This window comes from Zalophus californianus, chromosome 4, assembly GCF_009762305.2.
Source record: "Zalophus californianus isolate mZalCal1 chromosome 4, mZalCal1.pri.v2, whole genome shotgun sequence".
In the NCBI taxonomy this organism is placed as follows: domain Eukaryota; kingdom Metazoa; phylum Chordata; class Mammalia; order Carnivora; family Otariidae; genus Zalophus; species Zalophus californianus.
The window spans coordinates 73029308-73093998 of record NC_045598.1 but is presented as its reverse complement, the minus strand read 5'-3'; the positions used below and the strand labels follow the sequence as shown (position 1 = coordinate 73093998).

At 42.7% G+C, this 64691-nt stretch overlaps 2 protein-coding genes across 4 annotated transcripts; one reads left to right on the top strand and one right to left on the bottom strand.

Moving 5' to 3' along the window:
• Positions 1 to 9401: 9401 nt before the first annotated feature.
• Positions 9402 to 26013, bottom strand: LMO4 (LIM domain only 4). Of its 3 annotated transcripts, XM_027608492.2 has the most exons (6): positions 25851 to 25989; positions 23819 to 23901; positions 22857 to 23095; positions 15396 to 15492; positions 14799 to 14954; positions 9402 to 10196 (listed from the first exon to the last, which is right to left on the bottom strand). In XM_027608492.2, exons 3-6 carry the CDS (start codon positions 23090 to 23092, stop codon positions 10188 to 10190), a joined length of 498 nt encoding a protein of 165 aa, XP_027464293.1. In that variant the 5' UTR covers positions 23093 to 23095; positions 23819 to 23901; positions 25851 to 25989; the 3' UTR covers positions 9402 to 10187. The 3 variants fall into 3 exon arrangements, with proteins under 3 accessions (XP_027464293.1, XP_027464275.1, XP_027464285.1); XM_027608474.2 differs by lacking the exon at positions 23819 to 23901 and having other exon boundaries at positions 25851 to 26013; XM_027608484.2 differs by lacking the exons at positions 23819 to 23901; positions 25851 to 25989 and adding an exon at positions 23302 to 23474.
• LOC118356886 (WAS/WASL-interacting protein family member 1-like) lies at positions 23144 to 26749 on the top strand. Its single transcript, XM_035727053.1, has 4 exons — positions 23144 to 23249; positions 23312 to 23379; positions 25555 to 25693; positions 25839 to 26749. The coding sequence occupies exons 1-4, from the start codon at positions 23144 to 23146 to the stop codon at positions 26747 to 26749; spliced, it is 1224 nt and encodes a 407-aa protein (XP_035582946.1).
• The last annotated feature ends 37942 nt before the right edge of the window (positions 26750 to 64691 follow it).

Here is a 64691-nt window from a genome sequence, read left to right as displayed (position 1 = left end):
TCTTCCCCTTTCGGAGGAAAGTGTTTGGTCAAGAGGGCATAACGACTATTTTCATATGTAAATAATGACACCTAGAGCATCGTCTTTTCCCAAGGGCAATCAAACATTTTTAACATCCACGAGTTTGCTATGGTTTTACATGTACAGTATCAACTCCATTATCTGATGGTAGACTTGCCAGCCAGGGGATTCGCTGTGGTAAAAGCTTTAATCCTGCTACACTTTCCCTGACGAGAGGCCATGAGAACCTATCGATAATGCTCTGGGGTCAGTTTCACCTTTTTCTAATAACTAGTTGATGACCTTGAGCACGTTACTTAACCTCTCCAAGTCCCTGCTCCCACAGCTGCAGATGTAGGAGTAGTAACATCTTCAAGTTGTATGCTGGGTCTGACATAGAAAAGAAATGTATGGCCCATACATCATTGTTGAATAAATGTTCATTTCTCTCCTGAGCTACCTTCCACCACCATTTGGTCTGAGTTAATGTTGTGTAACATTTGCCTAACAAAAGCATTATTACCTTGCTTCCAAAAATTACATAATTGAAAACTTATATCCACAGAAATACCTGCACACAGATAATTATAGGAGCTGTATTCATAATTGCCGAAACTTGGAAGCAACCAAGATGTCCTTCAGTAAGTGAGTGGATAAATAAACTGTGGTCCATCCAGACAATGGAATATTATTCAGTGCTAAAAGGAAATGAGCTATCAAGCCATTAAAAACACATAGAGAAACTTTAAATGTAAATTACTAAGTGAAAGAACCAATCTGAAAAGGCTACGTACTGTATGATTCCAACTATTTGACATTCTGGAAAAGGCAAAACTGTGGAGACAGTAAAAAGACCAGTGGTTGCCAGGGATTGTAGGGTAAGGGAGGGATGAATAGGCAGAGCACAGAGGACTTTTAGGGTGGTGAAAATACTCTGTACGATACCATAATGATGAATGCATGTTGTTATCCATTTGTCCAAACCCATAGACTGTACGACACCAAGAGTGAACCTTTCTGTAAACTATGGGCTCTGGGTGCTTATGAAGTGTCAATGTTGGCTCATCAGTTGTAACAAATGTACCGCTCTGGTGGGGGATCTTGATAGTGGGGGAGAGCCGCATGTACGGGGCCGGGGGGACATGGGAGAAATCTCTGCACCTTCCTCTCAATTTTTCTATGAACCTAAAACTGCTCAGAAAACACTCTTTTCAAAAAATAAAAGGATTACATATATTCTAAATCAAAAATAAATTGAGTGTGATCCATTGTTCTGAATTAATCCACATTATTATTCGCCTTTCATTAGAGAGGACAGGCAAGGGTTGGCTAAAATAATTTTCAAAGTAAATTGAAGGCCTTATAATTAACCCTTAAATCAGAGAAGTGACTATATTTTCCTTTGTTTCAATCCAAAAGAACGCCATCCTCCGAATATAAAGCCCTTTTACCTTCAAATGACTCATTTAATACATTGGCAAATATAGCTATGATTAGTAAACTCCTATTTAACAGATGGGCAAAATGAGGTAGTAAGAGTAAACGACTGGCCCATGGCTAATATTTGATTGGAAAGACAAATGTGATGATAGGTTCTCTTTGACTTCCCTTCAGGACTAGAATTAAATTCCAAGTGTTTCCTGAGTCCCAGTCTGGTGCTTATTTCACAATACAAATGCAATATGTTCTTTATTACCTGCTCTAAAATAAAAGATGAGGGTGGGGAGGCATGAGTACCTTCATCCTCAAAATCACAAAGCACAGAATACAGGGTAAATATCCCATTATTAATTTTCATAGCATTCGCCTTAAGACAATAGTGACTACTGCCTCTTCCTTTAGTTGGTGCAGGAACCTAAAAGAGATACACAAGATGCCCATAGACACCCAAGGAATCAAAAAGAAAGCCCAGAATTACCGAGTTTTAGAATGGAATTGGACCACACACCTTCTGGAAGGCACCCAGTTCTATAAGTCTCTAGGAATGTGAAGAAATCAAAGAACCTTTTTTGGGAGGAGTTGGAGGGGATAGGAATAGTTTTATAGAATGTTTAGCAGCAACCCTGAGCAGGTTGGTAGTGTTTGGGGAAACATTTTTTTTAACTTAGTCACCCAATTCTCATCAAACCCAACCAACCAACTGCCTAACCCCATTTTGTTTTGAAAAATAATGTCACAAATCTGTCCAGAGCTGGATAAAATGCACAGTAATGAGTTCATTAACATGCCATCTGCATGCAAAATAAGGGGATTCCAGAGGCAGAATCCTTTGGTGGGCCTGTTGGAAATCAAATCCTGGGCTAAAAAAAAGAAATATATAAAACACAACTTAGGGAGAAAAATATTACAGTTACACCTTTGCTTGGCTTAGAGCAAAGACAGTCTGGCTTTCAAGAGCACCAAAGCCAGCCAGAATCTTTTTCCCCTTTTTTTTTAAAAAGATTTTAGAACACGTTTTACCGGTTAGAGTGGGTTAAAAAAAAAAAAAAAAAAAAATTGCTTACAGCATGAGGTGACTGATGGGGTTGGTGAATTACACCCATCCCCAGGAAGAAAGACCAAGCTAAAAGCCTCAGTGTCAGAAATCCATTTAGGATTGCCTGTCCTTTGAAAATCAAGCCTGTTCATCTGCCTGATTCACTAAGTAACAAATCAGAAAACTCAAACCTGCCCCCTCCATCACTTCCCGGCCCCACCGCTCCATTTCACTCTCAGAGAAGGGAAGGATTAGATTTCTAGTGGCTGTAGCTTTAACAAACCAGAGGCAATATTTCTTGCCACAGTGGTACCCCAAACTTCATCAAGAACATCGGAGTCTGCTTTTTTTCTATTGCAATTTTCATTTCAGTTCAGCACTCCCTGACACACCTGTGAAGTGTCACCAAATGCTATATCACATCAACTTAAAAACTGCCAATGCTGCTCATGTCTGAAACATCCTGATGTCACAGCCGTGCACAGGCTTGCAGTACAGAAAACCATAGCCTGAGTTGCATCCTGCACCGTAACAGCATCCTCTGTGGGTGGGGAAGAGGGGCTTGTTGAGAGTAGCGAAATAAGACCATGTAAACGGGGTGCGTGCGTGGTGAGGGTGTCTGGGGAGCCCGTCCAGCTTTCTTGCCAATCTGCGGCGAGACTCCAGCCCCTCAATCCTCCCTTGAAGAGTGATTTACGTAGACAAGTGCTCCTTCCATTCTCTCTACTCCCTTTTTCTCAAGATAGAAATTTCTCCATAGCCTAGAAGCTTAAGAGAAAATATCCTATCTACTATAAATTCTATAAACGTCTATGCCCATCTCCTGCCAACAACGAAAGAAAACAATACCAACAAAAAACTAGCTGAGAAACACTATGCAGGCTACTGCTTGTACTGATTATGCATCCCTGGGTATGGATGGCATTTGCTGAAAAACTGGAATGTACGGTGGTTTTCAGTCATACTATAGAGAGGAGTGTACGTCAGTGGTTGAGAGCATGGGTCTTGCAGCCTCACTACCTGGTATCAATCCTGCCTACGCCTCAGTGATGGTACCAGATGAAATTTGCTGATTTTATGAGCTTAGGTCATAATATACACATAACAAATACATAGTATCTTGTTCTTTACAATCAACATTCTGTAGTTTTGAATCAATTGTGTGTTGGTCTATGCATATTTTTCAGGTCCTTACACCTGAAGAGGATGTATGTGTATATTCATCCATATCCAGTGAGAAGGGTAATTTAGTCTTCAGACTGGAAAAAAACATATTATTGGCTAACTTAAGCCTCATTTTGCACATAGCAGAATAAAAGATTAAAAAAATAGCCTGCAGACTCATTGGGCCGAGATACTCCATGAAATAACATACAGACATAATGGGCTTTGAGAACTGGTACTTTGGCACCAAAATCCACTACTCAGGAACCTGAGCCAAAAACCAAAAGTCTTTTTTTTTTTTTTTCTTAACCATTATATCAACATAAAAATAACTTTATTATTTAGAGTAGAAATTTTTATTTTATTAAATCAAGTAGAAATTTTTCCTTAGCTATTTTTTTTCCTCTTTGTAATAAAAGGCAGCTTGGATTTAATGGTGTGTTATAGTAATTTATTTACAAATTTTGAGATCTTTTTGGATTCTAGCAATTAATGGGAAAATAGAAAGTACAGCCAACAAAATTTTAAAACTCAGCTCAGAATCGTATTTGGATGTAATTAAAGGTATAATCTGTTCCATTTGAATATTTCCATGCTCTCCCATCTTAAAACAACAAATATGAATATTAGTTCTTTCACGATATATCTGTTTCTCACATCATGCTGGAACATGTAAAAATGTTCTACAAAAATTGTGTGTGTATATTACCTCTTTTATACTTACAGAACTATGCCACTTTCATATAACTGAATTCATTGACCTGTTATTTGCCACAGTGATCTGCAGACTGAAGACAGTTCAATTCAAACATCTGAAACATACCATTTACTACTTTGTATGGGATATTGTTAGATACAGTCATCCATTTTACTCTCTGGACTAACATGATTATTGAAGTCTTGCTCTTTTTCCTCCACAACAACTTACAGGCAGAGTTGTTACCAACGATACTTAATTACTAATTCACAAAGTAGTTGAGATTTGTCAAAACTGAACAGAAATTTCTTTCAGAGCAAGGCTAAAATATGCAGGTGAGCTAAAGGAGTCGGTATTCCAGATTGGATAAAGACAAAATGCAATACTTTAGTTTTTTAAGGGGAGAAAAAAACCTAGTTATAGCTCATAGAATAAAGTGTGTCATTGTTGCAGCCTAACAATTTATAAAGCAATTCTCCCAAAATGCGCCAAATGCCAGGGTTCAAATAGCAGCCCTGGCACTTTGGGTCTTAATAGTAGTGCCCAGCCATGTTGGAACCCAAGGCAAAAGTCAAGAGAAGTAACTCTGATCCTGCCTTTATTTAAAATTGTGATGTTTTGTTCACCTAGATGTTCTCGCATTCATTTCCTATTTAAAAATATTGCATTAAAACATTATCTTGATTACTGATTCTTTGGCACTCCCTTAAATTCTGCACCCAAGGAGAACACCCATTTGCTGCCTCCCTCTCGTCCTGGTCTTGCTTAGACCGTCACCTCCCTGACCCTTCAGGACCTCAAAACCAAGGCAATAATAATCAAGAGGGTTATTGTGAGGACTGAGATAACACGTGTTTTGAACTTGTTCACTGTAAATGTGAACATACAAATACATTTACAAAGCACTCCACAACTCCAAGACAAAGTTATTATATTACACATTCTAGTTAAAGATGTTAAGGTTTATGGAAGGCGGAAGGCCCATGATTGATGACAGAAACTGAATCGAGGCCTTAGAGGGATCTGAGGTACTTAAGACACACCCATCTCTACCTAACCTTATTTAAATGAAGAAAAAGGTATACAATTGCAGCCTAAGCAAGCAATTTCCTTTCCAACTTTCATAATTAATCTTCATTTGTAAATTCAGTTTGTCTCCAGATTTTCTCTTTTTAGTTCCTAAAAGCACTCAATTCACTGCAAATGAAAAATTAATTTAGGAAGAAACTGTTTTCCTCTTATTAAAAAAAAAAAATCGCAGCTCAAACACAGGCCAATGTCTACAGATAAATGCACTGCACAAGAAAATTATTTTTGAAAAAGTTGAGGACGTAAACCTTTTGATTCAAGGTAGGGGAGAACTTTCTAGGCCGAAGGAAGGTGAGATGCATCCTGTTCTCGTGAGCTAATGATTGTTTCGAAGCTAGTTAGAATTCAGTGCTAATTGCATTTTAAAACACCACCTCTAAAATCCTTCTCTCTCTCAGGATCTTACATCAATGTTTCGCATTTTCAGTAAAACCTTTACACTTCACCTTTCTCACTCAACATATCCTGAAGTTTAGATCAGCTGGAGGAGTTCAGTTCTGATGCTTTCCTTCCCCCCCGCAGGTTTGGATGTGGTGGTGGGGATGCCAGCAGGGGGAAAGGCTATCCTGCCCTGTTTCGAGAGGGAAGCGAGAGGATTACAAGAGGTATTTTTTGGTGGCTAAACCCAGGCTTGTCCATTCTAACAGAGCCATTAAACAACTTTCTAGTGTCATTCAAAGAACTTATAACAGAATCAATTGATTTTCATCCTCTGCTTTATTAGTTGTGATTTAGGAGATAGAATGGCCCTGTTTACACAGCTGTAACATGTCAGGACCTGCAGTACATTATTGGCCTGAGGCCTCCGAGTTGCAGTCCATTCTCAGCAGAATCAATCTGAACTCGAAAACATTCCCTCTAGGAAACAGGCACATATCTACTAGCATAAAGCACTTCTTGTACAACTGAAAATTGTATTCACTTGAGGTAAGTTGCAAGTTCACCTTCCAAAAATCGGCCCTGACTTGTCATTGCTCTCAGCGAGTTCACGATGTGAGCAGAGGGCTACAAATGCCTCTTAACTAGATACCCAACGCCAGTGAATGCGTTACACTTTGCTGCTAGTAGGGTCTCGGGCTCTGCAAGCGGGACTTGCTGGCTGTTTAACATGCGCTCAGAGCATTGCCAATCTAAAATGGCTGCTCAGTAATACTTTAATTGCAGTTTCATGGAAACAAATTGCTATTTAACTGCAATAAGCATTTCTGTGATTTGGCTGGACTGACAATAGGTGAGTCTTAATAACAAAGTGACAAGTAACATCAACTTGTAAATGCTGTGTCTCCAAGTCTTGGGGGCAGGAGCTCCCAGGATAGAATGCCCTGGTGAAGGAGTCTCTGGACAACCTCTTCTCAATTTAAGCACAATTATTTAGGCCACAGGGAAACTCTTCCCTGGTGCCTTGATATATAGCTCTTGGACTCACTGTTGTATAATTTATTGGTCCTAAGAAATATTTTATATAAATAGTAGTACACATTAGAATCTTACTATATTGACATTTAAAGCCATTTAAGAGCTTCATTTTAGATGGTTGTTGTTTCAAGTATCAGTGTTAATAAGAGCAAAAGAAAGAATTTAAATACAGTTAATAGTAAGAGGATGACAATTTCACAGGCTTCATTTTGGTGTGACCGTTTTCTCATTTTGCATTTTATAAGACACTACAGTCCATGTTAAACTATTTCCTAATAAATCATGAAGAGCTGGAAATAGTTTCTTGTGGCAAACGATTTGGTTTGGAAAAGCTTCTTCCGGGCTCTCCTCCCTTTCAGGATGTGTAAATCTAAGTAGACAGGTAAAAAACAACAACAACAAAAAAACATTAAACCCTTTCAGAGGACAATCTTTTTACAAAGTTGTTTCATTAGCAAGAATGACAATTTGCATGACTGAGACATTTATATGTTCTCATAAACATTTTTTTTATCAAGAGTTCAGCAGGGCTCAGTAACATTTGCTTTTATTTAATTGCACTTGCTTGTAGGGATTGGGGGCCATCTTGCTCTATGATGTGGTTAATATTAAATAAGTCCTTTCAAAAGAATGGAGTACATCTCACTAACATCACAAATGCCGTGGTTGAAAGGTGAACAAGCTGCTGGGTTTTTTTTTTTTTTTTCTCAGCCACGTTGGGGTTGGGGGAGGAACACAATCACTACTCACATCAGAATAAACCTGAGTGTTTCTAGGAGCTCTCTATCCACACAGAGCATCCCCATTAGAGCCGGGTTTTATTGTTTGAAATGCCTCTGGTTTCAAGAAAGTGTTTTACCTAAAGCAAGACTACTACTTAAATATGTTCTATTGTATATTCATAGCTCCATTAGTCCTTCTCCAATTTAGCACATCAAAGAGAAGGCTTCATCACTTGCATGTGGATTATACTAACATGAGTGACATTTGTAATCTTATAGGTCTGCAACTTAAGAAATGCTTTTAGAAGCTCGTTATTAAATATGCAGCAGTGCTTGAGGAGCCAGTCATATAATAGTTCATTTAAAGTCTTTAATGACCTGAGCCCTTCACATCACCAAATGCCACACTGTATTACTTACTAAAAGTTATTAACTATCCCCTTTGAATTTCTGCACTATATGGGACATGAGTGCTTACACCAAAAAGAATAGAGAGGATGCTTGCATTCTTATTAACATATCTCTCCCTTTCTGTCCTGAAGAGTCCACATTCCTTTAAAGTATCTTAAAGGGGGAAAAAAAAAATTTAAGAACAAGAACTGGTTTCCTAGAAATTCCCCAAGGATTTAACTCAAAACAGATACTGTTCTGTGATTTTGTTCATTTCTTTTTCTTGCATTTTCTTTTCATAAAGCTCTAATAGTACTATTCACTTTAACTCTCTACCTTTCAATTCTCCTATAGGAGGGTCATAGTTTTGAGCAACTGATTTTTTCTTCCCGGACTGTGACAGTCTTTGAAAGCAGAAGATCCCAAACGGAAGCTGACTGCTAGCTGAGATGTACTGAGCTATTTCTCTCTATATAACCTGTTCTGAGAGGTCTATGTTGGGAGCTTTTCTGGAACAAGAGAAAAGAAAACAAATGCCGTTTTTAGAAAGGATATTTAAAGTAGCATTATACACACACCTGGTTTTAGGAACCTGTGATCGAAGTTGTAGTTGAGATTTGCTCCCAAGCCTAGTAGTAGTGCAGCCTCTTTGGCTTTTTCCTCCTTCTAACACTGGCCATGGGCACACACACACACACCGCCCCCGCCCCGAGTCCTTGGCCTGCACATGCTTTCCACAGGGGACCACTGCATGCAATGCAAGTGCTGTTGGGGACACGCTGCAGCCCAGAACTAGCCACTGACTATCTCAAGATGACTACTAAGTGAAATCCAAATCCTACCCCAAACATATGGAAAGACAGAGCCGACAGAGGAGTGTGAGCAAAACCAAGTAAACAAATCGTACAGCAGACCACAGGAGTCTAAAAGCTCACCAGGAAATGGCTGCTTCACCCATTGAAGACGTCTGTACAAGAGCTCTGCGTCCCTAACGACTCAAGAAACTTCACAATATGTACAGGTATGGTTTAGAAATGCTATTTCCTTCAAAAGCCAGAAACTTGGGGAAGAGAACAAAATGGTGATATCACAGTCTTTAGCATGCTTTTCATCAATACCCAAGGCTTTCCTACTGAGGAAGAAAGAATCAACAGAATAGCTGAAGAATCGAACAAATATTTATATATAAACACAAAAGATTCACTGTGATATAGGAGTGTAATGAAGTGCTTAAGTTACCAGAATATTCAGAACTTATAAAAAGGACTCCGTTAGAAACATTTGCTTTGTAACCCTGCCAAAAATGGCAATGGTTAATTTGAAGAAAACCTTATTGGCCCAGAGCTAAATAAATATACGTACCACCCTCCCTCGACGAAGTTGGTATCAAACAAACTTACTAAATTTTCAAAATACAGAAGAGAAAAAGCAGTGTTTAAATCCAAACTCCATCGAATTTTTAAGTTTTTATTATTTAAATACACCATACTAGAGCAAATGTCTCTGAAAATATCACAAATAAAAGATTTTTCTTCTTCATTCAGCAAATTAGAAGTAGGGGGAAATTTCTACACAGTAGCTGCTATGAGCCTGATTTTTTTTTCCAATTTTTTTTCTTTTTTTTTTCGTTCTTTTTTTTCCTTTGCCATGGAAGTAGCAACATTAGGACGAAAACACTTACATGCATACATACATTGTATTTTACAGAGATACATAAAAGTGTTTGTGATAGAATATCACAAAAGCCACATCTCTTTCCTTTATCTCATGTTCAGTTTTGATTGAAACACATTTCCTTACAACACTTAAATATACAAAGAGCAAATAGAATGTTGTTAAGGTAAAACACAGGGTACAAACTCTGGCCAGTGCCCTGCTAATTGTTAATGAGGGTAGAAAGCAGATTTGAATGCTTCTTTTAATTAGCTTCATTAGTCATTTCCCTCCTCCCAAGCTCCCTCCCCCCCCCCAAAGATGTCCTCCGGTGGATCTTTTTTCATTTTCTCTACAGTCTCCCATTAGCCCAGGTTCATGGAGTCCTTAATGTTCATATTCAGTCATTTTAATACACCAATAAATGCGGGAAGGGCAATCAAGACTAAAGAAGGTGCAATGCATGGCGCCGGCACTGGGGCTAGCTACAAAGGTGACTTGTCTACTGAAGACGCATGGGATTCGCCTGTGATGAACAAAATCTGAGATGAAGGCACGCATTCTGCATTCCTCTGACCTTTTAGCAGACCTGCAAGAAATACAAACGGGCATCTTAGCTAAAATGCTCAATTTGAGATATTAAACTCAAACATGAGTGCTTTTGTCTCCTCTACGTTCACTAATCTTCTTTTATTAGATTACTTTCCAACTGTGACTTGATGGAGGCTTTCTACGCTTACTCCAGCAGCGAAGAACTAAAGCATAACGTTTTCTGCAGTTTTACTAGCAGAGAAAATGAGACAATAAATGGACTTTCATAAAGTTTCTGGTGTAAAGTTCTACAATTAATTGCTGAACTCTCTTCTAAAAAGAATGAATTACATCTCACCTAGTAGGAGCATCATAAATGCACATGCAGAGCCAAGTGCCCCACAAGGAGGTTTTGGTGTAATATGCTCAACTGTGTGACCTCTGGCAAAGTTACTCTGGGTCTCAGTTTCCTCATCCGGAAAGTGGGGATAATAAGGCTGTTACAAGGATTATATAAAATACAGATGGAGCACTTTCAACAGTGCCTGGCATGTAATAAAAGCTAAATATTGGCAGTGATCATTCTGATTTCCCCACATGACATCCACTCACCCATGTCCTTCTCAGCCTAAAGGTTATGGGTTGAAATATATATGTATATGTGGGTATAAGGTAAACATATATACACATACATGCACACCCACATACATACAAATATTCAGATACTACTTTTCACTTAGTATCTATCTGCTATGTCACTTAGTATTACATAACTATTGTAAATATATATGAATCAAACATATGTGATATGTGAATGACTTGTACTCGATCAAAAAACATAGTTCAAGGGAAGTCTAACTTTCATGTCTAAGTTAGAAATGATAATCCAGTCATCAAATACAATCGGTTTGCAATTACCAAAATGAAATAATATATATTAGGTTTTCATGGTTTTTAAATGACATTTTGAGCTTCCCAGGAAGTTCTCATTTCACCCTTTCCCTAACTTACTATAAAGCCTGAAGTCTATTAGGAACTGCAACCCCCCACTTCCAAGCTAATTAAAGTGGTGGAGGCTTAATTCCCCAGAGTGGAAGCTCAGTGTGAGAAAGGTAATTTGTCTGTCCAGAACAAAGATGCGGTGGCAGCCAGCGAGCATATTTAATAAATGAGCATCAAATGTCCTCTACGATGGACACACACAACACCAATTATGTAACTACAGGGGAATTGCGGGGTGATACGTAAACTAGAACACTTGCTAAATTTTCCTCCAACTACAGAGATGTGAGCTCATATTTTACTGAAAAGCGCAGATAATTCTAGACCAAACAGCCACTCGAGTGGAAGAAATAATTCCAGAGCAGATAAAAATTAGGAAAAAAAAAATTAACCACAATTCCTGATTGTATTTACGTTAACTCTCTAGAAGGCAGTATTCTCCTGAGGACGGCCCAGCCTCCTTTAAATGATACAGACTATAAAATTTTGTAGATCCTTGAACACTAGTGGTCTGAGATTTCACTCAGGACACTACAGGATTTATAAACTCAAAATTATTTTTTCTCAGGATATACCAAAGCCAATGATGCAGAACAACAGCTAAACTACACATCCCAGACACTGGCAACAAATTTCAGGAGAATAAAAGTTTAAAGGGACCAGATGATGGGGACCTATGCTTTCTATACAATTAGCTGCCTTTAAAGAAGGGGTGTATAAATAATCAACTCATTACTTTTAAGCCAGAGGAGCTTGGCTATTTTTATCATGCATCATGCACTAAAAACCTAATTGGTTCAGTGAATAAAAGGAAAGCGGCCAAAACTGATGTCCAGTTTTCCCTACCAAAAATATGGAGGATGAGGAGAGAAGAAAATAATAAAGTGGGGCAGTTTGTCATTTCTCCCCATCTCATCTCCTCCAGAAAGGAAACGCCACAGGGATTTGGGAAAATAATTGTCAAGCATTCTCTAGGTCCAAAAGGCAGTTTACGTTCCACCAGGAAGTGTGTTTTCATTACCTCTTTCCCCTTGCCCTCTCATTAGTATCTCTCCGGACCACGTTCAGCTTGTCCAAAACCTTTATTTACAAAAACCACCTTGTGAATTGACTGTGCTCGTGGCAAGCTGAGCACCGAGGGCAAATCTGTGAGACATTTATGCCAATGGGGAAATGTTCTTAATTAACATCACCCCCAAAACACAGCTTCTTACCAATGTCTGACAAGAACATATCCTTAAGTTATACTTCCCTCTGCCCTTTAAGAGCTATTAATTTTTGAAGGCCACCTGTCTATTTTTGGCTTCCAACATTAAGGAAGGATATACCAGTTGGTTCTTTCTGGTTGCCTACTATGTTCTGTGATCCAAACCAAACATCCTACCTCTCCCATCCTGAAAAAAGTGTGCAAAACAGAAGACTCATCTGAAAGGCACAATACATGCAATCTTATAACCATGCAAACTAGATGTTTCTCCAGCTTTCCTCCCTGAAACCTCTCAACTTACGTCATCTTGTACCCAATGAGACAGCACTGGGGAGACCCTGCTCCTATTCGCTACATGCCCTGTGCACTTAGTCCCAAGCGAATGTGGCTACTGCCTGTATGCAGCACTGCACAGCTGGCTCCGTTTTCCATCTTGTCTCCATGTCCCTGAATCCTCACGCTACAAGGTGGTGAGCTGCAACAATCATTTCTTATACTTTGTTAAGTCAGAGAAAGAAATGGTATAAAGCCAGCAACAAACTTAAGATCTAACTTGCAAAAAACTACGCTTTTACATGGGAGGGGATGAGGAAGAGATCAACCATTTTATTCCTAGCACATTTCTTTTGTTGCCTTTTTTTTTTTTTTTTTGCTCCCAAGTATAATTGGAAATGGCTTTGCCTCTACATTGAAATGGTTATCTCAAAATATGTGTTACCTGTCCATTGTTCTCAACTCTGCCCTATAGATTCACTTCTTTACAATTCAAAAAATAAAAAAGTAAGTATTTATATGTACTGGCATTCCTTAACGAAGCTTAAAATGCCTCATCGATGGTGACTGGTTCATCTGCAATAAAAAATTAGACTTCTATTCTTAAAATGGTATGCTACATAGCTTCCCATATTAGTAAATTAAACAAAGAAAAGTGTGCCTATTTTGATATAATTGACATTTACTTAATAAAGAAATGGAAAATAAATTTAAACTTAGGCCATAAATTTGAGTAAGGGAAAATGATAAAAATCAGCATTAAAACATGGCAGTATAATTTTAAATGGTAAAAAGTTTTCAAATATTAGTCATTTTCCCCACACACAGCATTAAGAAAATGCATTACAGAAGACAAAGAAGTCTAATATTTTTTCCTGAGCCTTTTGAAGCTTGCTATATTCCTATTTGCAGATAAATGTTTTTTTTTGTGTGTGATCCTTACAACAGACATTAATGAAGTTCCTATTGTAAATCCATAAAGAATTACCAAGTGAAGTGTGCACTTTTTGTTTCAATGCAATAACTCAGTGCTGTGTGATTGCCTGGGTTAATGATGAAAAAGTCAAACATACTATCAGAGCTGATGGAAAAATCTATCACCAATCTGAAATTAAAATTCATCTGTGGTCAATAAGATTTAATATCCATGCAAGTGGCGCTGTAAAGAGTAAATGAATCAATGTCATCAATACATAATCAGTATGAAATATGATGTGAATAAAATTATGCGCACGAGTCATACATTTCACTCTTTTCTGGGCCAGTGTGGAATGAACAGTCTCTTAACTGAAGGTTGACAGTAATTGTTACAAATTAGGCACAGCAGTTATCAAAATGCACTCACTTGCATAGCTATAGGACTTATTAAGGAGATTAAAATAGATCTAAAACTATCCAGTACTGGGGCGGGGGGGGGGGGGAGGGGCGGGGCGCTGGACAACTGTTGATCACCATTTTCCCTCTGAAGTGACTTGAACAACTGTATAAAATATCCTCACTTTTAACTCGGGTCCAAAAACTTTCCAGTTGTGGTTCGAGACTCGAGATACATAATCTTCAGTGGAGCGATTCGTGGCCCAAAGTGATTAGCCAAAACCTGGAACTCTGTCTTAAAAGTCGTAACTTCTTCAAATTTTATAAGACTATATATACCAATCAACAAAAACGCCCCCCCCCCCTCTGGAATTACACAATGTTTGTAAAACTGCTCTTCTCAAAACAGCACGGTAAACTGGGTTTGGAAGGCAGGTGTCCGGGATTGCTACAACCGATGCAGAAATCATTCTTTCATGATAAAGACATTTACTCCCTTTTTCTACCATAAATGCTCTAATTTGCCTCCCCCAATCACCTATTCCCAGCGTACTTCTGAATTTCAAAACTGTCAAGTGGGAAAACCAACCGGTTATATGGAAGTTTTATGCTTTGACTTAGCATTGATAACCCTCCGTTCAACACTGGGGAGGCTACACATATAACTAAGTCAGGGTCTTTTTGGAACTACAGAAGATTCACAATTTAATCAGTAGATATTCCTATTTCTGAACCCTGTACGTACGAGTCGTCTACATTTCTTTAAAGGGCACACGAAAACACATCCGCCCAGGAGAACTCCCTCGAAGGTTGAACCTTCCAGCTCACTCTAATAAAGCTTATTAGCAGCTGCTACGTATTCACCTTCTGGTCTGGCAGTAGTGGATTGCTCTGAAGTGAATTCAAATGGCCATTGATGAGAGCTGTAGGTCTATCATGTTCACAAAATAAACTGCCATTGATGTAGTGAAACCGATCTCCTGGGACCAGGCGATTCCGGCAGGTAGAGCATGTAAAACACTGAAAAGAGAAAAGCAAACCCACTGAAAACGAGTACAAATTAAGCCTTTTTTGTCACAAGTTTATAAATTGTTCGTAAGCAAGTATCCGTCAAGTACAGAGCCACTTAGGGTTTAGTTTTTCTTCCTTTGACAGGATTCCAGAAAACAGGAAGCCCGAACGCAATCAACTGGATCAGGCTAAAGGGGGGGTGGGGGGAGAAACCGGTACATGTGTGCTTCGGGGATGTGGGGGGTAGGGGGGTGTGTGGGGGGGGGCGAGTATGTACTACTAATCACGGCCAAGCTACAACTTCAGTAGATCCCTTTAGTGTCTACGGCTTGAGGAAACAGAGTTTAAGGAGAAATGCTTTGTTTCTGCGTAGGAAAGGTAGGATTCTTTTTAAAAAGGCGCGTAGGAAAGGTAGGATTCTTTTTAAAAGACAGGAGGGGCAAATGCTACCTTCAGATGATACACATTGCCTTGGGCCCTCATGACGAGTTCGCTCGCAGGAATCGACTGTCCGCAAGCGCTGCAGGCACCGCTATTCCCAAATAACCTGCAACAAAGATGACGGGGGACACCAATGAATAACCCGAAACCAAAGAAAAAGAACGAAAGACATCCCCTGGCCTCTGGCCCTCCCTTTGAAATGCATTTGATGAGAGGCTGAATTCTGACTCAGGCTTCAAATTTTAGGAGTGATTTATATAATCCGGGAAAAATCCTTTTTGGGGGGCCACAGCTAACTTCTGCCTACCGCAGAGGAAGAGATGCCCCGGATTTAATCAAAATATTGACTTACACCTCCAGCAAATACAAAACAATTCTGTTCTACACACATTTTATCAGATTACTGGGTTCATCATAAAAAAGATACAATTCATGACTGGAGTTTAAATGCATTGTGTCCTTGAAATTATATGAAGAACTCTTTTGTACTTTAATCATATCTTGAGATATGAGTCATCAAAAGGGTTAAGAGGATTTGATTGTATATCTAAGAAGACATCATGCTCAGTGTATTGAAACTCCCGTAAACCTCCATCAGTGCAGACTTTCCATTAGAAACTCTCTGCTATCCAGGTTGATATATAATGTGTATGGGTTAACCTTTTCAATCATGGTGTCAACACTTAAGATTTGCCTCTGCTCATCTCTTTCATCCTAACCTTCTCTCTCTCTTGATAATGAAATGCTTGCTCCAACTTCCCTCTATCTGCTCCTGAGTCCACAATTTAGATTACTTCATCTCTGCTAGCAACAAACTGAATGAAATTTCGATTTGAGCAGAAAGTAATTTACCGGGATCTGGACCCATTTGTCATCATATCTCTCTGGGTGTTTGCTGTATCACTGCAGTTTTCCTATGCAATCAAATGAGACCACAACATCTGCCATAGGGGGAGGAGGGGGAGAAGGAGAAGGCTGTAGAGGAGGGGAAAGCTCAAGGAAGTGTGGTGTACTGAAGAAAAATATATACGTAATTCCTAATATCCTTCCATGGGCACAACAAAATATTTTAATGAATACCGAACTTTGGCTTTTATGATGTCTGTAGACTCAAGCTGGGAAGCTTTATTTGCTTTTGGGCTTCCCTTTTTAATATCCACAAATATTTATTAAACAGACCAAAATGATTTCACATTGAAAGGTGATATCGGAACAAGTAAGCAGGGTCAGAGAAGCACTTTTCAACAATGAAAAACAACGTAATAGGACTTACAAATTAACATATTAGTGTCATAATAAATATTAGTATTTGCATTTCCTCCTTGTCCAAATAAAGTCATAAAATGCAGTTTGTGTCAAACCAGGAGACATGTTCCTATAGAACACCCCGTAATCTGAATGATTGCGGCATGCCTCTATATAAAAATAATTGCTTTGTGTTTTCAGAATCTGGTCTTGCAGAAGAGGCTTGTCATGTTCAAACTACTAATTTGCTGTCGCCACTTTATTGAAAATAGCCTGTAAGTTGTTATTAAATGTATCGACTGAACGACAGGGAGAGTAGTAAAACTGCCCCTTAAGATGGCTTTTAATAGGAAGCCCGAGAAACAAATTTTGCAGCAGCATCGATTTGAAGAGTTCAATCAAAACTCCATTTCAAAACTAATTAGTCTGAGATCCACGACACATTGACACGTTCTTGCAGAATCAGAACAGTTACACAGAGAAAGCTGAAATAATACACTGTCAGGACCTCTAGCCACAGGACCACACCGTGTGGGAGCTCAGGGCCACTGGCCTGCCGTCTCCTAATGCTGGACCACTTCAGGAACACTGATGGGGACCTCCTGGTGTCTCACCTCCAGCACCCTTCTCGAGTGTTGAGTGTGGGTTGTCACTGCTGCCGGGGGCGGGGGGGGGGGGGTTCTCAGAAGGGCAGGACGGCCAGAGAATTAGCGTGGCCATGGGCAAAGAGTTTATAGTCAACAGCAGGGCTCTTCCAATCCTCAAGAGGAGTACCGAATTCAAACAATCTGAGTAAAAATAAAGTTAAAAACATGTCGATGTGGCTGAATACATGCTGAGGATAAAGGTAGGGAGGGTGTAGATAATGGGGATGGGGAACAGAATCCTACTACAGCTAAGGACCAAATATCCTCTAACAGCAACTCAGAAGTATTTTAATGGATAAGAGTCTATAATTATGGCTGCCACTACCAACAGGTACACCGTGACACTCCATCTCAAAAATACCCTTTCACAGTACCGATCTGATTACCCAGCCTAAGTGTTCATTTATTTAACAATTCACCCTGAGTAAAGTCGGTTGTATGTCTTCCACAACTAAGTGTATTTTAATAATCAGGGCAGTCGTATGTAATCCAAAAGCTTTTCATACATCCTATTTTCTCCAGTGCCACTTTCATAACCTTTCAGGGAACAATCAGCCACAAAATCATGGGATTCCTAAAGTGTCAGAAATTACAGTTACAAAGTTTGAAAATGACCACAATCTACCCGGGACTGATGTGCTATTGAACAACATTATTAATGGGGTTTAAGATCTTTCCACGTCTACAGCTTTCATGCTGCCTCAGAACAGAACAACTTACATGTCTATATACATTTTTAATCCCCTTTTACCATAGACGAAGGCTACCATTAGAATTCCACCCTTTTTCTGAAAAGTTGTGTGGTTTTCTTTTCTTTTTACTTTTTCTTTTTTTTACAACGTTTCTGTATGCTGTAGAGTTAATTATCTAACCAGGGGGACTGTCCAGGACAGTGTTTGATTTAAAAGGCTCGAGGCTTTAGGTGCTCAATTAAGTAGCTATCGGTCTCAGACTGGACTATAATGGGCTCTTTTCTCTTTAACTCAAGCAATGGGGAGATATACCCCAGGTCAGGCTAATTAAAGCCAGGGGAGTCTTTAATTGTGATGACAGAATCGGTTTCAGTTTCCTTTCTTTGGGTCCTCAGTCCAAGAAGGTCGTTAATATTTCAGCATTTGGGCAATGCAATCAATCACAAACATCAAGAGGTTCCTTATATGGGGAAAAGGGAAAAGAAAGGAAGAAATCGCACCAAACCTCTGCACTTTAAAGGTGCTTTGCTCCTATATGAAAAACGCCATGTAGTGTTAGTACCGCTCACCAGCTCCGCTCCAACTCTCCTTGCTGACATGAAGAGATGGACAGCAGTTGTATTTTTAGTTTAGTAATAATGCTTAGCATCTTTTAGTAACTTCAATGACCCATAGGTGGGCTTATTTTCAACTGCATTATTACTTCAAGCCAAATACATGCAATATGGCGCGCTACCTGTGTTTTCTAAACTGCTTTCAGGCAAGGAGAGGTGCGTTTTTAAAAGTATGGCTGAAAGGTATACATTTGTACCTGCAAGTAAATATCAGCATCCTATCTGAGGAGAAAAATGCACATCCACAGCTACTGATCCAGAAGCAATTGGTTTTCCAGCAGGTTCCTATATTTAATCTAAATTCTGCACCAGCTATATTAAATGTAACAAAGAAATGCAACCCAGAAATTATGCCTGGAGCCAAGTCCATTAAAGGTACTAAGGAATAACTAGAGACCAAGCACCTTAAAAGCACCAGAAGCTATTGATACTTAAGAGGGGGGCTGTGAATAATCGCAATTGCTGCATTAGAGAGGGGAGGGAGAAAAAAAAAAAAAATCAGCCAAATTACGCTTGGTTAATTCAGAGTAACAGATCTGCCCCCAAGTGAATTGGAGGCCTTGAATTAATTCTGTTATGACAAATCAAGATAAACGTTCCCCCTAAATTGCATGCGATTTAATTAATTTTTGAGATCCTGGGTTTTTTTTTTTTCCTAGCTAATAGTTCACATGCTCCTGTGCTGTCATTGTGCTTGAGTGGGCAGACTTCAAAGTGATATTAAATAACCAACTATTAGATTTACCTAGCACGTCCTATTGGAAAAGTGCCATTTAATTACCTAGCCTGTTCAATTAAAGGGACAGCATTCTCTGAATATAGCAGCTTGCTGTTGATTACCAGGGAAATGAACTCGATGTCTGGCGGCGCCTCGGTTCCTAACGCTACCCCCTCCCCAAACACACCCTCTACCATCAACCACCCCCAACCCCCCCGCCCGGGACCCCCACCACTGGCCGCGCGGCGCTCACTGCGGCTGCGGGCGCCACGTGAACGCCCGAGAGGAGCCGGGGGAAAGAAAGAGCGAAGGCTCGCACGGCTCCCGCCCTGCGCTCGCCCCCTCGCGGGCCCGAGGCCGCCGGCCCGTAGGACGCCTCGAACGCGGCCTCGGGCGGCGCTGAGCCCGGTGGGGCCCAAGCGAGAAAGGGCTCGCCGAGGACCTCCACCCGGGCTTCCGGTGCGTTTCCTCGCCCTCCCCGGACCTGGGGCCCCACCCGTCGGTCTCCGAACTTCCTCCTTTCGCTGCACTTTCCGCGCCAGTCTTCGGGCCCGAGATAGGGGTGGAGGAAGAAGGGTTCGAGGAAAAGAGTTTCGAACGCTACTTGGTGGCGCTTGGATAGAGCTGGGGGGTCGGAAGCTGGGGGTAGGGAAAGAGGGGACAGTTACAAGGTTCGCCGACTTTTGTAGCGGGGGTGGGCAGGCGTTGGCCCCTTTAAGATCCACCCTCCCCCTTCCCCTCCACACCCCCCCCCCCGTCTTCCTCTCCCTCTCTTAGAGGCCAATTTTGTTAATTAAATGTTTTGTTTGCGACGCAGCTCTCATTCATTGCGGACACGTCATTCGGAGCAGATCTAAGCCAGAGACCAGATCTCATTAGATAAAGCCCATCAGAACTAAGAAAATGGAGGAGCCACTAATTAAAGCTTTTAATTGTGCGGATTCGCTGCAGCAAGGCAGCGGCTTTATCTGAAATCTTGGAGGGAGAGGCGGCAGAAGACCAGTTCTGCCCAATCAACACCGGGTCACGCAGGGGGAAGGGACTAGGGAAAAGCAGTGCCCCCCCCCCCATCCCCACCACCACCACCACCTTCCCGGCCCTGCTTCCCCGCAGCTTTTTAGCCATATCTTGGTAGTTTTCAAAAGATCACACCTCAAAGTCAGTTTAAAGCCCCTTAATAGATCGCTCTGTGGTCCCAATCGGGCGGAGGTGCCCAAGGATCCCCTTCACCTGGCGTCTGGCAAGCGAATTACTCCGCTCTTCGGTGGCCACCCTTGCAGAATTCAAAGCTCCTCCAACAAGTGGGCCTGGAGCGGGTGGGGGGGGGGGTACTGGGGAGGGAGTAGCTGAGAGGAAAAGGACCGCGCGAGCCTCCTCACCTTCCCACCCTTCCGGCATCTTGATCGGCAGAGGGAGGGAACACTGAAGGAAGACTTCAGAGATTCCTCAGCCTGGAGGTGGGGGAGCTCAGCAGCTGATGAGCCCTGAGCAGAGTGGGAGGCCATGATCAATTTGGTACTGAGCTATAACTCCTCTCTCCCTGGAGAGATCTAAGGTTCTCAGTTTAGCATCTAGTTCAAGAGCAAGCCTGGCTCCAGTTTTCAAAATCAGAGGAAAAAAAGAGAGAATACGGACCCAATTAATTAAGGCGCGGGGCTGGGCACACATCCTCCATTGCTCCATTAAGCCAGTTGAAAACACCAAATGGGCATTTATATTTGGTCCCAAGAATAGGGAAAGGAGCCGATTCCCAGAAAGCCACTTGCCTAAACTTGTCTTGAGGGAATGCAAGTGGACCCATCTTCTTTTTAATTAGTGGTAATCAGAAGCGAAGGCTTTCTCGAAAGCACTTGGAGATGAGGTGAATCTGTACCATTCACCGCATCTGAACAGTCAATTTTTGCACTTTAAGCTACCCTGCCTTCTTACCAGTTTTGCTCTCTATTTAATTACAATACTGTCAAAGCTCCTGGCATTGCTTGGAAGGAGGACCAGAAAGCATTACACCCATGCTCCTGCTGATTTTCCAACATTTACTTCTAAAAGAACACTTAGTGAAATTAATGCTGCCATCTTAATTTAAAAATAAAAGCCCTCTCCCGTCCTATATTTCTTTTACTTGGCTGATTAAGGATGCCAGCAGAGTGGACATAGGTTGCATTATCGGAATAACCAAATGTCATTTTACTCCATCATTTTAGATTAATGAAATTACTGGGGTAAACATACACATACTCAGCTCTGAACTGTACTGGGATCTTCTGCACTTTTAGATGCAGAGTTGAGGGAATCACAATGGAACTAAACTTTGTACAAAATACCTCATCCACTGATTCACCCGCATTGAAGAGAGCAATGTTTTCTACTAATATTCTATAAAGAAAACGGTTTAGGACAGAAATTTAACTAGAATGCAATTCTTCGTAAAAGTGAGCGGTTCTCTAATATCAACGGTTCTCTAGTATCAACGGTGTGCGTGTGGGTTTTTTGTTGTTTTTTTTTTTTTAATTACTGGATGTTGAAACAGAACACCTCCTAGAAGCATTCATGTGCATCAGTCTATCAAACCATTTACTCAAATTAAATGTGTAATCCTTCAAATGCCTCCTTTCAAATTAATGAGTTTAAGTAGCTTGAGTTCACCTGAAAAGATCCTATAGGCACCTGACCTCCTGAATTCTTTCCATTAATTGCACTGAAACTTGTTGGAAAAGACTGCTTACACAGGCATATGAATGTTCCTATACATTGCTTTAAAATGCAAGATTAGTATAATTCTATAGCTTCTTTTCCTAAATCTCTTTTGGGAATCAAGAGTAGTGATACAAACAACAACAACAACCCAAAATCAGAACATTCCTCAACTGAAAAACCTGCAAATTCTACATCACGAACCACACACTAACACTGAGCATTACAAGCCTCCAACTAACAGTCTACAAAGAAAAACACTACCACTGAGGGTTTTTATGTTTTGTTGAGGGGGGGAGAGGGAGGGAGTTTACTATGAGAAGAATTACAAGTTTTTAAACTGATGGGTAATCAGCATTTTTCACAAGGAGCACAAAGAATGAGTCACAGTTTTCCACTCAAAAAAGTTTAAAAGAGTTTATGTAAATATAATTAGCCATCACCATAGGCAAATCATTTCTAACTACACTTATTTCTAAGGCAATCTTTTGTCTCTGAGTTTCTATGTAGGTCCCTACCTTTCTTTAAGGTAGCAGCCTAACTCCCACTTTTCAGGGTCCAGTTGGAGCAGACCACTTAAAATTCTGGTCAGGAGAGTGCCCAACCTTTGCACACCTAACAGCCCAGTCCCACCAGATGGACAAGAGTTTTTACTTAGTATGGCTTCTGCCATCAATTTATTATTAAAAACTGAAAGATTAACACATGCTCCTCGAACCCCTTAAATCGAACCAACCAGGTTTTTGAGGTGAAGGTTACACCGTATTCTCACAGGTATCCTGTTCCTTTCCTTAAAACCCTTGGTAACCTTTGGCCTTGCCATTGCTCTGCTCACCATCTAAAGGGAAGCAGCCAAGTCTTACCTAATGTAGTCATTTCTGCAAAGGATCATGCCGCTCTTGGTGTAACAGGACGTGCCGATGTCGCCCAGCTGCGCCTGGCAGCAGGAGCACTTGAGGCACCGGCTGTGCCAGTAGCTGTCCATGGCATAGAGCAGAAAGCGGTCCGCAATCTTGCCCCCGCAGCCTGCGCACCGCTTCCAGGAGAGGGAGCCGGCCGTCACGGGGGGCGGCTGTGAGCTGCTGCCCGGATTCACCATGGTCTGCAGAGGGCGGGAAGGGGACAGGGAGAGAAAGACAAAACAGGGGCGATGCAAAAGTTAGTGGTAATCGCCGCGCGAGAGAGCAAAGCCGTGCCCCCCCCCCCCACCCCCAGAGCCGCTGGAAGGAAGCAGCAGGGCAACGGCGCGCAGGAGGGTGAGGGGGAGAGGGAAGGAGGGAGGATAGCCGGCAGCAGCCGCCTGTTTACTTTTCTCAAGCTTTGTTCTGGGGCCACGAGCTCCTCTCAACTTTCCAGCGCTCGCCGCCGCTGACAATTTCAGCTTGGGTACTGTCAAAACTCCGAGAGCGAGGCTCGGCGGCGCGCTCCACCCCTCGCGGCGCCTCCTCCCAGCCCCCGCCTCCGCCCACTGCCCCCTCCTCCCTCCTTCGCTGCCCGCCTCCAGCAAATGAGGGTCAAACCCACCCACCGCCGCGCCGGGCCCCTCCCCGGCCCCCGCCGAGCCCCGAGAGCTAGCCGAGGGGAGCGGGGAGGCGGCCCCCGCCGGAGCCACGTTCCCTCCCAAGCTCTGCCCTGGGAAGTGCAGCTGCAGTTCACAAGTTGGAAATAGTTCGGTTTTCTGAAAGGGAGGGAGGGAGGGAAGGAGGGAGAAACCGGCAGAGGGGAAGAGGGAGAGCGTGGTGGTGGGAGGGGAGGCGAGGGGACGCGAGGGAGGGGGTGCGGTGTGTAAAGTTGCGAAACTGGTTTTTCGTATTTTAAACAGCACCTTTCACATGCCATTGTGGTGACCGCCATCTCCCATTATTGTTCCAAATCTCATTTCATTTTGAAGATCAATGAGTGTTTTCTCTGGGTTTTCAGGACACAGGCAAGAATAATAGATCATTGAACTTTAGGATGCCTGTTAACTTCCTATACAAACACTCTCCACTTTGGTCTCACTAATCTGCCCTTGATCAGCAATTTAAATGCTAAAGCTTTGTTCCTCCAAAGGGGGGGGGGGCGTTACAGATAATATGCGAGAAGGCACTATTAAGGGATGCACAAGTTATATTCGAGCCAGTCCTGCTGTCACCAAAAACTGCTTTTAAAAATTCCCCACTCTTTCTAATGAATGTCACGAGAGGCAACTGGGGTATAATATAGGAATCAATTTATAAAGCTTAGCCTAAACCGATTAATTTGTTGCCTCCAATCCTGAGTCCAATAAAGTCCTAGTGTTCCTCCAGTCACTTATTCTATAAAAAGATCAAGTTATTTACTGCCAATTAAGCAGCCTGTTTTGTCTTTGTCCTCTGTAAGCCGAGAGTGTAGGCTCCCCCTGAGGCTCCCGGCTATCTGCTCAAGACATTCAGCTGATACCTCAGAAGGGAGAGGGCGAACTTTGCCTGTCCCCGGCCCAACTTGGCTGCTGCAAAAAAACCAGGGGAAGGGAACGAAACAAGGACTCGGGTTCCTTAAATAGGCCGATTTTAAACACATTTCCTCCGAAAGAGTCCCGGAACGTGTGTCCAGTGACCGCACAATAAACCAGAATAAGAACTGCACCAATTAAGCTGTAACAAAACCCTGAGACTTTGGAAACAGGACCACTCTAAAACCCATTAGCATTGCATTCATCCGAATGCATCATACCTTTATGTAAATTGATTTATCTGATGCATTTACTCGAGGAATTGCTTTTTGTTACAATTTCAGCCCTAACCCAAATGAATCTGCATTTCCTGCCCGAGGTCTTTAAACTGTTTCCCCCAACGTTTTAATCGCTCCGAATTCCTTTTTAAAAGGGGAGAGGGAGGGAGGAGATTCCAAGCTCTTCCCCGCCCCCATCTTTGGTGAGAGGTAAATATATATGTATATTTTTTTTTGAAAAGGAAACATTACACTGAGAAAAGCATCCAGTAACCCCATTAGCTAAAGCTCTTAAGGACAAGCAATACCTTAATGCTGATTAAATCTAAAAGAGATGAATCAAGAGGACTGACCAGAAACTGACTCCCTTGATAACTAAGGACGGGCCCTCATCAAGTTTCATTTAGAGTTGGAAAAAAAAGAAAGCTTTTAAGTTAAATAGGCTTATACTCTAGTAATTACATAGCCAAGCAATTTAGGTCCTGGGATAGTCAGTGAAATAGAAAGCAGAACTGGCAGCTAGAGGCAAAATCTGCCCCTCTTTAACAACGTCTCTGGTGTTTTTTAATGGAGACCAGGGGAGGGACAAACGTAGCGCTGGCAATTTGTAGTACAAAAATGGATGCTTAATTCATGTCTTGATTTTAATTAGGTGATTCACCGGATTTCTCCTGGATTGGAACAAAAGACTTATAAGCCAAGAGGAATTTTTGAAAAGAACCAGCAATACTGAATCCTGCTCACTTAGATCCTTTCTGCCACTGTTTCAAAAATAGTGTTTACTGGGGGGGTGGGGGGGTCGTGACTATTTCCCCCACATTACTTCTCATACTTAAACCCTCATTTAAGCACCTCCTGCCTCTCCCTTAGGAACTGAAAATATCCCCACCCCCCTCCAAGGTCCCCACCAGCCCCGTCTCCAAGAAGAACCCTTTTGTAAGCAGGAACCGCTACAAAGCTGGCTGCCCGGGGCTGGCTGCCCTCCGTGCTAGCTCGCAGGCCGGCCTCGGTAGTTTCAGACTCGCGCATTATCTAAGCCGACGTATTGTTTACTTGCAATTTGGGACGGTCAAGGGAAGGAAGCCAAAGAAAACAGCCCGGGCCCAAATCGGCCCCCTCCTCCCTCTCCCCCCTCCTTGCCCGCGGCTCCCCAGCCGTCCCCTTACCTGCTTTTCCCCTATATTGCAATATTGCGAAAGGCGGCGGCGGCGAAAAGCGAGCGAAGCCGCTCGGCTTCCAAGGAAGGGGCGCCTTGGCTGGCGGAGCTGGAGGGAGTGGGGGGGGATGTTCTCGCAGAAGCAGGAAAGGGGAGGAGGGGGCTAAGGGCTGTTTTTTTTTTTTTTTTTTAAAGCGTTGCTCTGAGGCTGGGTTGGGGGGGCCCCGCGTTAAGTGGCAGGCGGCCGAGAGCAGGAGTGTCAGTCTCAGTCCTCGGCGTTCTCCTCCGCCTCCGGCTCCGCGCGAGCAGCTGCAGGAGCCCTCGGCCCGCGCGGCGCGGCTTCAGGCGCGGCGCAGCGGCAGCAACTGCTGCAATCGCTGCTGCAAGTTTGGCAATGTGGCTTCACTTTGTATATTCCCCCGCCCGGCGGCCCCCGCCCCCGCCCGCGCGCCTCCCGCTCCTCCTCCTCCTCCGCCTTCCTCCCTCCCGCGCGCTCGCTGGCTCGCTCGGGGCTGGCGGCGGTGGCCGCTCGGCCGAGCTTCCTGCCTCTCCAGCCGGGGAGCAGCCGCAGAGACAACAGCCCCGGAGCGGCGGCGGCGGCGGGTGCGGAGGCCGGGAGGGGGGCGCACGCGGGAGCCGGGGAGCTGCGGCCGGCCGGGGCCCGGCGCGCTGGAGCCTGCGCCGCTGCCCGGGCTGCTGCCGGGGCCGCTGCCGCTGCCCGGCTCGGAGGAGGAGGAGGAGGAGGCGGCGGCGGCGGCGGCAGCGCTGGCCTCTAGCCGGCTCGCTCGCTCCCTCCGCGGCGCTTACACATGTGTTACTGACAGAGCAAAATCCCAACTACTCCCCGGCTCTGCCGCCGACGTCAGCGACCCTCAGCCACTGGGCGGCCGGATTGTTCAGGCGGAATAATAAAACCTGCCAATCCGGGGAAGGACAAAGGGATGACTGAAACGAGACTCTGGGGGCGGGGGAGAGAGGGAGGCGGCGGAGTGGGCCGGGGAAGGAGAAGGGAAGGGCCGCAATCAGGTGGGGAGCGGAGACCCGGGCGCCGGGGCCCCCATGGGGGCCGTGCTCCGCGGCCCGAGCTCGCGAGCCGAGGCGCGGGGCGCCGCTGCTACTCTCCCAGCGCGCGGGCGACCCTGGGGACCCGCGCCCGCCCGCCCCTCGGGGACCGCCCTCCCCTCGCGCCGACGCGAGCCCCTTAGGAAACTTAACTTCGCGTCTTTCTAAGAAATGGATCTCTTCCTGTTTGGGAAGAAGAGTCTTCCCAAAATCTTAGGGCGGTGGACTTCACACACACGCAGAAGAGGTTTTGTTTTGGTTTTTTAATTCCCGGCGTTCGAGATTGATGAGCCTTAGTGGAAGTTCAGTTAACAAGGTAAAGACAGAATCGGTAGTTCTTAAATACTGCGCACGTATCCCTCTGCTCCCCATGAGCCCGACTACGAACCCAGAACCTCGTAGGCGTTTCATGGATATTTATCAATTGTTGGTGATGGAAAGATCACAGCCTTTACTTTGGAAGTTGAGGGAAACTTCGGGGAGGAAGTGTTGCCCTCTCTCCACCCCACTCTGGAGGATGAGGCCTGATGATTTCTCATAGGCCCCGAAAGCAATAGAAGTAATTGCAACATTCTTAATCTCACAGCCTCTGGGGAGTAAAAAAGGTCACGTCTAGTATAAATTTAACTGTTCAGGAATGCTTTTAGGGTGCTAGCCTGAGAGTCTCTTTCCAGGGCCCAAGCTCAGCCTAGATGTTTGAATACCTCGTCATTCAACTTTATCTACTCTGCCAAATAGGTTTAATAAATCTCTGATCTGAGGCTAATATTAGGTCTGATTATTATTAGTACGTTCCAGAGAGATTTTTCTGGTGGAAATTATCATGAAAGTGCAAAGCCCTTCTGCTAAGTATCATTAAGTAAAACCAGCCTTGTGGGACAAGTTTTCATATTGTATCACGTACAGTACTGCTGGATTGAGAAAAGGGACCTGCAGAAGAATCTGGCTAGACAAGGCAGTTGTTAAACATCTATGGTTTTAGTGTCTGGGGGGTTTCTGTCTTTCAAACCATCAAAATTCAGGCTGCAAAAGAAACAGTAATCATTGCCTGTAACATCAAGCAGAGGACATTTTAAATACCAATTAGAATAGTCATTTCTTTATATTTCTAGCACCTCAAAATTAAACGACTTACTTTTGATTGGTTAAAACTGCATTTTTATGATCAAGTCACTTTGTGCACGTATGAGAAACATTTTTTAAAAAATGATTTAAATGTAATAGTAATTAAAATGCCCTGTACAGAAAACAGCTGCAGATGGGTGTGATTAAAGAAGGCCATCTTAAAAAGATGTGATGTTCCTTGAAGGTTAGTAAAGAAAACTCAATTAAACCAAATGAGGAAAGGGACCCCATAAACAAATAATGCACACATTTTAATTCCCTCGTTCAGCTTCAATTTGTTAATAATTTATAATAATCAAAACGAGATGACACAAGATCTTAGTGGGCTACAATTAAGTTATGATTTGTCATGTACAAGTAAATATCCTGCTGTGGCCCTTAATTTTCTCATCTACAAATGAAGGAATTAAGCCAAATGGTCTTTATTTGTCCTTTTTTCCTAAAATGATTTTCTTAACTAGAACACATAATATAGAGGTCTGTAATGAATGGTGGTACTTTAGGCATTTCCTGAAGTATGTGCACTAAAAGGAAATCTTTAGTTTAAAATGAAATGTTAGAAATTTAGTCAGACATCGGATATCGCTGAGTGATTATCCAAAGCATCCATACAGTTTTGTGGAAGGAAGGAAGGAAGGAGAAAAGCATGGCTGAAACTTTGAATACAGATCTCTAGGCAAGAAGAGGCCTAGGAGGTGGTTTCAGTGTTTTGGCTCTAATAGTGCATGGAGCGAGGTCTTTACACATGTCCCGGTAGATTGGAGTGGGTGGGAGTACGTTACCAGAGAGCTTTATTTGCTGATGTTGTGGTTATAGAAATACAAAAGCGATAATGGCTAACAGTCTCTTCTGAGGGGTAAGGAAGTAAATACATTCACTGTAATCAAAATTCAGGTGTACTTTAACCACAGCGCCACCTCTGGGTAGTCTTTATTTCTGCATTCTTTGCATTTGGCCGTGCTCTCTCCTTGGAGTCAGTCGCAAGACCTGTGGTCTGAAAGTGCTGGCTTAAGTGAGGTAACAATGTCAATCTATTTCCACTGATGCTGAACTCACAGAAACTGTGTAAACACACACAAGTTCGTTGTGAATAAGGGGAATCTGTGTTCAGGTATTCCTTAAACGAGTATAAAACAGCGCTCAAAGTCATAATCCTGGTATATAGTAAAATTGCCTAAATGCAAAGTAATAATGGTATATTATGCCCGCTAGTTCAAGAAAACACTGCTGACATCATACGTGCCTCATTTAGCCTACTCACCTACAGTGAAAAATAAGAATACAGGGTTTTGGAAAAGAAAGAGAAAAAGTGTTTCTTTCTTGAGTCCTAATTAAATACAGGAACCATACTGATCCTAGATCAAACCCTCATTCCCCAGACTCACCCCAAAATGATTTGTCCATACCTTCCCTTCTTCACATTTAAGTCCTGCAATCATAATCATCTTTCCCTTCTCCAAGTGACAGTTCTCTAGGAATCTCCCACGGACGGCCAGAAGTTCTACACAGACCCACGTTCAGCCTCCCGTGCCTAGAGAACAGCCAGACTATTCGATGCTGATACAGCAACCTCCCCGATAGAGTGCCCCCCCCGATGTTTCTCAAGAAAAAGATATGTTAGGGGCGCCTGGGTGGCTCAGTTGGTTAAGCGACTGCCTTTGGCTCAGATCATGGTCCCAGGGTCCCGGGATCGAGCCCTGCATCAGACTCCCTACTCCTCGGGGAGACTGCTTCTCCCTCTCCCTCTGCCTGCTGCTCCCCCCTGCTTGTGCTCTCTCTCCCTCTCTCTCTGTCAAATAAATAAATAAAATCTTTAAAAAAAAGATTATAAAAAAAGAAAAAATATTTTATAAACTTTTAAAGTCAATGCAGAACTGTGTTTGAAGGCAGCCTGTTTAGGAAGAAAAAAAATCTTTTTAAATCTGCCTACCTTTATTGCTGCCATCCCAGAGACACCTTGAAATCAGAAGGTTCAACCAAGGTGAATCTGAAAAGCTTGAGTCTAGGACAACAATTCCAAAGTGTAAGAGAGGGAATGGAAGTTACTGACAGATGGAACAGGAAAATCTGAGGAGGAATGGCAGTTAGGTCCCTGCCCGTGTTTTATGGTGGTGGTGTTGCCTGGGAGGCGCTGCAGAGTAAGTAGAGGCAGAGAGATCGCGGTCTCCTTTAAGCACAAAGGTTTATGGAGAACTCAACTTCTCTGAAACACTACATCTCAAAGAACCATAGCTTGGCTTTAAATACTGATAATAATACTTCAAATTTACTGACTGCCTTTTGTTCATAGTTCTCAAAATTTCTTGTAAATATCTCACTAGATGTTTCATGTGGTAAAGGAATAGGTAGTTGCCATGTTAGAATATTCTTTTTCTTTCTTTCTTTTCTTTCTTTTTTTTTTTAAGCAATCCCAGTGTCTACATTTGGTAAATGACCCACCAAATTATGTTAATCGGTACTTTGAAAGTTCTATCCTAACCTCTCTTTTGGTAGGGTGATGTCAAGGCATAGCCAAGAAGTTGATTTGATCACAATAAAATAATTAAAAGATTGCAAGGAAAATGAAACAGCATTGATATTGCTGTGATTAGAAATATAATTTAAGATGTAGATTTTGCTTTTAATTATTCTAGTTGATTAGGACATTTGAAACTCCTGGGGATGATGGGAAAGGTGAAAAAAGATGATGGGAAAGAAGAAAATAACATCTGTGTGATACATAATTTTGCCTGATACAGCAAGGCCACTTTTATTAGAGTGGCAAGAAATTACTCACACTCTTCATATGTGTTTATTAAGGTAGGAACATGACCTTGAAAATCCCCCCAACCTGCCCCAGAACTACAGCAAATTTTGATATATGAATATATTCCATAGTGATGATATCACAGAAAAATTATTTGGCTTACTCACACCACCTACTTCTAGGACCGAATTCTGTGAACAATATCCAAGTGATATTCTGCATATATCATTGCCGATAAATTATCGGGCTGTATATGTGAGTATATTATATGTTCATTAGGGTCTTGTGAATGGTCTAGCGGGTTGACAGGCTATGCTTATTAAAATCGAATTAAATCTTATCACGGGTAAATTTAATTTTTTAATAGTTACAAAAGAGGGTATACAGATGACTGGGCCATTTGTATATATGTGAGGTGGTTATTAGTAAGAATATATATTAAAATTATAAATTCAGTAGAAAATAGCAATTTCATTCAACATTAATTACTGTTCCTCTCCAAGACGATGGAAATGAGCATTTATTGATAGAGAAACTAAAGCATTAAAACATAATTCATTCCCCCTTATGTTCCCACTAACTGTTCTTGGTAAAAGAAAGGCTAATAATTCTGAAGTTTCAAGTGCCCCAAACCACAGCTTCTTTAGTGTCACTTTTAATTACAGTATTGATATAATTAAGTTTTTCTCTATGTAGATTTGTAATAAAATGTAATATTTTAAAGTATAATACTGGTCTCTGTTTGCTCACAAAAAAAGTTGATGAAAACATGATAATGTTTATTCATCTAATTGTAATGAATGACCCTGGTGGAATTATGCGAGTTCAATCCATAGCTGTCCATAGACTTGAAAAACACATATTTCTACTCTACACAGTGCCATAAATTTTTTAGCATAAAAAGAACAACCAATATGGATTTTTTTTAAATAATAAAATTGGATAACTCAATTGACTAAAATGTGTTCCCTCCATGCAGAGGTACACATTATAACGTCATCATTTATATTTCTCAACATAAATCAAATTTCATAATAAAATTGTTTTTGATGAATCACCGCTTCTTTTCTGGACTCAAAACATTCTGACAGAGAAAGCAAATTTGTCGATTTCTCTGTCCGATAAGAAATCACTGAAAATATATTTAAGACCTTTAGTCTAAGATAATAATTTTTAGAGGAACGTTTCCTTTAAAAGGGAAATACTCAAACGAAGTCATTTTAAAATTTGGGAAAACAACTCAAGAATAAAATAGACTTTCTTTCCAGCATTTTTTCAGAGACATCTGTTGTGCTCACTGACAATAAGGGCAAGAGACGTCATTATAGAACAATACTCTGGAAACAATTTGCTTCAAAGAAAGAATGAAAACTTAAACAACACTACCTTTCTACATGTTTGTTCTAATTAGAGGGTTAAAACATCCAAGCATTGTACCCAGATGCTTCTCTCTGTCCTGTTTTTATTGCTTTTCTCCACTGAGATAACATTTAACACTGCATTGAAATTCCTACTTACTGCTGTGTCCAGTAGTAAATCCTGGCACATTATTAGAATATCTGCCTGTTATCAGCTCAGTCAGGGAATGAATTATTGACTATAACTCATTGCTGGGAAGACTACGTATGACACTCCAGTGAAGTTTTGATAATTTCTAGAAGTCGTGGTAATTTATGGAAGGGGGTTTTGATTGATCTCCCACCACCTATTTTGCACCTATCAGTAAATAGGACACATATTGATGGTCTACTTGGACTACATTAACAATACAGGGAATTCACAATTTAAGCGTTTCTCTTTTTTTTCCAGTACAATTTCTATTAAGACAGTAACTCCATTTCTATTAATTTTCTTATGTGTGGTTTACCCATGGGAGTGGGGAATCAGATTTAGACTACTGAATGCATAATATTACTATTCTAGTAATTATTTGGATCTTTTCCGCATTTGTAGTTCTACACAGCATCTGCCTTTTGGAAAGAAAGCCCTGAGACCATTGGCAAAGATGAGGATGGAACAAAACGGATACTGTGAGACTTATATTAGTCTTCAAGTGTGAGGATACAGCTGATAGAATAAAGGAGAATGTTTAAAATTAACAGAGAGTAGGCAAGTTACTTTTTGAAAAAAATGTTTGTAATATCTTTGATATAAAACTTACAGACACCATGTAATAGGATACAATGGTCACTTCCAAGTCCATCTGTCAGAACATCAAGTAATAATCACTAACAGTCACAACTTTTTTTAAATTTAGGTATATTTTCCTCCTCTCTCATTTTTGCTGCATTCTCCAAATTCAGTTATTTCTCAGAATAAACTCTACTAGACAAATGGTTTGTTTTTTCTTTCTTTACTGAGTTTTCATCATTGTGATTTCATTATTGTTTTATTTACTACAACAATGGCTTCCTGGAAAAATAACCAGTATTTTCAAGTCCTCAATATATACCATACAATAGAGCGGGCAGTATAAATAATAATTCAAAGTTTAATGGTTATTTCCGAGATGACATTTAAAGCATGTCTAGATTTCTAGAAATTTCAACTTATACCCAAATAGTATTTAGCAATCTGATACAAAAATAATGGTGTCTTTCTTGCCAGGGCCATCAAGATTGGGAGCGGGTGATTTGACTGAATACTTGGCTTAAAGAAAATAATTCTTCATTTTATCTTAATTTAGTAGCTTCTAGCAGTCATCTAAACAATCTTAAAATTAAAAGATAATGGGAGAGACTGTTGTCATAGGATAATGGTTTCCTGCTGCTAGATTAATGCAGTGGCAATAATACTGGAGCATTTATTGAAAATAAAGGGGAAGACAAAGCCAGGAGATTTATTTTTAAAGCAGGTGTCATGGATCCTATGACACTGTTGTCTTATAATTACTTTGTTTCCATTTTGCCAAATGGCTGATGGAGATGATCCCTTTTCCTGATAGATGTAGGGTGGCAGAATGACATTGGCTGGTATCTCCATGACTGGAGAGTGCATCCTTTCTAACTGGAGGGACAGATCCTTTGTGCTTCTTCCAATCAGACAGCACCTTCTAAAGGCTGTGCCATTTAAAGAAACAAACACCAAAATGCATGAATAAATGTGTCCTATATCCAAAAAAAAAAAAAAAAAAAGGCAAGCATTTACCTAACACTATTATCATTCATTCTAGAAACATTAATAAGCCCCCCCATATTGACAGTCCCAAATACATCGCTCTCCAGCAAGCCCCAGGGATGTCCTACAGGACAAAAGCTGTGTGCATGGATTTTAGCCACTGTGATCAACTGTCCTGGACTTACCTTCTTTTAATGCATATGATAATCTTGGGCCAAGTAATAGACTTCTCCAAGTGGAATCCTCACAGAAATGCTGTGGTAGTTGCAACTGTACAATGGTCCCTAAGATTCCCACCCCCTGGTGTACACACCCTGTATAATCCCTTCTCCTTGAGTGTGGGTGGGCCTGGCTTAATCAGTTGAGTCCTTTTAAAAGAAGGTCTAGAAGTCAGAAATGGAAAAAGTCAGACAGATCCAAAGCTGCAGAAGATGTTCTCCCATTGGCCTGGATGGAGCAAACTGCTGTATGTGAGAGACATTGTGGAGGGAACATGGCAAGAATGGGAGGGTAGCCTCTAGACGCTGAGAGCAGTCCCCTGTGAAGAGCTAGCAAGGAGATAAAGACCTTAGACCTGGAGTTGTAAGGACATGCGTCCTGCCAACAACCAGTGAGCTGGGAAGGGGACCTTGAGCCTCAGAGGAGATGGCAGTCCTGGCCGACACCTTGCTTTCAGCCTGGCCAGACCCTGAACAGAGAACCCAGCTATGCCAGACCCGACCTTCCAGCCCACAGACACTCTGAGATAATAAACGGGTATTGTTTAAAGCCATTTATCATCATTTGCTTTGCAGCAATAGAAAACTAGTGACAAGGCTGTGAGAAAAAGCCAAAGAAGATATTCTGTTGCCACCTCTTTCCTTCTACCATGACTTACTCTGTTTGTTCCTTCTTGTCCAATCCCCCATCTCCACGCCTAGCAGAGCCTGGAGCAAAAAGCTGAAGTAGGCTCACTATGATCAGGGTATTTGTAAATTATTGTATGTTAAATGCTGGTACCTGCCCTAAAGAAAAAGGAAGCAGGGTAAGAAGGATAGGGAGCAGTGGGGCCTGGCTGGAATGGGTCTGGGGATGGATTACACTTTTATGCTAGTGAGACAGGGGAGGTCTCCATGATAATGTTTGTGTCCAGACCTAAAGAAAGTAAAGGAGCCAGGCATCTGAGGGAGAGGGAGTTCCGAGTAGCGGCATCTGCAGTGCAAATGACCTGGGGAGACAGGCTGTGTACAGCCGAGAAGCTAGAGGGAGGCCCGGTGGCCTGGCTGTAGGAGATGAGATCAGAATGCAGACAAGGGCAGGTGGGGGACTTGGCCTTTCCTCTGGATTGAGAAGGGATGCTGCGTGAGGGTCTTGGCAGGAAAGAGATCAAATCTGATTTACATTTTAGAAAGCTCCGTCTGGCTTTGGTGTTGAGAACAAACTACAGAGCAGGGAGGACCAAGTGGTGAGACCACCAGACAGGAGGTTCTTGCAGTAATCAAGCAAGGGATGCTGGAGGCTCGAAGCACAGTGCTAGCAAATGGAAGGTAAGAAAGGACTGGATTTTAGGTATATTTTGAGTGTCCGTGGCAGATAGAGCCATCGTTTCTATTTCAAAATTTCTGTTGATCAGTCCATGTGCCTTTGACAGTTCTTTTGGGGTTTTCTTGTGTCATGACAGCTGTAAGTTCCCTTCTGCTCCTGAGAAGTTGGGCAGGGCACCCCCCCACACACACACACACCATGTTCCACCCACATCGGATTCCCCTTCCCACATGCTGAGTTTATGTCAGAGATAGCCACAATATTGTTTTTCACTTGGCTGTTTCCATTTTAATTCAGGAGAAATAACAAATACTGAACCCCTCCTTGTGTGCCAGGCATCAGGCTAAGTTCTTCCCATACAGCAAATCATTTACTCTTATTAACAGCCTGATACAATAGGTCTCATTGCCTCCATTTTAAAATAGAGGAAACTTGGGGCGCCTGGGTGGCTCAGTTGGTTAAATGTCTGCCTTCGGCTCAGGTCATGATCCCGGAGTCCTGGGATTGAGCCCTACATCAGGCTCCCTGCTCCGCGGGAAGCCTGCTTCTCCCTCTGCCTCTGCCCCTCCCCCTGCCTGTGTTCTCTCTCTCTCTCTCTCTCTCTGTCAAAATAAATAAAATCTTTAAAAATAGTAAAAATAAAATAAAATTGAAGAAACTCAAATCATAATAGTTAAGTGATCGTTCAAGGTCAGTGTCAAAGCTGTGGTTCAAACTTGGAATTCTGCAAAGTTTTAGGTTGAAGAAACCTTCCACGGTCACTCCCATCTGCTAACAAATCAGTATATGGGTTTTGTTTAATAGATTTGTGCAACTTTAGTTTCTAAACCCATGATTCTTTCTCCACTGTCGATGACTTTGTTCCCCAGTGGACATTTGGCAATGTCTTTGAGACAATGTCACAACTGGGGGGGGGGGGGCGCAGAAAATCACTACTGGCTTAAGTGAGTAGAGGCCAGGGATGCTACTAAACATCATACAAGGCACAGGAAAGTCTCCTAGAACAAAGAATTATTCTACCCAAAATGTCACTAGTGCAGAGCTTGAAAAACCCTATTTTAAACCATGGTTAGATGATTGGACTGTCATTGTAGAAGTAATATCAGTTGTGTAATTTTTATTAATAAGCTTTAAGTTTTAAAAATGAGGAAGTTTCTGTAGTCAGAACAATTTCAGTGTGTTGGTTGGGGTAAAATTCATAGTAATCCAAGGAAGTTTTAGCCAGTATGATCTATAGCACAATGCTCGATGCATATAAGTTTTTCAAGCTTATATAAAAAAGAAAATGTTAGAAACCTGGAGTAGAAAGTTTAGTGGCTCCAAAAGCTAAACTGCAAAAATTAAACTTAATAAATGTCCAAGTATATGTCTACAAAGGTAACTGATTAACTTGGCACTTGCAGTGTAATTCAATTCTCACATGGGCACACTCAAATTGTATTTGTTGTGGGATGTTTTTGATGTGATTTTGCTGGATACACCAAAAGCAAGATTTTCTAGGCTCTATAGAAGTCTGATCATAGCTCTGCAGCCATCACTTGAGAGAATGACATCTGGAAACAGGACAAGACTATACCTGAATGAAATAAGGTGCTGAGCCATACCAAGATTTGAAAACACACACACACACACACACACACACACACACACACACTTCAGGCAGCAGAAACAGCAAATGCAAAGTCTATGGAGTGGGAGTAAGCCTGGCATGCTGGATGTAAGCTGGTGTTGCTAGAATGGAGTAACTGGGCCAGACTATGGAACCATGATGCTAGAAAGAGATACAGAGCCATTAGATCTTAATGTGAACACAATGGGAAGCTATTGGAGAGTGTTAAGCTATGATGTTCTAATCAGATTTATTTTATTTTTTTAAATAACTGGCCCTTCGGGAAGAATTTGATATAAGGGATGTGTGGCAAAATTTGCTACAAGCTTACCCAGGATCCATTCCCTCCTTCCTCTTAGATATAGAACCCCAATTTAAGCTGTGTGTATTGCCACTTGGAATAAAAGACTGCATTTCCCAAACTTCCTTTGCAGCTCCATGGAGCATGTTTGGACTGAGTTGTGGCCAATACATAATATGTAAGAGGAAGTATAAATAGGACTCCCAGGAAAGTACTTAAAAGACAGCTGATTCAGGTGGGAAGGACCCATTTTTTTACCCTCCGGATTTCCTCCTTCCTTGGACCTGAATTGTGGAACCAAATGGCTAAAGTTTCACCCTGAGATGACTTTGAGGAATGAAAATGGTGTACCAAGATGAAGCCTTGTACTGAGAATACGAAGTAGGACGATAGAAACTCTGGTAAAAGGTGTGTCCCTAGTTGACACTCTAAGCTGCCAAAACAATGCTGCTTACTTTCAAACTGATGTGAGAGAGAAACGAACTCGTCTCCTTTAGAGCATTGTTAATTTTTTAAATATAGAATCGGAATCAATTCGAACCAACACAGGAGGCAAAAGTGGAAGTGAAAGAATAGTAAAGAAATTACTGCAGTGAAAGATGAAAAGTGGTGAGCAGTACGAGTGGTTAGAAGTGGAAGATTCTGGATATACTTTGGAGGTAGTGTGAAGAGCGTATACCAATTGAAAGATTGTGTCAGGGGCTGAGAGAGAAAACCCAATCAAGGATGATCTCTATTTTTTTGGCATGATCTAGAATGGTAGTTGTCCTTTCCTGAAATGGACAAGACTGGAAAAGAAGCAGGATTATGGGGTATAAATCAAGATTCTATTTTGGACCAAAACATAGTAAAGTTGAGATACCCATTTAACATTCGTGTGGTAAAGTTGAAAAGTCAGTTAGATATAATTGGATATGTAAGTCTTAAGCTCATGGAAAAGGTCTGAGCTGCAGAAATTAATGCATAAGTTCTCAATATACAGAAGGTATTAAAACCATGAATAAAACTATATAGAGTAAATTTCAATAGAAAAAGGGCCAATGATTGAGACCTAGGGTGCCCCAACTTTAGAGATCATGAAGAAGATGAAGAGCCAGTCTAGGATCTGTAAAGAAGAAGGCAATAAAGTAGTAGGAAAACCAGAGTCCATGTGAAGAAAATGTTCTAAAAGAGAAAACTCACCAAATCTTTAAACACTGCTGGGAGGCTAAGATGATGACTGAAAATAGATCATTGATGTGGCAAGATGGTTTGATTGGAAAGAGAAGTGCCCAGTGAACTTCATTTCCCCTTATGTCTCATTCGCATTTTAAAATGAGGTCATGGGTGCCTGGGTGGCTCAGTTGGTTGAGCGACTGCCTTCGGCTCAGGTCTTGATCCTGGAGTCCTGGGATCGAGTCCTGCATCGGGCTCCCTGCTCAGCAGGGAGTCTGCCTCTCCCTCTGACCTTCTTCCCTCTCATGCTCTCTCTCTACCATTCTCTCTCTCTCTCAATAAATAAGAATCTTAAAAAAATAAATAAATAAAATAAAATAAAATGAGGTCATATGCTCAGCCCTAAACCAATAATGATGAAATCCCTGGGCTTTGGGAAATACCCTCCCTAGAATCAATAGACCTCTGCCTTTAAAAAAATCAGGAGTTGATACGTAGAAAAATGGGGGTGGGGGCGCCTAGGTGGCCCAATCAGTTAAGCGTCCGACTTTTGATTTTGGCTCAGGGTTGTGAGATTAAGCCCTGCCTCAGGTTCCCTGATGGACATGGAGCCTGCTTAAGATTCTCCCTCTCCCTTTGCTCCTCCCCCTTCCTCTGCCTATCTCTCTCAAAGAAAGAGAGAGAGAGAGAGAGAGAGAGAGAGAGAGAGAGAGAGAGAAGTGCTCGGTTGGGCAATAAAGTGCCTGCCATAATACTTTTTATTTTTACAAAAAAATCCCAAGCCTCATCACACTTGGAGCCGGTACTGCATTCGGCATGGGTAGTAAAGTGAAACGGTGCTCTTTTTGCTGTTTGTTGCTATTGATCCTGTGCTGAAATGGATTGTCAAGCATTTGTATACTTTTAATTACAAAATAATCCCCCCATCTTCAAAAAGTTCAATATGCCAGAGACTCCTAAAACTAGATAAAATGCTGCCAAGTGAAAAAGAATCAACTGCACGGACTTTTTTTTTCCCTCCAAAATACTAGAGCCACCTGCTTGTCAACCTTGGAAGAGTACGGAAAGTTTGGTCACACACATAAAAGCTAAAGTTACTACTGATCAGGTTTTAAAGAAAATGATGTTAGAGATTTTTTAAAAAGTGTGCCCAAAAGAATTTTTCACAGGAAACTTAAAATTCTGGCTCCCTTAGCTTGTGCTTCTCCATTTTCATGTGAAAACCCTCTCACTTGCCTTTATAAAGTTCCTTAATCATTCCATTGTCATTTGTCTCTAAGACCAGGGCAGATTGTAGTAATTAGCCTCTCTTAATTCCTCTCACTTGGCTGCCATATACAGCGACTATGTTTATGAAATGACTGGGTGGTGTTGGGAAGCAGGGAATGCTGCCTTATTCCTGGAAATTGTGATCCTGTGGGACTAAGCCTGGCTTCATCTTCATAATAATAAAAAGGAACTAAACACATAATACCTCTACCTTAGGAGTGCTCCTATGCCTCTCTTAAGAAAATCTGAGGACACCAAAAACTGCTGGAGAAAACCAGTAAGAAAATAAAGACGGAGTGGCCACCATGTGTGAGCCAAGCCTCTTGCAGGGTGCGTAGCACTGAGTAGCTCCTCAGCAAACAACAGCTCAATAAACACAAGAGACTGCAAAGCATACAGAGGTGTCTTGCCCTTGGGACTCTTATAATCTAGTCTGAGGAGAAAGAGTTGACAGATGAGAAACACCTAAAGGCAGGGAGAGAATTTGGGCACGCCATTTGTTTCAGCTGGAGAACAAATAGACAAAGTGGACTACTTGATGGCTGTGAGTAAAGTGAGAATCTATCAAATTCCAAAGTGAGAAGAGGTATCAGGGATCTTCTGGTCCCATTCCCACATTTCACAGTGAAGTCAGTGAGGTGCACAGAAGTCTCGGATGCAGCAGATATCACCCAGCAAGTTAGTGACAGAACCTACCCTGGTCCCCAGGTCGCCTTCCCCCACTATATCACCTGGCCCCCTACACCCTCTTGCAATGCCAGGACATGCTCCCCTGTTTTGAAGGATAATTTGTCAGGAGAACAAGTATGAAAGCCACAACCGACCACACCCCATACTCAACTTTGTCTTATGGATTCATGCTTTCATTCACCCTTCACTTTTGACTGGAGGTTACCTTGGAATAATAATCTCCTTAAGTGCATGACAGGTGCTGTTGTTTACCTTGCCAATAAATCATTCACCACCATCCGCTTTCTCCTCTCCACTGAAATTTTCAGTTCTGTTCAAGCATCCAGGTGCCAAGCACTTTACAGGAATCTGAGACCCTCCACAGCCTCTGGAGATGAATTGTGATTGGTCTGAGCCTGAGACAATCCTTGCCAGTGATTGGCTTAAGAGTGGGAATGTGGCCTAGTTCTGGCCAATAAGATGTGAGAGGAGGTTAGCTCGGGTTATTTCCAGGAAAGCTTTCCTTGCTCTTTAAAAAAGTAGTGGAAGAGATAGCTGCATCTTTTTTGCCTTTAGCTGTCCTTCTGTGAGGACGAGATGCCTAAACTTGCCTCAGCCCTCTAGGGACCATGAAGGGAGTCACGCACATGCTAAGGCAATGGGAGTGGAGAGGCAGCAAAAACCTATGGCTTGAATGATGGTGGGTGCCTGCATTGATCAGACTGGTAATTTCTGATCTCTAACTTTTAGTTATGTGATGCTCTAGGCATAACAGAATTTCTGATCTCTAACTTTTAGTTATGTGATAAAATAAATACCCCTGTTGCTCTAGGCACCTTTAACTGGGCTTTCTGATCATTGCGACCAAAAGCATCCTAATTATTATAGGATATCATAGAGTAAGAACCTATCTTTGGAATTCCCAATAATCCTGAAGAGGTTTCTTTTGCAACAATAACAAAGAGGGCTGTCTTTAGAGTGATGTTTCCACAACTTGGCTCTTGCCATTGCAGGGTCTCCCCGGTGGCGTGATTCCACCATCCATCAACTCTTAACACTCTTGTTTCCAGAATGTCGATTATTTTTAATGTGGGATTTTGGCCTGAGCCAAACCTTGTTTATACCATTAGGATTTAACTATATGCCTCATGACTGTTGAGTTTCTCCTATTTTTTACCGCCCGTTTCAAAAGGCTGGGGATACTTAGAAAAAAAAATTAGACATTGGGAGGAAATAAATTATCAGTATCAGTCTCATGGCTACTAATATCTATTTCCCACCAGATGGATGAGATTTCAGGGTCTGCTAAGTTCATGATGTATACATTTGAAATTTATAAAATGTTCCCTTTGTTTTATCTGTTTGAATGAGGGCAGTAACGATATTCCTTCACTGTATATAGTTATTAAGAGTCCTTTGCTTATGTTAAGGGAGCTTATGGAAGGTTCCAGCCAAACACAGAACCACTTATTAGGACAAATAGAGCTTTTAAAAGAATACTATACTCTCATGAATAAACTAGTTTCTGATTGGCTAGAGTTGCAATTTAGCTTTGATCAGTAATTAAGGGCGAGCCATGGAGCAAACTCATTAGTTGACACCAATTACAATTGGTAGACGAACTAATGAGTCCAAGAGAAAAAAAGTTATTTATTTCTAAACTTTTGAAGCATAATTGTTGTGTAAATCGGATAGCGCGCAAATCTTTTCCATACGTTTAGGTTGGTAATTGAGAAATAAAATGGTTACCAAATGTACTCTTTGTCCAGTTTTGTTCTGCAGTCGATCTCTCCAGGGACTCTTTAAAGTGTAAGGAAAAGGTGATGTCAACAGCAACGTACTCTGGGCAGACGGAGCCAGGATTAATTAATAGAGATGAAAGGGAAACACTAGGCCTTTCTTAACCATCGCCTTACAGCCCCCACAGTTAGATACTTGCTGCTCTGCGGATGACCGACCAGTGCTGAGGATGAGGGCTGCGGCCCAGAGACTGCCTCGTATTTAAAAACCAAACAAAACAGGAGAATGAGACTTGTCTCCGTCTCATTTCCAGCATGTAGTCTTTAAAATGAGGAGCTCTCAAGAGCTTTTCCCTTTGAAGTTTAATACGTGGGGCTTTACATCAATATAACATTTAAACGTGTTAAACAAATTAGTCTCTGGTTACAAAAGTTTTGAGACATTTGCAAGTTGCTGTTTAACTAAATTTAATATGTGCCGGCAAAGTTGATCGTGTAGTTGTTCATTTAGAAGAATGCACATTTGGAATGATTAATAAACAAACCAGCCTCCCATTGCTTCAACCTCTGTGTCTATTTGAAGGCAATCTACTTTAAAAAGACATTAATATTCTTAGAATTATTATTAGAATAATTGCTTTTACTCCTCTCAGAACACACATTTTTTCTCATTTCCCTTCAGCATAGACAGCTTTTCACTCAGATATAAACTTCCCATTATTATTCCCCACCCCAAAAAAATGAAGAATAGGAATTATACACTTTTCACTAAGGAATAATTAATTTGTCTCAAGTATTAGAACAGAGAATTGTGGAGTGACTTTGAATGGTAGTCTCTGAGGAGTAGCATTGTTTGTTCTCTCCAGTCTTTAATGAGCTTTAGTAAATGGCCAGGAAAAATTACCTTCTTTCTGTAATATGAGAGAGGCGAAGAATGAAGGAAGCTATAGAATCCCTAAGAGAAAAGGGAACACACACACACACACACACACACACACACACACACACACACGCACATGTTTGCGCGCGCGTGCCCCCTCCTTCACAACAGCACTCGAGCAGGTTCGGAGGATGCAGTTCTCCTTTAGACTTATTTGAGGACAAGAGATCTGGTTACTAAGTGCATTAAAACAGAAGCATGTCCCTAATTTGTATTGATTATTGTTATAGTTACCACTGTTGAATCGGCTGGGGAAACCATCCATCCTATAATTCCATGGGGTTGGATATTCGTTACACCCGCCATGTTAAATTTCTTTCCTCTTTAATGACTAGAAGAGAATTAGAACCGGAGCTTTAACAGAAATGAGCTGTAGAGGACCTGCCCCTCCTCCACAGGTCACTGAACTCCATAAGAAGAGCCCCCAGATTGTAAAGCTCCTACCCTCAAGGCAACTCCCCCCAGCCAAATGACTTTTATGAAGGGCCAAATCATTTTCCCCAAGTTACCACAGACTGCTGGGCTTCCCTTGACTTCAAGAAATGGATCTTTTCAGTCCTAAAGTTTCTCAGGTCAAAGGGAGACTTCACACTCATTTAAAGGTGGCTGGAAGGTGGGCTGCCCAGGAGATACCCCAAACCACAGAGAACTAAGCTCCTTCTCTCTTCTGTCAACCTTGTGCTGGGGCTTCGGGGACCATGAGATAGAACCCTCCTGAGTTCGGAAGCAACCGAGAAATAGCACAAAGGGACAAGGCAGGAGAGGGTCCAGATATCACTCACAGACTGCCGAGGCCCACATATGCAAATGTGGCTTTTATCTGTGGGCAAGTATGCTAGCCACCAGCATAGGGAGCCTCACTCACCACCGCGGCTACAGCGGGGCAGGCCTCCACAGCTCAGGGGAACACAGAGCAGGAAGCAGGGCAGAACCCGGCCCGGGGAGGCTTGCTCCCAAGAGCAAGGGGCAGGCAAGTCATAGCTCTGCTGTCTCTTCTCAGACATTAGCATTCCTGTGCCCGGCATGGAGCCCTGGCCACTTGGGGCTCAGTCCAGTCTGCACCTGCCTACGTGCCCTGGATTGTGCTTTCCTGCCTTTCCTCGGCAGTGGTTGCTGACCTCAAGCTTTATTCTAGCAGGATCCTAAGCTGTCACTTTGACAAGTCTTATAAACTGGTTCCCAGTAAAAGTGGAATGTGCCATAGAAGCTTAATACATTGTGTGCTATCAATGAGGGGGGAGAAGAAAACAAAACGTGAGTTTTGGAGTCAGACACTCCCTACTAGTCTTGGACCCTTGGGCAATTTCCTTAACCTCTCTGAGTCTCAGTCTTCATCTATAAAATGGGGGTAATGTCATTGTGGGTGAAGACTTGGTCGTCAATGTGTGGGCACAATGCCTCACACTCAGTAAATGGACCTGTCCTTCCGTTCATATTCAGATATGCGGAGATGATAATAACGACAATCGTTTCTAATTGTATAATGCTTGCAGCTTACCACATGCTTTAATGCGAATATTTCACAAGAGCTAGGAGGTTTGCATGAACTGTCATAATACCCCACCTACAGCAGGAATTCTCAGTTGGAGGTAAGGGAACCAAAGCTCAAGAATTGACTTGTTCAAGGTCATTCGGCTGGGAACTGATAGCATTCAGAGGTGAATGTGAGTTTTCTGCCTCCCAATCCAACCTTCTCTCTTTTCACCTGATTGGTTAATGAAAGTAGATTTTCTTTTTTTAAGATTTTATTTATTTATTTGTCAGAGAGAGAGAGAGCACAAGCTGGGGGAGCATCAGAGGGAGAGGGAGAAGCAGGTTTCCCCTGAGCCAGGAGCCTGATGCAGGACTCAGTCCCAAGACCCTGGGATCATGACCTGAGCCGAAGGCAGCCGCTTAACCGACTGAGAGCCCCCCCACCCCCACCCCCGGTGCCTCTACAGTAGATTTTCTAACACTGAAAAACTGGAGACAGTATCCCGTAAAACAGAAGAGGCCAACGGGCAGCCCAGGGGCTTCATCCAGCTACCAGATGTGTTTTGTTTAGCCCACAGAGTTGCTTAAAAATTTGAATTTTTTGCTAACATTTAAAAATCGGGATATGACATGTAAATATTTGGATTTACAGCTTCTCTTAAAAACATCGAAGCCTACAACCTACATGCCCATGTGGCTCTACCACCCACTGATTCTGCAACCTTGAGGAAGCTACTTCTTTGTCCTCCCTCATGTGTTGATTGCAGATAGTGATGGGCCCTACCTCAGAGGGTGGCTGAGAATTAAATAAAATAACACATTCAAAATATTTAGACCAGTCCTTGGCACAAAGGTAGATCTCAGTCAACTCAAGGTGTTATTTTTTTTCTATTTACTACTGACTGCCAGCAAAATGGAGGCTGGGATTTTCTGGAGACCTGCAAACTGTTCTTATATTTGAAGAAATACGAGATGGAAGTGTTGTTTTAGTATGACATACAAAGCCAAAGTTGGTTCTTACACAGAAAGTACAGCTTAACCCGGCATTAATGCCTGAGCCGTTCCAGCTGAGGTTCTGAAGAAAAGATTTGTCATGTCTCCCATTATGATATTTAAAGCAAACAAGGGGGGAAAATGAACTTTTGAGCTGGCATTTTTGCATGGCTCTGCAAGGAAGGAAAGAATGAGGAAAGAAAGGGAGGGGAGGAGAAAGGAAGGAAAAAAAACTTTGCATGGTTTTGCTTCACCGAGGGAAGGAAGGCAGGCAGGCAGGCGGGAAGGAGGGAAGGAGGGAAGGAGGGAAGGAGGGAAGGGAGGGAGGGAGGGAGGAAGGGAGGAAGGAAGGAAGCGAGGGAGAGAAGGCAAGAAGGGAGAGGAGAAGGGGGGTGGGGGAAGAGAGAGAAGGGAAAGAAAAGAAAGCCCAAGAAGATTGTTCTGAATATCAGGGAAGGTGACTTACCCATGCTGCCAGAATACTTGAGAGGCGCTAGTGCCCTCTGGTAGCAACTTGCATTTTGCTTTGTTTTGTTTTCAAAAACTTCAAAGTTTCTCCAGGCTTCATCCTCAATTAGAACAAATGTCAGTAACATGCTTGAAGAAAATTTGTTTAGAGATGTGTGTATGCTTGAAAATTGCACATTACACATGCCCCATGCATGATTTTCCACTAAATTTTTAACGATGAGCGGAGGTACATGTTTCCAGATAGATGAGTGAATCTGAATGTATATATCTGGTGCTTTGCACGTTGACATAAACACAGCTGCTTTTATACATTTGAGAACATTTGTGTTTATTTGAATGTGTGATGGGGAGGTCATCAAAATGAACGCACTCGTTGTGTTTATTTGAATCTCACATTGCTCATAAGAATACATGCCGTGTTTGAACATGCAGTCAAACACCAGCTTCTCTAAAAGGCAAATCAAACCCCAAAAGGCAATTCAGTGGAAAACCCCATTAATGCTGCATTAGAGTCGAAATTCCATTCCCATGAAAGCCAGAGAATTTGGAGTTAAAGGTTTTCAACAGCAATCTTATTTCTACTAGCTGGAGAGAACTATAGTTTTTTTTTTTTTTTTTTCACTTCTTTATTACAGTACATAAAATTTGTATTTAGTAACACACACAAAAAAAAGAAGGAAGGAAGGGGGAAGGAAGGAAGGGAGGGAGGGAGGAGGGAAGGAAGGAAGGAAGGAAGGAAGGAAGGAAGGAAGGAAGGAAGGAAGGAAGGAAGGAAGGAAGGGAGGGAGGGAGGAAGGGAGGGAGGAGGGAAGGAAGGAAAGAAGGAAGGAAGGAGAGGGGAGGGAAGGAGGGGGGAGGGAGGAGGGAAGGAAAGAAAGGATGAATCCCAACCATGGTACTAAAGTATCAAAAATGCAAGCAGGGAAGTATATGCAATATTCTGTTCTAACATCGATATAACATATAGAACACCTAAGCCTTTTTGCTTCCTATCTGGGGAATGCTGCTGATGTGTGGATGAAGTTAGGATCCACTGTCAGCGGAACTTGGATTTTGGTGGTAGTATATGATGGTGATGATTTGAATGCACACTACTGTCTCGCTTTTGCTAACACAAGGATGTTCTAATGCCATTTAAAAAGGAAAGCAGGTAAGTAAAGATGTGGTCCATGAGTAGAGGCACTTACATTAGGTATGTGTGCTTTAGTCCTTAAACAGAGGTGACTGCAAAACACAGCAGTCCATGATACAATCTTCTGCACACTTCAAGAAGAACAGCATTAAAATTCAACCTTGACACTTTGAAGCAATGACACCTGCTACATTTGCCCCTTGCCCGGTTTTCAACCATTGCTCTAGTTAAAGGTAAAGTCGCCCTCTGTTATGCCACAGTAGCTTCTTGAATTCTTCATCCCCCATACGCCACAATTTGGAAAGAGTATTTGGATTGTCATGAACTGAAGCATCGGCCATTAGAATCTTTAATATTAGATTTGCATAGCTCATTACCTGTGGTTTTCTTTGGGAAAAAAATATGAAAAGCAAACAAATAAACAGAACGGGGGAATGGGGCACACAGAGTAAGATGAGATTCCTCTGGAAATTAAATAGCAGATGCAGGTGATTGAACAGCAAGAAAAAGTACATGTTTCTGTTTGGCTTATGAGAGCAGACAAGATTACAGCCAATGGTGGTTTGGCTGAGAGTAGGATTTTATTCTACGGTATTAATTAAAGCTGGAGGGAGGAAGTGAGCCCATGTTTCCACAGAGTCACAGAACACTAGGGTTTGGCCACCAGGCAAGACCTGAAATCTGTGAAAAACTTCCAAAATAAAAGACGTTAAAAAAAATCTTTAAAGTTGTTGTCATTACAGAACATGCTAGTATAATATAAGGTCTCCACTGGTTCCCCATTGGAACAATTACAAAATTCAAAATGGCTCAACTTTTTAAATTAGATAAAATCAGATTGATTGAGACCAGAAGCAACATTTATTTTTCTTTTCCACTGTCATTGACTGTAACTATGTCTTTATTTTTCTACCAGGATGCATTTTTGTCTACCTAAAATATTATTACTACATTGCAGTTTTTTACTCCATTAGTTTTAACACTTTTTTAAAAAATGTTTCAGAAATGACAAATGGAAAAGAGGAGAGGAGTTGCATTTTAAATCAAGCAATATTCTGAGTTTTATGTGGAAAACAAGCAAGACTATCTCAAACCTCCTCTTTGATGAGGCCCCAAATATAGAAAGGGATCAAACTCCATATAGACAAAAGGATTTTTTTCCTGACTTTGGAGTTATATCGTGTTACACGAATAGCTCCTGACACCTATCCTAGACCCTTCATTTACAATCTTCAGAACTAGGGATGCTAGACTCTGCCATTTTAAATCTCAATGTCTCCCAATCAGAAACAGGCAAAGTCTGCCTCTCAGAAGGAGACATGGACCACGGTAAGAGAAAATAGAGTGCTTTAAGTGGAAAGGGAAGTTAAAAAACAGTATATTTGATATGATCTCATTTTCATTTTCATAACACAATATCTGTGTGTCTGTGTGTGGGTGTGTATCAGAAAGTATATAGACCAAGGTGTTAATGGGGATCCTTCTTTTCATTAACTATATTTAGTACTTTTCTATAATAAAACACAAATTATGTTTATAATATGAAAAATACTTTTAAATGTTTTTCAAATGTGGAGATTTTCAAAGTTAATGACATGACACCATTCAGTTTCACCTCTGAAAAAAATTCAGTCAGGGATGCGGCTCACTGACCCTAAAGGTTCTTGAAGCAGCATACAGTATACATCTCTTTGAGATCGCTACTGTTTGAATTCCTGTTTCACAGACAGGAAGACAGGACAAGTGAGACTCCCAGTGGGGCCCTCCCGGGTATTTCACGATAGTAAATGAAGGAGGCCATGTGCAACGCAGGTCCTCTGCCTGCAGATATTACGTCCTTTCTTCTATTTAGAGGAAGATCTGCATAACATCCTATCGTTTGTCAAAGTTGTACTAATCCTTCCAATAGCCCAGGAAGGGAGATACTATTATTAGCCTCCATGGTGGAGATGTGGAAATAGAAGCTCAGAGGAGAGTGATTTGAATATGGCCTTATGGCTGGAATATGGCCAACCTGGACTTGACCGGAGTTCTGATTCTGGGCCTAGAGTTCATCCTCCTGCCTAGTGAGATAACATAGGCGACATCACAGGGTATTTCACGAGGAGCCACTGATTGGAGGGTCAGGATGGCATGTGAGTAACATTCACCCCACCACCCACCCTCTTGAGTCAGAATGCCTGAATCAGAATCTTGGTTTCACCACTCACTAGCTGGGTAAACCTAGGCAGCTACTTACATTTTCTCTGCCTCAGTTTCTTCATCTGCAAAATGGGGATGATAAGAGCTCTATCTTACAGGGTTGTTTTAAGGATTAAGTGGGTTAAAATACACTAAACACTAAAAACAGTTTCTAGTCCCTGGTAATATTGGATAACTCTTGATGATGAGATTAACATAAAAGGATAATCTGTATTACTTACCTTAAATAAATTTATTGATAAGTAAAAATTAAAATATTATTGCTATATACTGTCAATTAAAGACTCTGACAATGAGGCCTACTCTCTGTTAAAAAAAAGAGACTAATCAAAACCACAGTGAGATATCACCTCACACCACTCAGAATGGCTAAAATCAAAAAGACAAGAAATAACGTGTTGGCAAGGATGTGGAGAGAAGGGAACCCCCGTGCGCTGTTGGTGAGAATGCAAACTGGTGCAGCCACTGTGGAAAACAGTATGGAGGTTCCTCAAAAAAATTAAGAATAGAAATGTGATACAATCCAATAACTGGGTATTTACCCAAAGCAAACAAAAGCCCTAATTTGAAAAGATACATGCACCTCTATGTTTACTGCAGCATTATTTACAATAGCCAAGTTATGGAAGCAACCCAAGTGTCCATCGGTAGATGAATGGATAAAGAAGATGTGGTACACACACACACACACACACACACACACACACACTGGACTATTACACAGCCATAAAAAAGAATGAGAGAATGAGGGCTCACCATTTGCAACAACATGGGTGGACCTCGAAGGTATTAAGCTAAGTGAAATAAGCCAGACAGAGAAAGACAAATGCCATATGATTTCACTTATATGTGGATTCTTAAAAACAAATGAACAGGGCGCCTGGGTGGCTCAGTTGGTTAAGCGACTGCCTTTAGCTCAGGTCATGATCCTGGAGTCCCGGGATTGAGTCCCACATCGGGCTCCCTGCTCAGCAGGGAGTCTGCTTCTCCCTCTGACCCTCCCCCCTCTCATGTGCTCTCTCTCTGTCTCTCATTCTCGCTCTCTCAAATAAATAAATAAAATCTTAAAAAAAAATGAACAAACAAAAAACAGATGCATAAATACAGAGAATAACTGGTGGTTGCCAGAGAAGAGGTGAGTGGGTAATGGGTAAAATAGGAGAAGCGGATGAAGAGGTACAAACCTCCAGTTATAAAAATAAATAAGTCATGGAGATGAAAAGAACAGCATAGGAGTATAGTCAATAATACCCCTAACGCTGTATGCTGACAGATGGTAACTACACTACCACGATGAGCACTGAGTAATGTAGAGAACTGTTGAATCACTATGTTGTACACTTGAAACTAATATAACATTGCATGTCAACTATACTTCAATAATATATTTTTTAAAAACCTAATTTACTAAAAAGGTGTTAAAGACACACAGTATCAATTTAGACAGTCTGCTGAATTAATTAGAAGGATTGAGAATTTTCAATGGAATAATTTTCTCTACTAAATGAAACAATATACCTTGAGACCTGTGTTCATGAACCATCCCAAATCACCTTAAATATACCGTCCCTCCTTAGGACACCACTGATAAGCTGCCCTGGCTAATATGGAAACTGAACTAACCAGACAATGTGTGGGTTGTCTCAAGGACAGGAGTACTAAGTCGATTAGTCAGATGTAGGATTTTGGGTCTCACCCTTCTGGTTTCAAGGGGTTAAAAAATGCAGGCATGTGGGTAAGATCTTATGCTCTGCAGAGTGTGGCAAGGTGTGGTGCCCAGGTGCGGCAAGCCCCTCCCTACCCTCCCTCCCTCTTCTCCCTCTCCTCAGGTGCTCTCTCTGCTTCTCACAAGGCTTCCAGACACAGGGCTAATGCCCAGGATGAGGTGAGCTGCCCCGCTGCTCTGCACTGAGAACAAAATCACTTTGTCTCTCTGACCTCCTTGTTATTTCCCCCTGTGCAGTGGGTCAACCTCTGTAGCAATATGGCAGTAAGCCCCCAGCCTGGCCGCTGAGGGAGGAAAGAGCAAAGCCCTGAGCCAGCTGCAGTCTGAGGCTCCTTGGACCTAGACAGATTAGAGGGGTCAGCCTTCTGTGTGGTCCAGCCTAGCATTCCAGATTTTCAGGCTAATAGAAACCACAGCGCTAGCTCATAATAAAATGAAACTTCCCATCCCATTTCTTCTTCCCTCTATCTTGTGCGCACCTGCGCTCTCGCTCTCTCTCTCTCTCTCTCTCTCTCTCTCTCTCCTGAGTGTGGCTGAGTGGCTAACCAGGAAGATGCCCAGGGTCCCTGGATACAATATCATACAATACCATCCCATTGTCACCCAGCTTCAAACAATAACAGACTGGCACTTCGGGGGTCTCGGAGCGGGTGGGTAGCCCCCAGATCTGTCTCTGACAATGGGAACATCAGGCTGCCAGCAGCTTGCTGGAGGAAACACTGACGGGAAACCATGCTCCTGTGGCGTGGCTTCATTCCACAGTGCGAGTTTTTCATATGATTTGGGTGAAAGGCATCCTGAGGACCCATGTGTGGTGGCCGTTTCCCTTTTGCTGCCCACTCTGGGACTCGTGGGAGCACAATCAAAGTGAGGACAGAGAACAGTCTGGAAGAAGAACCGGGGCCTAGTCACGTGCCTGGCCAGTACCCGTCAGCATTCGAGTGGCCTCTTTGGAAGTCTTTGTCAGCAACAAGAAACGAATCCAGGGTTTTAAAACAGTTTACAGAACTTTTTTTCTTTCAAAATGAAAACAGCTTTATTGAGTTCCATGGAAATGACACATATTTTTGTGATCTAGAATATGTACTAAGAATGTCAATTAAAGTATTGGCATTGCTTTTAGCCCACACATCCAGGCATATGTGAGACTGATGCGTCTCTGTTGATCTAAATTATGTTCATGCCAGGGCGCCTGGGTGGCTCAGTGGGGTAAGCGTCCAACTCTTGTTCTTGGCTCAGGTCATGATCTCATGGATCGTGAGATCAAGCTCCGCATCGGGCTCCGGGCTCAGCAGGGAGTCTGCTTGAGATTCTCTCCCTCTGACCCTCCCTCACACACTTTCTCTCTCTCTAATAAATAAATAAATCTCTATTTAGAAAAACACATAAAAAAATATGTTCATGCCATACTATTGTCGTTAGGGTGAAAACCCAAACCACTGCCATGACTTCTATTCAGCCTTGCCTCTGCCCTCCCCACTGTGAAAAACTGAAGCAGGAGTTCATTCCCTTCAAAGCAGCATCCGGGGGTGCAGTGGGTTGGTTCTTCTTCTTGGGCCTCCTTTCCCGAGGTTGACAAGTACCCCCCGCCCCCAGCCTCTCCCCTGCTTGGCTGAGCAGGCAAGGGAGTCCTACCACCCAAAGAAGCCCATTTTCTGAAAGAATTCACAGCCAGAGGACTCTACCTTCAGAGGACTCCTCTACCAGAACTGTCACCAGTGATTCTGGAAAGCTCCCTCTCTGTATTTTCCCTTCAAAGCTCTTTGCTCCTCCTGTGCTGAAGCCAGGCCCAGTCATTAGAAAGGCAGGAAGGCTGATGCTGCTTGAGCGGCAGCTTTGTGTCACTCCAGGGACTTGGATGGCCACTCACACCCAATGCTGTCCCTCTGCTTCTCCTTGTTAAACTTCCAGGTCAACAAAGACATGAAGGCAAGAGCCGCCACCTTACACATTGTCCACATTTTCACTAGAAACTTCTCCCAAGATGAGCAAACAGAGCACCTCAAACCCTGGCTCCCCCAGAATGGAACCCAATCAGCGTCCCTACTTAGCATAGGGGTGCTATTAAAAAACACCCCTGGGCTACCTGCCTAGTGTCCTATCTCCCCCCCACCTTTTATTATCCAACTGGTAGACTCAGGCACCATGAGAAACCACAACTCTGAAGTTAGAAAATCTAATTTGTGCTCCTGTTGTTAAATGGTGGTAACTTATAACCACTGAATTGGAACTCATTAAAAGGGCGGTATTAAGGAGTTGCTGCCGCATTTGAAATCCGTTTCTAGGGGGGAGTCTGAGTGCCATCAGAGACTTTCTCCTGGGGTCATTAAAGTCACTACCTTTAGAAAACAAAGTCTTTTATACAACATCTTAAGGTCCCTGCCTGCTTTCTTTTAGGTATTTCATAGAGGATTATATAAGCTCCAATAACTCAATTAATTAAGAGTAAAATGAAGACGGTGACTTCATATTTCGTTGGTCAGTGAAAATTTTAACATCCTCATAACCCTTTTCACTCTCTCTTCTCGTCGTGAATGCTAATAGAAAAATCCTTTTTAAAATGGCATTTTGTTAGCAGGGGATGTGCCGACAACTCCACAGTATCTTCCCACAGATCACTGCTCACATCATTCAGATGTTGAAAATTTTAAATGAAATCAATACTGGCCTATTCACGTCAACAGCACTATCCCTGGCAATGTAAAAACATATAGAGAAATTGCAACCCCAGCGACTTACCCAGCGCTCTTTTCATTACAAGTCGTCAATTAAATTATTTCTACGATATTATATCCGTCCACAGAATGTTATGCAATGTCCATGCACATTACTTCGGCTACACAGAATTCTTGGGAAATAAATGAGGGTGGGCAGGAGAACTTAAGAGATCTAGTAAAAGAGGAAGGCATTTACAATAAGTCCAGTCACAACTGCCCCCAAGACAATGATTTTATTATCACTTAGGAGACAGCCATGTCTTCATTCTTGCGGTTCCAAATTATTCCATACTATAGGGAGGAGTATTCCCAGAGAGATTTCTTGGAAGAGTTCATGATGTGGGTCTGGGGGAACTTCACACTTGGTGCTTGAGAATCGAGTCTGCCTCTTTTGCGACGGACCAGGCTGACGGGCCCTGCCTTCGGAGAAGCCGGCCGTGTGACTCGTTCCTTGCATTCAGTAGCTGCAGCTGGCTTGAGAACCAGAGTCCATTACCAGTCCCATCCCTGGTCTTCATTGATGACTCCCCAGGAGTTTCTGCAGCTCCAATTGCCCCTGGCGCCAAGCAGGGGAAAGCAGCGGACTGTGCCGGGGCTCGGCCCTGGAATCAGTGATCCAGCCAAGATGCATCACGGCAGGAGGATACACAGATTGAATCAATAATTTCAATCACTGCCTATCCCTGATAGGCACCAGGGAGGGCAGAGGAGCATGGGGGGAAGGGAAAATCCATAAGCCCAGAGCAGGGCGCTAAGCCCAGCTGCGAAAGAAAGCAGGAAAAATTACCTACATAAGAAGATAAGGGTCAGAAAGAAGAAAAATGGGCTAAATTCGCTAAGTGCCTAGGAATTGTCCTCCACCCAAAGAGAGCCGACCTGCCAACAACCTGGGATCTGCAGGCCTTCTCCTCCTTCTATGGAGCATGGAATTGTCCACCTTTTGGTCTGAGGATGGTGATGGCTATGGGCTGGGAAGCGGCCCAACCCTTCCTCACAAAGCCTGCTGCTCCCCGTGCTTCTGGCTTATAGGGCACTGGTCATGAGCCACGAGGCACCAAGTGGAAGCCCAACTCTGGTACCTTCTCAGCTCTGTGTCCATAGCCATATGGCTAAGTCTTTAGGCCTCGTCTGTTAACACTTGGGATCCGACCTTCCCCGGACTAATAACATTGGTGAGTTCTGCAGACCAGGGTTATGGCCTGCCTGCTCCTGATTGCTGTCCCTCTGACTGGTCTGGCATTTTCCTCAGTGGATCCCAGGCACAGATGTTGAAAACACCTGGGGCTGCCTCTTTAATAAGACCAGCTGTCTTTTACCATCCAGGATCCTCTATCATCCTCCTAAGAACTTCATGGGCCATTATTATTTATGTCCCCATTTTATAGATAAGGAAAGTGAGGTACAAAGGAGTTAACTGTGCAGGATCACTGAGCTAGTCCCTAGCAGAGCCCACATCGAAATCTGGTCTTGTGTGGCCCCAAAGTCAGATCTTTCAACAGCCAGAGTACGCTGCCTCTCTCCTTGCCCTTTAGCAGAAGCAACACCATGGGGATGAAGTCTCTTCTTTCACAGGGTGGCCTTCAACCACTAGCCAGAAATCCAACAGGGGACTTCTCCGAGTTTACTTCAGGCACAATCGGGAAGCAGAGGGCCCCCAGGACATGTCTCCCCACCCCCCACCTTCTCCATCCTCCATCCTCTTAATCTTAAGACTCAGCTTCATTCCAGTCATCCATGTCCTGGCCCTCTGTGCTGACACGGTCCCCTCCCCACACACCACCCACATGTCCACCTCCGGTCAAAAGCTGCTCCTTCAGGTCCCAAGCCTCTGGGCCTCACTCTCTGCCACGAGGCTGCCAAACAAGGCATGCCACAGGGAACAAGGTTAACGTATAGAGCCTTTGGCGGTGTGTCCCATGCTTCCATCAATTTAGAGCTTTGGAAGATGACGCTTTGAATCTAAAATTGTAGATCAGAAGTTCTGGGCCTCAGGGAAGGTCATCTGAAGGAGTCCTGGGAGAGACACAAGTCTGGTACATCTGCCAGCCTCCAAGTCAAAGACAAAGGACTACCCCCATCATCCCCAGGACTCTCACTGCCCAGCCCCAGCACACTGCAGCAAAGGAAACACACTGAGGAAGGAAGCCCCCATTCAGGAGAGCTGTTGGTGGTTCGAGCAGCAGAGAGTAGAGAATGGGAACAGATGAAGTGGGAGGTGGCCTGGCTCCATTTCTAAATTGCCATAATGGGATGGACCCCCAGCCTTCCGGGGAGAGCCGCCTGGGCGTGCACCACATAGTTAATGGGGCCCACATTCTGCCACATTGTTTTTGAATTCAATTCACCAAAAAATGTTTAAGAATTTGTATGCATGAAGTCCTGGTCTGGCATCTGGAGACAGAGAGATGAATAACACAGTCTCTGACCCTAAGAACCTCGGGGTCCAGTGGGAGAGTCAGACACACACAGAAGTAAGGGTGATACCGAACGAGCAGTGATTAGTGCTAAATAGAGATACATACACAGAGGGCTGGGGAGGCTCCGAGGCCAGCTGATTATCCCATCCACCGAAGGGATCTGCCGGCAAAGGGACCTGGACCGGGCTTTGAGTATAATAGTACAAAAGCCTTGTCACTCTTTAAACACTTCATACGTACTCATATTTTTTACCTGCATCACCCCAGAAAATCATCATGGCACTGTGAAGAGGGAAGGACCCCCACCCTTACACCCGAGGAAGGTGAGCCTCCGAGTGTGAGCAGCTGAGCTAAGGAGCAACATAGGCAGGAAGCAAACCCAAGTCTATCTGCCCCCGAACCCCAAGACCCTCATGGGCCACTGAGAACAGCTGGAGAAAAGAGAGTCTGCTGGGGCTGAAGTTGCCGGGGTGGGATGGGGAGGAGGGGGCTTGAGGAGAGGGTGAGACGGCATCACCCGGGGGAACAGCAGGGACTCTGCAGCCCGCCTACTGGCGCTTCTGACCCCTTTCCAGCCATGGAGCCCCGAGTAAGTTGCTTACCCTCCCTATACCTCAGTTTCCTCATGGATAAAACGGGGATATGATAAATAGCAGCACTCCGACCGAGTGGGTAAGAGAATAAATGAGCTAACACGCTATCACAGGAGCGTTCTGGGAGCCTATTAAGGGCTGTATGCACCTGGGGCTGCGGCTATTGTTGTCGCTATTATTATTATTAAAGGACGCAGTGCAGGGGCGCCTGGGTGGTTCAGTTGGTCGAGCATCTGACTCTTGATTTGGGTTCAGGTCATCATCTAGGGGTCCTGGGATCAAGCCCCGCATCAGGCTCTGTGCTCAGCGGGGAGTCTGCTTGAGATGCTCTCTCCCTCTCCCTCTGTCCTTCCCCCTGCTCACATGTGCTCTCTCTCCCTCTCTCTAAAATAAACAAATAAATCTTTAAATAGAGAGAGAGAGACTGTGTAGTTTTTGGCTTAGAGCATGCATCTTGGAGCCAGATGGACCGTTTCAAAGCCCCAGCTCTGCCACTTAGTTGCTGTGTAACCGTGGTAGAGTCGTATCACATTTCTGTGCCTCAGTTTGCTCATCTACAAAATAGGGACGACGGTGCCTACCTCACGTGGTCATTATAAGGCCTCGGGGCGACACCATTTGCGAAAACAGGAAGTCTGGCTCCACGTATGAAGTTATTTCCTAAATCATATTCTTACTCCTACACTGCTGGCTTGCTGGTTAGAGGCTACAAAGTTTCTTCGCAATAGTTGTGCAAGCGTCCTCATGGGAAAGTCAATAAAAAGTTCAGCAAAAGGACTGTAAAGTCTTAATTGTGGGGGATTAATAAGGCTTTATTATGGTAAATTTACCTCACACATGATTTAATAGGTCAAAACTACATTTTGTAATTAAAAACCTAAGAAATCATGCACACTGAGGCTTACAACACACAAATTTTAGTATGAAACAACGAACTCAGGAAACCATAAACGACAAAGCAGTGTATATAAATCATGGCTTGGGAAGCGGCAAGGTTTTAGGAAGCAGGCAGATCTATTTGGGGACTTATATCAGGACCCTCGATATAGGTTCTCAACCCTTTGACATTTTGACTCTTCAGCCAGCCCCATTTTACAGATGATGGATGGATCCAGGGCAAAGGGAAAACAAACATATAATAGTGGCCCCACCAATGTTGACACCCTGGCTCAGTTTCCAGTTTGGTTCCCAACCTCCTGCTTTCTTATTCACAGTCCCTTGAGCAAAGCCTTCAAAACGGATGCTAACCCCGCATGACTTCATTTGAACCTGCAGAACTGACATTAATTTGTATTAGAGCTATGGGTTCTTTTTGCTTATGTGGTAAGAAAGGAAAAACCGTGGTGAACTTCTAGAAGATTCTTAGGGTAACACAGAGCAGATTTCAATCTGAAGACAACATTGTGTACTAGTTAGGTAGATGCACAGACCTGGGATGGAGGCTAATCCACTGACGGCTGGGACCTGGAGCAAATCCCCTCTGCTCTCAGAGGGAGTGTGCCCAAGTTGCTTCTTTTGTAAAATGAAAATAGTAATAGTTCCCATCTCTCAGGATTGTTTTGGGGATACTATAATGCACCATGCCTGGCACACAGTAAGCACCTAATTTTTTTAAAAGATTTATTTATTTTAGACAGAGCATGAGCACGAGTAGGGGCAATGGCAGGGGGAGAGAGAGAGAATCTCAAGCAAACTCCCCATTTAGTGTAGAGCCTGACATGGGGCTCGATCTCACGGCCCTGAGATCATGACCTCAGCTGAAATCAAGATTCAGGCACTTAACTGAATGAGCCACCCAGGTGCCCCAGTAGGCTCTTCTTCTTCTTTCTTCTTCTTTCTTCTTTCTTCTTTCTTCCTTCTTCCTTCTTTCTTCCTTCTTCCTTCTTCCTTCTTCCTTCTTCCTTCTTCCTTCTTTCTTTCTTCTTCTTCTTCTTCTTCTTCTTCTTCTTCTTCTTCTTCTTCTTCACTTCATTTAGGCAAAAGGGTCAGGAGAAAGGGCGGATGGAGAAGGGGAAACCCTAAAATCTACATCACTCTTACTCTGAATCACAGAGATATTTCCTTTCCTGAAAAAGAGATGCCTTCCTGAGTTAGAAAACAATAATTTAAAAATTCAGGGAGTTATCTAATAAGCTTTGCTCTTTGGCATGAAGGTTGAAATTTCACTTAATGTCGTGCCTGGCATTTCTTTTCAAAGTTAAGTAAATTGGGACAGTTTGTGTCAAAGCTATTTTGAAAAGAAAAACAAAGAAAGGGGCTAATTGATTGGAAAGCTTTGGTAGTAAAACACCTACAGGTTGAACTTCTAGTTGTTTCCATTTTAAATCACATTTAGAAGCAAATATTTATGTATATACATATACGTTTTAGATATATTTATATATCTGGGCTGATATCATGGAGTTTAAAATCCTTTGTTCATATGTGAAGAAGAAGAGAATCCCTCTCACACTGGGACTGCCCTAGGGCCAGGGGCATGAGGCCCCCATGAGACCTTGTGTTGTTTCCCTTGATTTCAGCCCTGGGAATAACCATCTCTAGTGGTAGGTGGATAAATAGGTCTCCATTTGTTTGACAAGGCTTCTAGCTGGGGTGTCATCACCTGTCACTCACTGGAGCATTGCTGTCTCTCCTCCCCCGCCTCTCCCACCCCTCCCCCTGGTCCCCAGAAGAAGAGGTGGAAACCAGCCTCAGCTCACCGTGGTCTTCCGTTCCCTTCTCCCCTGCTCTGATCTGAGGTCCTGCCTGCCTGCAGGAGGGCAATTGGGTCCCTGCCTCTGCTTCGTGTTTTCCTGTGGAAGGTGTCCCGCCCTCACCTTCTGCTCTGGTTCCGGGGTGGTGAGGAGTGGACCATCCAGTTCATTCGTTGGGAAGACAGCCCTTCTCTGCATTGCCCGTAGCACACATTGTAATAGTTAGAACTTTCATTCCAAGAGAAACAGATATTTTTTACTTCTTGGGTGTTCTGCAAGTGGTTACGTGAGACCGGCCCAAATGGGCTCCAGTCATGGCTTCAGTTTGGGGATCTACCACCCAGGAGTTAATGAAATCAGATTAATTAATAAGCTGGGAGACTCAGAAAGCTAAAACTTACAAATAGAAAAGAAAAAAAATTGGGGGCTGAATGGGCTTCCTGCAGCAGTGTCTTTGCTAAATAGATTTGCTTCCTCATCTATTCTTCCTCATGAAGAGGGGGGAAATGTTTTCAATAAAAGACTGAGAACCAAGCGTTGTCATTGGAACCATCCACAAGGAGGTCTGTGCGCACCGATACTTCTATTTAAAATTCGGGCCTGAATACCACACAGGTGTTTCTTCCAGAGTTGACAGTCTCCTGTCTGCCCCCACCTCCCACCCCGTAGCATGTGCCCCTCCTGGCCTTCAGCATTCCTTTGGGCTGGGATTGGAATCTGGCTACTTTTTGGCATCGCTGCAATTATGTTGGTCAAGGCCTGTGTTCTTGACAAAGAAAACATTCCTCTAACTCAACCTGAGTAATCCTTAATGAGTCCTTGTATCTTGTGATAAATTTCATAATTATTCAGCCCCTACCACTAACACCGAAATTCATCAGTCAAAGCAAATTAGCCGAGATTCATTAGAATAAGACATCTAGTAGGCACATGTACTTTATTAGCCTCTTACACCAATAGTTTTAATTAGGTACATATTTCACAGCTCTCGAACTACTCCAGTGAAGGGCTGCCTTTATCTCTTTTATTTACAGTAACAAGCTATCAAACAAACACCACCATAATTAAACTTGGATATAAAAAAAAACTTGTTTTATTAATGGCAGCCTATTCGAGCCTTGGATTTCTGAAACCTGCACTAGACAGGTATTTTTATTAATTAAATAAATACTCTTCAATTAAACTGAAAAGATGAGGTGATGCGCAATGAGGCCATGGGCTTGCGTTAAGAGTGAGATTCTCATCTTCCTTCCTTGCTCATGGTTTCCTCTATCTCACCTTCAGCCGGGGGAAAAAAACATCCCCTTCATCAGATATTTTAGTGATGAGAAAAGTGATTAAAATCCAGAACATTTTTAAATTATTAATAAGGAATTTAAATGATGTTATAAAAAAGGGAAATACAGGAGAAAATGTTACACATTCATGGAATTTTGGCTCATGCATAATAAACAGTCAAAAACACTTCACTTATAATACTACCCAAATTAAAGAGGCAAGAAGCCGTGCCCCACGCTTTTATGCGCGGGTGTCAATGAGTGACAAATGGCGCCATCTGCTGGTCTGCAGGTTAAACACTTAATTCAGAGCCCAGTTGTCAGAGCCATCAGTTCCTAGGTTGTCAAAAGAAAAAAAAAAAGGTATGATCAGACGCCGCGCCTACTGATACTTTCATATGGTTAGACAGGGTATAACTCTATAAGAAAGACAAAGTTTGAACTTAACTCTAAAAGTCTCCTCCAGAGGCTTCAGAGCAAGATGATATTTGGGGAAAGATTGCTATCCTTTTTGGTCTCCTAAGACTCAATATGAGTTGAGATCTCTTTCAGGTGTACACAGAAGGATCACAGCCAGATGCTCAAAAGGCAAAAGGGTATGACAAAAAAACAAACTGTGAAGCACACACTCAGTTGAAAGGCTGATACCCCCTGATGCCTTTGAACCCTGAGTTTCTCAATTACTAGACAAGGGAGCCCCACAGAATTCCAGGATGGTACCCAGGCTCTCTCTTGCACATACTGTGACATCATCTCCATCATCCACAGGTCATTCTCTGGAATGTTTGTTTCTTTGTTTCCATTCCAATCCCTGCTCTTCCCTGTTTGTGTCTCCCTGCATGAATATGAAATTCCTCACTCTTCAGACCTCCCAGGGGCTGGTCTGAAACCAATGAAATAACATCATTTTAATATAAATAAGCTATATTGATTAACTAAACCCGTTTATATAAATCATTGAACAAAAAAAATACGTATGTGGAAAACCTTTGAATATATCTTTTAAAATTCAAATCCTCAAAAAGAGAAAAACTACCCATGATCCCAACATTTGCAGAGTCTCCCTCTTTTTAAGTCTGATGAACTAAATCAGTCCTTCAGAGGCCATCAACACTTGCAAATTGAAAATCTACAATTCCGGACACCACTGTCACTGGGACCATTATCCCTGGCCACATTTTGGAGTAAAATGTGAAATTAGATCATTTCTAGATTCCTTTATTGTTGTTATAATATTGCTCCTAAGTAACAGATTCCAGAGAAAATAATTTACATTTTTATAGGATATCATTTAGAGGTTATTGCAAAAAAATTTTATTAACAAAACTTGCGTAAACTTGTATTGCTTCTGCCCTTTCTGTGAGGTAGGACTCAGAAAGGCTCTTCCCATGGGACTTCTGTGAGTAAAAAGAGCCTAACTCTGGGTTGCCAGATTATAGCGTGGGTCACCCACATAGTGTGGAACGATGGGGGGGGGTGAGTTTCCTCAAATCCATCTTCTTTGGGACTTAAATCTTCTGTGCAAATAGAAGACAGCCTAGGAAAGCTTCCTGCTAGGGAGAATCACCTACCCCTGAAATTTTCCTTATTATAGACAAATAGTCCATTTTATTTATTTTTACTGAGGTATAATTAACATACATGATATTAGTTTCAGGTACAATATAATGATTCAATATTTGTATGTATTGTGAAATGATCACCACAGTAAGTCTAGGTAATATCTGTCACCATACATAGTTATGGATTTTTTTTTCTTGTGATGAGAACTTTTAAGCTTTATTCTCTCAGCAATGTTCAAATACGCAACAGAGTATTATTAACTGTCTTTGCCATGCTGTACATTCAGTCCCAGGACTTATTTATTTTATAATTGGAACTTTGTAACTTTTGACTCCCTCTGCCCATATCACTCACCTTCTATCTGCCCTGGGAAATAGTTCATTTTAATTCCACAATTTCCCTACCAGAGTTCTGGCTTCTTGAATGGCCTTCCGCCTTAGATAAGGATCTGTATCGATGAATGGTCTGTGGCCCACTGTTTGGCTCTGGTCCTCATGCCTCTTTGCTTTTCTTTTCCTTTTTTTTTTTTAAGATTTTATTTATTTATGTGAGAGAGAGCAAGAGTGAGAGATATCACAGAGGGAGAGAGAGAAGCAGGCTCCCCGCTGAGCAGGGAGCCCGATGCAGGACTCGATCCCAGGACCCTGGGATCATGACCTGAGCCGAAGGCAGGCACTTCACTAACTGAGCCACCCAGGTGCCCCTCTCTTTGCTTTTCTTAGTTCACCCTTTGGAATCACATATCATTCACAGCCCTGCAAGCCCTGAAGAGCCTCCCATTCTCAAACAACAAGATCCCCACACCCTTTTTCTCTCTCTTCCGTAGGTCCCCTTCTGGTTACTGACCCCTCATACCTCATACCACCATTAATCTGCTCATGCACTTCAAGCTGCCCATGCACTGAGACTAGCCCTGCCTAGTCTCAGACTAGAAGGAGTAGACAGGTGTGAGGTCAGTGGATAGCACTGATACGGCAGAAATGAGAAAGAAGGTAAGGGGCTGACATGCACCGAATACCTGGGATGTGCTAGGCTCTGGATTTAGGGCTTTATCAGTATCAGCATTCAATATTTCACTGAAGGTTTACAACAATTCTATACAAGTGGGATATTATCTGTGTTTTATGGGTTTGGAGACTGAGGATCAGAGAGGTTGAGACACTTGCCCAACATCATACCAGCCTTGTGGGGCAGAGATGGATCCGATTTCAAAGCCCTCACTGTTTTTGTGACACTGCATTGCCTCCTCAAAGCAAGGCTCAGCAGCAAGACCTGCTCGCCCCGCAACACAGAACCTGCTCGGTGGCCCAAGAGACCCCTTTGGCATGGCTGAATACTTCCTCCTAATAATGCTTTCTTGCCTTCTCCTCTCTCTCTGCCGGCTCTAGCTCTAGCTCTTCCCTCAAATGGTCCTGGAACATGAATGTCCCAGAGTTCCAATCTCAGTCTCTGCTCCTCTGCTCTACACGTTCGCCTTGAGCCACCTCACCCACCCTCTTGGCTCTAAAAGCCAGGCAGCACCTTCCAGACCTGCAGCTCTAGCAAGGACCTTTCACCTGACCTAATTCATTTACCCAAACTCCTGCTAATCCTCTCTATTTGGGCATTCTACAAGCACTTCCGACTCAACATGTTCAGAATAGTTTGTCTTTCCACCAAATTACACCTCACCACATGCTGTTCATTTCAGTCAACGGCATGCCCATTTCCAGTCTCCTGGGCCAGAATGTTGAAGTCATCCTGCTGCTTCCTGAGCTCAGCCCAATCAGTCACACACTTCTATATACCTTGGATCCCATGTCCTTCTTGCTGCCCCTGCTGCTCCTGTCCCACTTTCTACCATAGCCTTCTCTTTGTCTAGTGCCATAACTTCCTGACTAGACCTCTGCCTTCAGGTTTGCCTTATCAGGTCTCCCCTTCACAGAATCATCAAAGCGATCCTAAAATGCAAACCTTCTTGTATCCAGTCTGTCTTTTTCTCAAGACTCTCTGGATTGCCAGTGTCAGAAACCAATTCCAAACTGACTCATGCAAAAGAAAGAATTTATTGGTTCTTATAACTTGAAAAGTGCACGCAGGTGTTGCAAAGATGAAGACAGGGGCCCATCTGTCTCTACCTCTCAGTTCTGCTACCTGTGGGTTGGTGTCAGTTCATTCTTAGGAAGGCTCCCTTTGTGGTGATAAGACGGCCCAGCAGCTCCAGATGTATATTCTAGCAACTTTGCAACCTCATCAGAGAGAACCTTGTTCCCAAGAGTTCTGGTGTAATTCTGAATTGATTCTGATATGGCCCATCTCTGGCCACATGCTCATCTCTGAGCTGGTCACTGTGCCCTGG

Bases quoted from the DNA above. Each gene is read 5' to 3' on its own strand.
- LMO4 (XM_027608474.2), bottom strand. From the start codon at position 23,092: ATGGTGAATCCGGGCAGCAGCTCACAGCCGCCCCCCGTGACGGCCGGC. The intron at 15,493-22,856 runs GTAAGACTTGGC...TCTTTGTTGCAG, and splicing joins TGCAGAAATGACTACATTAG to GTTATTTGGGAATAGCGGTG. The intron at 14,955-15,395 runs GTAGCATTTGCC...TTCTCTTTTCAG, and splicing joins GCAATGTGTATCATCTGAAG to TGTTTTACATGCTCTACCTG.
- LOC118356886 (XM_035727053.1), top strand. From the start codon at position 23,144: ATGCAAAAGTTAGTGGTAATCGCCGCGCGAGAGAGCAAAGCCGTGCCC. The intron at 23,250-23,311 runs GTGAGGGGGAGA...ACTTTTCTCAAG, and splicing joins GGGCAACGGCGCGCAGGAGG to CTTTGTTCTGGGGCCACGAG. The intron at 25,694-25,838 runs GTAGTTTCAGAC...GCGGCTCCCCAG, and splicing joins TAGCTCGCAGGCCGGCCTCG to CCGTCCCCTTACCTGCTTTT.